The sequence below is a fragment of the Apium graveolens genome, chromosome 1, assembly GCF_009905375.1.
Source record: "Apium graveolens cultivar Ventura chromosome 1, ASM990537v1, whole genome shotgun sequence".
NCBI lineage: Eukaryota > Viridiplantae > Streptophyta > Magnoliopsida > Apiales > Apiaceae > Apium > Apium graveolens.
This window is the reverse complement of record NC_133647.1, coordinates 115,504,143-115,576,231: the sequence shown is the minus strand read 5'-3', so window position 1 is coordinate 115,576,231 and position 72,089 is coordinate 115,504,143. Positions and strand designations below refer to the sequence as shown.

Below are 72,089 nucleotides of genomic sequence, written 5' to 3'. Positions count from 1 at the left end.
TCGAACATGTAAGTTTGGCTGGTGTATTTTTTTAGTATTCGGATCTAACGGTTATGAACATTTGATTAAGAGATCTGACGGTCGTGATTGAAAGGGATAACCAAAAACAGGGTAAACAAACTACAAATTATACCCCTGTTCGGTTATTATAGTTTAGTATAGATATACATAAGGTTAATTAAATAAATTCAGCAAGTACCATGTTTCGTCTATTACATAATAATATAGATTCTTTACCCGATTTGTATTGAATTTGTTAAATAATTATCATATGATAATAGACTAATAGTACAAAGAAGGGTGCATTTGTAATTAAGATTTGTTATTTATAGTGATCTGTGGTGGTTTTAGTAGTGTCGCTTTTAGAGAATGTGAATTGGTCTCTTGGTGGTGGTTCTTGTTCAGGATATGAGCGGTCATAAAAGAATTAGTACACGATTAAATTAATGAAAGAAGTAGTAGCCGACTTCAATACTAATTAATTTAATTAATTAATAAGGATAATTAAGTAATTTCAGCAAGTACCGACCGATCGACCGACCGACTATCAAATTTTTAATATTTTGTCTATTATAATATAGTATAGATTACATGATACAAAAAATATATAAATATTTTTTTATGTTTATTTTCTGGTTACACGGTACAAGATATACAAAATAAATATATTTATAATTAAATATTATCATTCATTATAAATATGAATATTTATGATAAATATATCAAAATATAACTGCGTATATTTATAATTAGTACTTTTAAAATATTGCACAGTTTTATAATAATGTAAGTACAAGTGATTTTAATGAATATTTTTCATCTAATTTTGTAAAAAATTTACCTAAAAATCCAATATTTACATTTATTTATTTAATTAATTATATTTATATTAATATTCAATTTTATATGAGAACAATACGAAAATAGAGATACACAAACACAAAGGTACATGAATCCTAAATAGGTCAAATTTATGTTTGATATTTGAGTACACGACGTGAAAAAATACATGATACGAAAGTATACGATACGAAACGAATTGACAGGTTTATATATGGCTATTATAAATGTTGTCTTTTTTCACCGTAATTTTTCAAGTTAGCTGCAAAAGAGATTTATTTGGGATTCCATTGTTTCGTTAATTTTGTGGTTTATTACTAAATTACAACTACATCTTCAAGAAAATTTAAAATATTTGTGCTTGTTTTACAACTAGGAAATGAAACTAGAAAAAAATTTAGAAGTTACATAGTTAATTTAATATTTAAATATTTTTATACTAAACAGTTAAGTAATTTGTGGTCAGACATTCTTAACTAATTTTCCATATTTTGTGTGATAATTACAAAATTCCTGAAACTTAAAATTTCCTTGCCTATTTTAAAATATTTTAAATCAATATCGATATCATTCCGAATCCAACAAATTTTTATGTTACATAATTGGATTATGATAGGTAATAAAAATAATTTTAATTGCGGAGTTAATGTCGCATTAGTTAGGTCTGATTTGGTCCAAGGGAAAAAAACCCAATTTATGAGGCCCAATATCCTGATTATTTATTAATTTCATAATTAATACATGAGTTAACTAAACAGCCCAATAAAAGTGTTGAAATAAGTAACTAATTCTACCAGAAGTAGCATCCAAGCAACCTAAATTCAGAAGTAAACTAATTCCAGGTTTCTAGGACTTCAAAGTCCAATCAGAGGTGGAGACTTGTCCACCAAGTCACCTAATTCTACCATAATTACTAGACTCTCAACGTCTGTATAAAGGATTTTACCCCGTCAAATTCAGGGGAACATTTGGACAAGAGTTCCATACGTCACCACCATAAAACAACGTGCTAGAACACAACTCTAAGCATCACGAAGCCGTGAAGGCATCCTACAAGCTACGAGACCATTACCTAGAATGACGTTTTAGACTCAGTCCTATATGGATATCAAAGTCACTACGTCCTTAGTGTGCCCTTGCTGCATATACCGATGCTGCAATTAGTCAAAGTATGGCTATCAAAGAACTTCACCATGAAGGACTTGGGAGAAGCATCCTACATTCTCGGTATGAAGATCTATAGAGATAGATCTAGAAGAATGATAGGTCTTATCCAGGGTACATACATCCAGAAAGTGCTTAACAGGTTTAGCATGGAAAACTCCAAAAGAGGTCTCATACCGATGAGTCATGGAGTGTCCCTTTCCGAAAAAATGTCTCCTAAGACACTTTAGGAAAGAGAGCGTATGAGTAAGATTCCTTATGCTTCGGCAATAGGATCTATCATGTACGCGATGTTGTGTACAAGGCCTGATGTTGCTTATTCAATAAGTGTGACGAGCAGATATCAGTCCAATCCAGGTGAAGATCACTGGAAAGCAGTGAAAAACATCCTTAAGTACTTGCGAAGGACTCAGGACATTTTTCTTGTTTTTGGCGGTGAATCTGATCTGAAAATAGAGGGTTATACTGACTCTAGTTTTCAATCAGAGAGTGATAGCAAATCCATGTCAGGGTACGTGTTTACTCTAAACGGTGGTGCGATAAGTTGGAAGAGTTCTAAACAGTCGACAACGGCTGACTCCACAGCGGAAGCAGAATATATAGCTACAAGTGAGGCTGCAAAAGAAGCTGTTTGGATGAGAAAATTTGTTTCTGAGTTGGTAGTTGTTCCTAGCGTTGAAGAGCCTATTGTGTTATATTGTGATAACAAAGCAGCAATAGCACAAGCCAAGGAACCTAGGTCTCATAAAAATTCCAAACATGTCCTGCGGCGCTTTCATCTGATTAGGGAGATTGTTGAAAGAGAAGATGTCAACGTCGAGAGAGTTGACACACATAACAACGTAGCAGACCCACTCACAAAGCCACTTTCTCAGAGTCACTTTGATCGTCATAAAGACATGATGGGTATTAGATACCAAAGTGATTAGCTTTAGTACAAGTGGGAGATTGAAAGAGATATGTCCTAAGTCCAATCATGTATGAGGATTTAGGAATAACTTTTTATGTAATCTGTTTTGATTTCATTGATATTAATAAAAGACTTGTTTTGTTTTTATTATGGGCTCTATCTATTTAAATGTTTAAATAAGATATACCATAGTTTAGAGTAAAGCTTTTTATGGATTATGATGAGATCATAATAGTGAGACCTAAAAGATGATAACTCTAAACTTAAATAGTTCCTGGTCATAGGATTACTAACTGGTAATTAATAATCCGCAAAGATCGGTACATACTATGCTTGCTTCATTTTGAAGGATGTCTGTTCTCATAGATATTTGTGTGGTGACACTATAGCTAGTCTGTAGGTGCTTATTATAGAATAAGTTCACTGAACATGACTCGCACAGCTGAACAACTGATGGAGTTCACTCACGTGTCAGCAGTTGTTCACATAGTGATAGTTGTACAAGTATCCTTAGACTTGAGGTCATCATAGTCATCTTGTGTACACTGAACTATGCTTTGGTTTAGTTCTTAGTCTCCAGGGACAATTATTAGGGCTCTACTGGGTATAGGAATTTGTACACGAAGATAGTGTATGATCAATAAAGGATCTACCCCTTCCAGTGAAGGAAGAGAATGTTCAAAGCTGATCCACTTATGCTAGTTCAGGAATCTCTGGCCAGAGTGAATAAAATTAGAAAGGAGTTTCTAATTTACATAGAACGGAGCATAGTGAATGGGAAAGCAAATGATTAAATTAGATAGGCTTGACACAAGATCCATGCCTTGTATTTAATCAGGACATTGGAGGGTAGAAGGAATTGATTATACGGTAACTATTCACTGACAGGTTCTTGGTATTCTAAGTAGTGAATTCATATTATCCGGATAGTCGCGATATGTTGAGAAGCATCACTCACGATGTAGAATAAATATAATTAATCAGTTAATTATATTTAGTGAATTTTAATATTCATATAAATAATTAATAAAAGTTTATTATTATTTATTTCTACTACCGGCATAATATTGAACCTACAGGGTCACACCATAAAAGAATATTTTCTTTGATGAAAAAATGAGAGAGAGAATTATTTTCTAAATAGTTAAGAAAAGAAATAATGATTAAAATAGTTTTAATTATTATTAAAGCATTTTATGAAGATAAAATGTGGGGGTTAATATATATAAAGATATATTATAAAACCCTAGGAGAGCCCTATAAATAGAATGAGATGGATGACTCATTCATTTTTTACACACACAATTTTGGTTTTGTGAAAACCCTAGCCTCCATCTTCGTCCTCTCTCTCTCTCCCAAAAACTCCATTTTATAAAAAGCTCTGTTTTATAAAAAGGTTCATCGAAGAGGATCGTTCTTGGTGGATACCGGTAGAGTGTTTCACACATTGAGGAGCAACTGCTAGCACTCCATTTTTATAAAGTTTCGATTCACGAGGTATGATTTCGATTCCTCAGTTTTTCCCTTTTATACGTTTTTCTATATGTGCGGTATATGGTTTTTACGGATTAAATATTATTTCACGCTTCCGCTCATCCGTAAATTTCATCAATGGCATCAGAGCTAGGTTCTGCATATAGAGATTCATATAAAAAATTTCAGATTTTTTTATGCATGTATGGATTTATTATGATTTTTGTAAGTTTATTTAGATTTAATTATGAATTAATTCGAAATAATTTTTGCATGAGATTTTGACTACTGATCTGGGTTCTACAAGTGTTGTAGATTGTCTAGTTATTTTTTTCATAATTTTGTGATGTATAGATTATTTGTTATGAATTTTTTAAAATTATTTTAATTAAAAATTCATGAAATAATTATGCATGTGAATAATTATGATTAAAATTTGCACAAGGACCCATGGCTGATTTGATAATTTTCTGCTACTGCCTGATTTAAGAAATCATATTATTTTGATATTTATTAATGTATTAATTAAATGTTAATTAATTTATTAATAATAAAATTAAAATAATAAATTAATAAAGAGTTATTAAGGAAGGGAGTAAAAGAAAAAGGGGGTTACTTTTTGTTTGTAACAGCAGAAAGACAAACAGGCAACGGCAGGGAAGAAACAGAAAAAAATAAAATAAAAAAAACCTGTTGCGGCTGTGCCAGGCACGTGCGCTGCACGCGGGGAAGGGGTGTGTTGCGCATTCCGTGAATGCGTTACACACTGTTTCACATTTACGGAATGCGTTACACGCGTAAATGGCTCAACAGTGTTGTAACGCATTACGTACATGCGTTACAGCCCGTATGTCCACATTAAATTTGATTTTTTGGGAGTTTCGTAACTCCGTTTTGGGCGTGCAATATATCGTTGGATTCGTTTTTCCGAGACGGATCTAATGGAGTGGTCAAATATTTTTTATATAAAAGTTTTGAACTGTTTATATTCCCGAAAGTGTTTTAAAGCATGTTTTAATTGTTTTAATTGCTTTTAAATGCTATAATAAATCCATACATCATTATATCAATGTGTGACATGATATTACTTGCATGCTTACTTGTTTATTTACTTTTATATATGAGATATATGTCTGTATTTACCATGCGATGATAGATTTAGGTGAACTTAAATCAATATAAGGCGTGCTCTAGAAAATCTAGAATAGGAATCGTTTCTTGCCTTGACAATAATATTATGAATACAATCATGAGATTCTTGTGTTTATGAAACACGTAATTAAATATGAATTTTCAATTTTGAGAGAAAGGATGATTCTGTCAACAACATATTTCTATCTGTAAGAAAGGGTTATTAAGTGACGCCTCTTGACAATGCTCCACCCGATCTGGGAATCATCTGATTATCGATTATTGATTTGAAATATTTAATTTAAAAGGAAGAATCTCTTTATAATATGATTATGATTGTAACGTAATATAATCCCTCTAAAATTAAATAATATCAAGTAGTAATTGGCCAATGACACAACGGGTTTGTGTCGGACATAGCCTTCCAACATGATAGAAAGTAGTTCTTATTTTTAAATCATTGTCGGTTCGTGCTACAGCCGAGGGCTTTGATTTCGAAATAAGAAATACTTGTCTATTACATAGAGATGTGTACATTGAATTAGAATCTAAAGGTCGGTACGTGCCACAGCCGTGGGCCGTTGGAGACTGATTCAATTATACGGAATGTTGGGTTAGACTTGACTTAGAATATTGAGTTTGTCGTGCCACAGTCGTGACTCAAGTATTCAAGAGGCTAAAGTTTGATTAGGGAATAACATAAGATGTAATTGACAAGAGTTGTCTGCCTATTGAACATTACATGGCGGTTCGTGCCACAGCCGAGGTTGTGTGATGGAATGTAGGATCCCTATTCCCACTAGCATTATGAATGCTTATTTTTTCACGTAGGGGGTTGAATAAATTAGATAAACTAGTGGGAGCCACTTATGAATAAAGACCCGATTCATATAGTGTTTTGAAATGAAATTGAATATTTGCTAAGTGTTGTTATATGTTTATCATTTATAGATTTACTATATTATGTCTTCGGCACTATCACTCAGGAGCATACTAGATGCTCACAAGTTGACTGATCCTAATTTAGCTGTATGCTTTCACTGTAACAAGTTAGGGCACTGGAAGAGAAACTGCAAGGTTTACCTTGCAGAATTGAAGAAGAGGAAGGGTAGTAAGACTACCGCTTCTGATTCAGGCATGTTCATGATCGAAGTTAATATGTCACTAGGTCAAATTTCTACTTGGGTATTAGATACCGCCTGTGGTTCTCATATTTGCAATTCGTTACAAGGACTAAAGGGAAATAGGAATCTTGAAAAAGATGAGGTGATTCTACGTATGGGCAATGGAGCAAGGGTTGCGGCCATATCTGTAGGATCATTTAGTTTACATATGCCTACGGGCAAGACTATTATTTTGAATAATTGTTATTTTGTTCCCTCTATTGTAAGGAATATTGTTTCTATCCCTATGTTGGATTTGGATGGTTTTTCATTTATTATTAAGAATAATGAATGTTCTATCCTTAGAGATAATATTCTTTATGGACGTGGAATTTTAAATAATGGTCTGTTTGTATGTGACGTAGAGCATGATTTACTTCAGATTGAACAAACTAATAAAAGAAAACGAGATGATGAAAATCTGACCTATTTATGGCACTGTAGGCTAGGTCATATTAGTGAAAATAGACTTCGAACATTGCATAAGGAAGGGTTACTAGACCCCTTTGATTTTGAATCATATCCTACATGCGAGTCTTGTCTATTGGGTAAAATGACCAAATCTCCATTTAGTGGACATGGAGAGAGGGCTGCAGATTTGCTAGGATTGGTACACACAGATGTATGTGGACCAATGTCTACGCAAGCCATGGGTGGATTTTCGTACTTCATTACTTTCATAGATGATAGATCTAGATTCGGATATGTGTATTTGATGAAACACAAGTCTGAAGCCTTTGAAAAGTTCAAGGAGTATAAGTATGAAGTGGAGAAATAAACCAAACACAGTATTATAACTCTTCGATCAGATCGAGGTGGTGAATACTTGAATGGAGAGTTTCTAGATTATCTCTGTAATAACCCCCAAAATTTTCAACTTTTTGTAACCCTTATGAATAGTGTTTTAGTGGAATGAGAAAACTTTTCATGCCATACTATGTAGGGGTTCTGTTATGGATATTCTGAGATTTTATTAGTACTCTACATGGTATATAAGTGTATGTAAAGATCGTCAGAATCCAATACCGAACACTTTGATTTTTCCCGGAAATCCATTAGATACAGAAAGAATTGAGTATAAGGTAACAGGATAAAAATGATTTAAATTAAAGGATTATAAGAGAGGATCATAAAAGGAATATAATATATTGAGAAAGGTTAAGGGAACCTAAGTAATAAGATCCCGGGTATGATCCCTCAAACGATAAACGAAAACGAAAGTTAAGCGAACCGTATAACAGATCAGCGGTCATTAGGCAAACAATTAGGAAGTTAATCAAAGGGATTAGAGAGGATGATGTCACCCAACCAATGAGAAGAGGACAAGGAGGGGAAGATGACATCATAGCATGACATAAGCATGACATGGGAAGGAAGGAGATGTGGTTGAAGTAGAACCACACAAAGTTAAGGCTAAAAAGGTAATTAACCAAAACAAAAACAAAATTACATCCACCAAGCCAAACAAATCATTTCATCAAAACAAAAGAAATCTATTTCTCTTCAACAAAAGCTTGCTCTCGGCTTTTTACAATTTCAAAGGAAAGAATTTTCAAAATCCAAGATCCAAGCCTCCTAAATTGGTAAGATAATTCCCTAGTGTTCCTTATGCATATATATGGCTATATTATGAGTTTAAGCATCCCATTCATTCTCTATCTTCTCCAATAAATCAATGAAGAAGACAATGAATAGTGATTTCAAGGTTTTTAATTTGATTTTTCTTGCTTTTCCTTTAAGATCCAAGCTTTTCTAAGACTCCTCAAGGCTTCCTAAGGCTTCCTAGCTACTCACACCACTTCAAGGAAGGTATATCATCTCCAAAGCCTAGCTTTAATTTGTATATTAGGTTGATTTTGGTTGTTAGAGTAAAGAGTAGCTTGAAACTTGTTTGTTTAAGAGTTTGGGTTGGAATGGTGGAGATTGGAATGTTGAAATCTTATGATTTGATTAAAGAATGTAGTATAGTTTAAATTCAAGTTTTAGGATTAAGTAAATTGATTATAATGAGTTGATTTGGGGCTGTTGTAAAGTAATATGGATGGAGTTTTGATTGGATTGTGAATTGGGGTTGAATTGTGGTTGTTTTGAATTGGTTTAAATTTGGGAAATCGCGTAAACATAACCGTCGTAATGTCCGATTTACTTTAGACTGCTTTTGTTCATAACATTTGGACCCGAGAACTCCCTGCTATATTATGACCATTACCATGTTTAGATAGTTCATGTTATGAGCTTCGTTTTGATATGTAGTTCGTTTGATTCCGATGTACGGTTTAGGAGAAACGACCGTTTTAAGTAACGGCGTTTCGCGAACGAAACTTTTCCCCTCGCCTTACTTTGAAACATAGGTTAAAGACCAAAAAGGGTTAATTAGTGTATGAAACAATTATGGTAAGAGTTTTAGGCAGTTGGTAAGACACTCGCGAAGGAATCGCCTTAAAACTCGTAATGGTTAAATTATTAAAAATGGTGGAGCCGAGGGTACTCGAGTGACTTAAGAGAATCAGTAAGCGCAAAACAAGCGTTAGAGTCTAAGTTAGTTAAAGTATAGATTTACAAGTGACTTTGGTTTAATTCCAACTTACTTGTTGTTTATAGGTTACCAGACTCGTCCCGAGCCTTTTATCACCCCCAGTCGCTCAGGCAAGTTTTCTACCCGTTATACTGTTGTTGTGATGTATACACTTGTATATGCATTATCTTGTAATAGATGCATGATGGTTATATTAGCAAATTCTTGCGATATATTGTAGCATGTGATATGGTACATATGCATGCCTGTTTCGTATTCTTGCCATATATATCTGTTGGTTCAGTTGATAATACCTATGCTAGAGAATAGCGGTAATTTGCATATACCCTTAGTATAGGGACCCAAAGGTGAAAGCATTTTCTAAAACCGGGAGTCGAGGATCCGGAGTAGAATTTATATATATATATATATTTTATATATATATATGGTAATAGTTTTCAAAACTATTAATCGAATAAGGTTTATTTGATAACTTTATTTTATTAATGAATATTATCTTGAATATTCATTCGAGGACTTATGACTCCTTTATATTATTTATTGAATATTACTTGGATATTCATTTGAGGATGTATGACTCCTTTATTTTATTTAATGAATATTATTAATAATATTCATTTGAGGTATTATGACTCCGCTTATTATTTATTAATATTCTTTATTTATTAAAGAATAATGTTCGATAATCAAACTTACTTTTGATATTCAAATAAAGATATTACTTTCGTATAAGTATATCTTTGATTATTTACTATTCATTTCAAGTATAAGTTTTACAACTTCTACCTCAATTACTCTTTATGGGAATATTATTTAAATAATAATATTCAGATATTTCTTTATATTGAGACTGATTTACTTTAGTAAATCAGCATTATTCCAAACACTCTTTAAAGTGTTTTCAAGTCTTTAAAATGATTTTCAAAAGTTAGAGCGGATCCCAAAACTAATTTTTATATTTAAGATCTTCCTTTTAAAAAGGGGATTTAAATACTCGCTCAAAACCGGAGGGATCCGGCTCTGTGGTGTATTTTATATTCGCAACAAGGTTGTTGTCTTGATAAAAGAGTTTTTGATTACTTACCCAACACTCGGGAAGTAAAATTCTTGGAACAAGTTAATCCATTAGCATGCATCGCCTGGGAAATATCGGTGAGTTTTCCTTTCCAACTAGATACGACTTCTTGGTGGAGCCGTATCAACAAGTTTCTACTTGGGGAAAGTAGGGACGAGCTTTACGTTCTAGAGTCATGGATTTCATCTGAACTAGGAGTGGCGTAAGTGGTCAAGTAGCGCCGGCCTAGCCTTATTATATTGGCCCAAATGGCCAGGAAGTTCCGCTAAGGCGGTCCATTCCTTAGGAGTTCAGTGTTCGGTTGACAAGTAAATCCGACAGGTTCTCCTCTACATGTAGAAAATGGTGGGGTTGTACTACTACGACTGATCATCGTAAGTGGTCTTCCTGGTCCGGTAAACTCCCGTAATGAGTTCATCATCCATTTGGATAATTCTGCAACACTACCCGTAGCATTTCGATCGAAAGGCTACTAATGGGTGGTTGCCGAAGCATTGACAGGGTCAAACAGTTTTATTGGTGTATCCATTGAATGAAGTATCTCGTAACTTCATTTCTTTTCAAAATATTTCAAAGATCAAATATTTTCAAGTTTTATTGTGGTCTCATCTATGGGATGACCTCTTGAATCTTATTATACTTGGAACAGTAGTAGTTCTAGTAGATTCTAAAATGGTATAAGTGTAGCGAAGTAATTGGTAACTTCATCTTCTTTTAAAACTTATACCCAGTAAGTAATTACCTTACATTTGATAAAAGATTCTAGTAAGTATCCATTTAGATACTTGTATTATTGTTATCACTATATATTATCTTGCGAGCTGTAAGGCTCACTCTTGCTTTATTTCTTCATCACACAACAACAGTTAGGAAAGATGGCCAGACTCCAGCAGACCCAGCGCAAGCGCGTGGGAAGCGTCCCGTGTAACACCCCCAGATCCGGGGTCGGGGATCCGGGTCGTCACGGTCTTTCTTTCCACAATATCACTTCACTTAATTAATAAATAACCTTATGCTGTGACCCCAAACTAACACACACCACAACCCGTTATAGTCTCAGAGATGAAATTTAAATAAGTACAAGTCTTTGAATCCACAATTTAAAAGTTATTACAACCCAAAATGATTACTTGATAAATTTACAGTTAATTGCCATTATCTGCCACAAGTTATAATTATACATAATTGATTCTCAAAAGTAGATGGTCTGATCTACAATAGATCTACCTCTGCAGCTATAGCAGCTACAACATCAACGGGAAGACGCAGGACGCTTCCCACGCGCTTGTGCTGGGTCTGCTGGAGTCTGGCCATCTTTCCTAACTGTTGTTGTGTGATGAAGAAATAAAGCAAGGGTGAGCAGCAAGCCCACCAAAATAATATATATAATGATTTACAATATATGAGCCTACTCATAATACTCATGAAAGTCTTGGTCAAAAGAAATGAACCAAGTTTGATATCTTAATGCGATGAAGTCGCAAAATATTCAGTATATATACATATATACTTTTCAAAATATTGGAAGTCCTCTTCCATGCATAATATACACAAGTCCCAGTGTATAACTGTATATAAAAATATCGTTGCAAGGTGATCTCATATATCTAACCTTGTCTCAACGTTTTTCTGAAAATCTTTGTCATTCATAAGACAATTATTAATTAGATATAAGTTTAAAAGATGAAGTTACAAGATACCCCAATATACTTATATCTTTTCCAAATACTACTTGAACTACCACCGTTCAAGTTATAATTAATTTCAAAAGTTCATCACATAGATGAGACTATAAGACAAGATTTGAATAGATTAAATCTTTAAATTATTATCAGAATAAAATGAAGTTACGAGATACTTCATTTGATGTAAACATCATTTTGAAAACTTGACCCTGCCAACACCCAACAATCGCCCAACCGTAGCCTTTCTATCGAAGTGCTCTGGGTAGTGTTGCAGAAATTATCCAATTGGATGATGAACTCATTACGGGAGTTTGCCGCGCCAGGAAGACCACTTACGATGATCAGTCGTAGTAGTACAACCCCACCATTTTCTACATGTAGAGGAGAACCTGTCGGATTTACTTGTCAACCGAACACTGAACTCCTAAGGAATGGACCGCCTTAGCGGAACTTCCAGGCCATTTAGGCCAATATAATAAGGCTGGGCCGGCGCTACTCGGCCACTTACGCCACTCCTAGTTCAGATGAAATCCATGACTCTGAAACGTAAAGCTTGTCCCCACTTTCCCCAAGTAGAAACTTGTTGATACGACTCCACCATGAAGTCATATCTATTTGGAAAGGAGAACTCACCGATATTTCCCAGGCGATGCCTGTTAATGGATTAACTTGTTCCAAGAATTTTACTTCCCGAGTGTTGGGTAAGTAATCAATTCATTTATGAAAACAGCAACCTTGTTGCGAATATAAAACACACCACAGAGCCGGATCCCTCAGGTTTTGAGCGAGTATTTAAATCCCCTTAAAAAGGAAGATCTTAAATATAAAAATGAGTTTTGGGATCCGCTCTAACTTTTAAAAATCATTTTGAAGACTCGAAAACACTTTATAGAGTGTTTGGAGTAAAGCTGATTTAATGAAGTAAATCAGTCCCCAGAATATTTAGAAAATGTCTGAATATTATTATTTAAATAATATTCCCATAAAAAAATAATCTTTATAAAATAATTGAAGTAGAAGTATTAAAACTTATACTTGAAATGAATAGCAAATAATCAAAGATATACTTATACGAAAGTAATATCTTTATTTGAATAATCAAAAATAAGTTTGATTATCGACACCTTATTCTTTAATAAAATAAAGAATATATCTCAGCAAATAATCGGAGTCATAGATCCTCAAATGAATATTCAAATAATATTCAATAAATAAAATAAGCTGAGTCATAATACCTCGAATGAATATTATAAATAATATTCATTAAATAAAATAAAGGAGTCATACATCCTCAAATGAATGTCCAAGTAATATCCAATAAATAATGTAACGGAGTCATACGCCTTCGAATAATATTCGAAATAATATTCAATAATAAAATAAAGTTAAAGTTATCGAATAAACCTTATTCGATTAATAGTTTTAAAAACTATATCCATATATATATATAAATAAATATATATATATATATAATATACTCGGGAACATCAACTCCCGGTTTAGAAATATGTTCACCTTTTATCCCCTATACTAAGGGTATACGCAACTACTTGCTTATTTCTAGCACAGGTATTATGCAACTATAAGCATTGAAATCAACAGATAGATAACCAGATTACGAAACAGACATGCATATATACCATATTAGCATGCTCCAATATATCGCAAAATTTGCTAATAACAATCATGCAATATCACAAGATAATGCATATACATATATTTACATCACAACAACAGTATAACGGGTAGAAAACTTGCCTGAGCGACTGGGGTTACGAATGGCTCGGGACGAGTCTGGTAACCTATAAACAACAAGTAAGTTGGAATTAAACCAAAGTCACTTGTAAATCTATACTTTAACTAACTTAGACTCTAACGCTTATTCTGCGCTTACTGATTCTCTTAAGTCACTCGAGTACCCTCGGCTCCACCATTTTTAATAATTTAACCTTTACGAGTTTTAATGCGATTCCTTCGCGAGTGTCTTACCAACTGCCTAACACACTTACCATAAATGTTTCATACATTAATTAACCCTTTTTGGTCTTTAACCTATGTTTCAAAGTAAGGCGAGGGGAAAAGTTTCGTTCACGAAACGCCGTTACTTAAAACGGTTGTTTCTCCTAAACCGTGCATCGGAATCGAACGAACTACATATCAAAACCAAGCTCGTAACATGAGCTATCTAAACATGGCAGTGGTCATAATCTAGCAGGGGGTCCTCGGGTCCTAATGTTATGCACAAAACAGTCTAAAGAAAATCGGACGTTACGACGGCTATGTTTACGCGATTACCAATATTTATACCACTCCAATTCTTTACCAATTCACTACAAATCACCCAACCATCATCAATACATCAAACACAACTTATATCAAGGCAAAGTCAGTCCATAATCTCAAGGTTTTCCAACTTATTCAACCACAAACATGATCTACTAACCATAACTTAAGATTCATTAACCATTAACCAAGATTCATATCCAAAATCACCACAAATCCAACCAAACTATCTAACATACATGGATCTTGTTATACATACATGGATATTTCTATATATACATTAATCCATCCATAAACTCATCAAAACTCAAAGTTCAAACTATAAGTTAAAGGTGAAAGTTGTTTATACCTCCTTGAAGCTTCCTAACACAACCCAAGAGCTTTGAATGCCTAAATGAACCTTGATCCTTGCTTGTATAACCTTAATCTTTCATAAAAATTCAAGAAAACTAAAGTTATTTCTTGAAGGTTACTATTCACCATCTTCTTCCTTGATTTATTGGAAGAGATTGTGAAGGAATTAGGAGCTTAAACTTATAGCATATCCATATCTATGTACAAGGAAGCTTAGATAATTACCTTGTGATTTAACAATGCTTGGAACTTGATTTTTGAAATTCTTGCCCTTGAAAAAGATGAAAAGCCGAGAGCAAGATGATGAGAATGAAATGATTTTGTGGTTTTTGATTTGTTTGGCTTAGCTTGGTTGTTTTTTGTTTTGTTTTTGGTTAATTACCTTAATAACCTTATATTTGTGTGGTTATAAACCAACCACACCTCCTCCTTCCCTATGTCATGCTTACATCACATTGCTATGTCATCCTCCCTTCCTTGTCCTCTTCTCATTGGTTGGGTGACATCACTTCCTCTAATCCCTTTGCTTAACTTCCTAATTGTTTGCCTAATGACCGCTGATCTGTTATACGGTTCGCTTAACTTTCGTTTTCGTTTATCGTTTGAAGGATCATACCCGGGATCTTATTACTTAAGTTCCCTTAACCTTTCTCATTACATTATATTCCTTTTTATGATCCTCTCTTATAATCCTTAATTTAAATCCTTTTTATCCTGTTACCTTTTTCTCAATTCTTTCCGTATCTAGTGGATTTCCGGGAAAAATCAAAGTGTTCGGATTTGGATTCTGACGATCTTTACATACACTTATATCCCATATAAAGTACTAATAAAATCTCAGAATATCCATATCAGAACCCCTACATAGTGTGGCATGAAAAGTTTTCTCATTCAGCAAAAACACTATTTATAAGGGTTTAAAAAATTTCCAAAAATTGGGGTTATTACAGTCTCCCCTCCTTAAAAGGATTCCGTCCCGGAATCAGATAGAAAATGAATAGGGATACCTTCCTAGCATTGCACTTTCTAACTCTTAAGTAAATTTTCCCACATTGTGGTCCTACCACCAAACTCTTCCTAGTTTGATAACCCTTCTCCTAAGCACTTGTCCCTTTTCGATCTATAACCCTTTCTGGTTGCTCCATATAGGTTACGTCGGGTTGCATATCTATGCGCTCATATGCCTCTATTTATCTAGCATCTGAATTACACTTCCTTAACATTGATACGTGAAACATGTTATGAACTTGCTACATATTCGGGGTTAGGGCTAGCTCATATGCTAACTTCCCAAACGTCTTAATATATCCAAGGGTCCAACAAATTGTAGACTTAGCTTTCCTTTCCTTCCGAACCTCATCAATCCTTTCCAAGGGATACCTATATCATTACTAGGTCCCCTATTTCATACTCTTTATCCTTTCGTGTCAAATCAACATACTTATCATGTACATCTTGGGCTACTACCAGCCGTCCTCTGATTAGATCTATCATATCCTTGGTCCTTTAGACCACTGCTGGTCCGAGCATCTTGCGCTCTACAACTTCATCCTAACATAAGGGAGATCGACATTGTCTTCCCTCAAGGATCTCATAAGGCGACATCTCGATAATGACATATGATCTATTGTCGTAAGATAACTCAATCCGAATTAAGTGATCATTCCAAATTCTTTCAAGTCTATTACACAGACTCTCATCATAGCTTCTAATCATTATAGCTTTTGCTTCTCACTACCCATCCTTTTTCCCAGTTCGTAGTCGCTACTACCTTCCGTTCCTAATATTATACTAGTTATACTTTTGCTCGCTAGCATTTTATAACTTTTTAATAACCACGTCAACCTTAGTATCACGAATGTGTTTCCATTCCGCATACTACCACCACTTTATTACTCCTTTTTCAGTTGTTTCTATTTTCCAAAATTTGATCAATCAAATAGAAGTAAAGGAATTTGTTGAGAGATCACTATGATCATGAACACTTGTTATATCGCATAGTTAGTACAGAAGGTGGCCAGCCTTTAGTACTTGACAAGCAATTAAACAATAGCTGGTATCCTACTCGGCTTCTATCACACAGATAGATAGTCATTCGGCAATACCTCCCCTTCTGGAAGGGTTGTTCTTCTCAGCTTACATGAAATGAAAAGAAGAGAAAAGAACGAACTGAAGAGAATTGTATATATGAAAAAAATATACTGCCACAAAATATCTGGCTTGGAACCTACCTCTGAACTATAGAGGTTTGTCATAGGAGAACAAAACATATACGTATTTATATCAGCATCAAGCATTATAGCCTCGTATTTCCCATGCCTAAATATTTTCACTATCCCGTCCATCATTCTATGGACCCACACTCTTCCTCGAGCTTATACACAATCACCTTTGAAACTCCCTCGACATCGAAAATTGAATCTGGGATCTCATTCTATACATCATCGTTACTAGAATTCTATACTTGCACCGCAACCTTCCTCGTATAATAATACGACTCTCTATTGATAAGAAAGAATAAATATTCACTAGGTAGATACTCTACTTAATTAGTCTATCAATGATAACTTATACACTACCACGACCTGATTAGTGGTACTCAATCTCAATACCCATTCCAATACAACTCTCACGGTTGTAATCAGCTCACTACTCACAAAATCATTGCTGCCTTACTATGGTCCACCACTGACCTACTGTCGTTATTCACTTTTCCATAAAATCTTAATATCTAACCATACGGAGTCCATACATGTCGTATCAAATCATTCTAAGGAGGTAACATAATCACCATTCCTGATTCATGAAGAACACTCCTGATCCTGACATACATACATGACATGAAGCAGATAAAATTGCAACAGAGTTTCGCTCAAAGCAACGATAGCAGGTTAATACCATTCTTAATCATATGCCTTCAATTGAAGACTTAACTCAAAGGTTCGTTTAGTCCTTTTGAAACATGGTCCAGGCTCATTCTCAAGATAGGATCTTCTAAGATAGATAGCCCGTTTATGGCGATTACACGAATTAAACCTTTACCAACTACTATTACGGTTGGGTATTGCACAGTCATCAGAAGGAATGTCAATCTTCCAAACCATAATTCAACCTTCACATTTTTAACCATCAACACTGTATTCTTTTGGCACACGCGCCTATAATTATCCACTTACCTTTAAAGTGTCGGCCACCTCTTTGGCCTTTCCTGATAGTAAAATTTCCTTACAGTCAATGTCACATTAACCACCTCCAAATAAATTTCTACCTTATTTCAATCACAGCTTATGTGAAAATGCTTTCCTTAAAATCTGATGAGTAAAAAAAAAAATCACTATTTTTCCATAAGTTATTGCCTCAGTCTTTTAGAGATTAATCACTGTCATGACTGACTCTCAATCATAATTAGAACATCTTTTATCTTAAGTCCTAATTGCCCTGAATAATTTCGACCATTACTGGTTCGATCCATACTTTCTCGTGGTTTAACACGTGCCCCACTTGGCAACATTATAATTACGTCATATTTCCTTTATCAACATTTCTATTCTTGAGAATTTTGAATATTACCTTTCTCCTTGTAAAACCTCTAAGGTTATCCTTGATTCGTTCCTCCTGTATTCCCTAGATACAGGGCATATCAACATACCCTTTACTAATACTAGAACCATTATCTATATGCTTCTGAAAAATTTTCTCCACTGATACTTAAAGGTTGTTATTACCTTAATCCTTTCCAATTCATACTGTCAAAACTCATACTATCCCTATTAAGGGTGAAATGCCAACCTTTATGCATTCCCCTAGGATTCATTTCAAGTTACCGATGTTCTATCCTTAATTCCACCTTTAAAAGGTACCTGCATCCTTCCACAAATAAATCAAGTCATATATCCTTGATAGATTATCTTATTCATCAATCCCACCTCGATAGTCTATACCTAACTTCATAATAGCATCCTTATTCAAATTGAGGTCAATCCCTATGGCCTCCAAAAGATAACAATGGTCATTCGCTTTTCTTTCCTGATTTGGTAATGATAACATGGATGTTCTGGAAGATATTGGTCATGTTCAACGTGAACTTCTTCTTAATAATTCCTTATTTACTTTTGTTGTTTATCTCAACAGTCATCTCAATGTTGGGATATCTCTCATACCTGGCGTCTCCCTTTCTGGGTATCGAGCCACCGTTCTTACATTTCGCATTCTTGAAGGTCACTTCCTTCATCCAATTTTCCTACCTTCTTACTTTCTTGTCTCCTTAGTCTATCCGCGTCTTATTATTTATCCTTCGAACTATCTCAAGGTTTCCTTGAATCCTCCCAACTTACTAGGGATAAAATATATGTATCTCTTATGCCTTCACCCAGCAATTTTAACTCATGGTGAATCACCCTCATCCTGACGATTACATACTTTTCTATTTCTATTGCTACGAGTCTTTAGGGTTTCCTCATACCCAACTCCCTTATCATTATTTCATGAACCAACCCATCATAAGCATCGATTTCAAACATCCCGTCATTCTGGATTCGTGTCCTCAGAACGAATCTTGATAATCTTTACAACTTAGATTCATAATTCATCATACTCGCCTGCCTTTGTTCTGGCTCTAAAGCTTTTACACTATTTCCATAACCTTGGGAAGTACTTTCCCGAAAACAACTTACTGAACTTAAATCAGTTTATCATAACCTCTGGCTTCGTGCCTTCCTTGGCCTTTTACCAGCGGGTGGTCTCTCTCTTAGGAGGGTAAGTGACAAAAACACTCTTTTGTGATTCGTCAATTATTTAAAATCTCAAATGATTCCTGCATTTCCTTTAGCCAGGCTCTTGCCTCGAATGGGTCAGCTTGTTCCTTGGAACTCTGAGAGCTTAGCGATTTAAAGGTCCTGAAAGAATTTCTCACCGCATTGTTTCCTCAGGGTGGTGGGTGGGAATAATAGTCTAAGTTCTCTTTAGACAGGTCCATGAATTGCCGTATAGGGGTACCACCTCGGGTCTCCTGTCCTTACTCGACTTTTGTTTCCTCAGTCTAAATATTTCTTCCTACTCCCCATAATTGGGGTCATCTCACATAATTTAAATCCTCATTTTTCCACTTCATCATGTTATGGGTTCCTTTTGTCTTGGTGGCAACCTCCCTGACTATCACGTTCAGGGTTTGCTCTAACTCTTATTCCTCAAACTAGCTTTCATCTAAGATTTCATCTTTAAGCTCTTAAACCTTTGGAACCCAAATTCTATAGGAATACCTCATTATTCCCTTATCATCTCTCTCGGTATTAATCTCATACCTATTTGTTGGCTCTCTGCCTTCATTCATCACTTTTACTGGCACAATATGTTCTTTTCCAATACTTCGGGCTGTATTGCTATCTCAAACAGCTTATCGGTACCGGCTCCAGTTACCTTCACTACTATTTCCAAAATCTCTTATAAACTCTCCCAAAGACATTATCATCTTGAGTCTCTCCTTTTTACTAAGGGCATCAGCCATCATATTGGCTTTCCCCAAATGATAAAGAATCTCCCAATCATAATTCTTGATTTGCTCTAACCGCCTCCTCTGGCGTATGTTGAGCTCTTTCTACGTAAGAATGTACTAGAGCTCCTATGGTTTGTGAATCTCACACTTCTCTCCATACAAGTAGTGCCTCAAATCTTTAGGGCAAAACTATTGCCACGAGCCCAAGCTCATGGGTGGGGATATCGAATTTTAAATTCCCTTAATTGTCTTGACGCAGACGCGATTATCTTTCTGTGCTATATAAGAAGCACCCTAATTCCTTATGCGAAGCGTCACTTACAAATCACAAAATCTCATTTTCCATCCGGCAACGCCAACATAGGGAACGTCACCAACCTTTGCTTCAGTTCTTGAAAGCTGTTCTCGCATTTCTCTGTCCATTCGAACTTCTCAGTCTTACGAGTAAGCCGCGTTAAAGGGGATACTATCTTTACAACTTGAACGAACCTCCGGTAGTGACCGGCCAATCCTACCTCTGGTAGTCGACCAAACCATGGTCATCAATTCATCAGTGGTCCTTTATCCAATCCTGTCAGGATCCTCCATGGGGTCCTTCTCAACAACTATCCCTACTAGGACAACATCCTCAATATCAACATCATCCGGTCCTGCATTAGGACACTCTATCGGATCCACAATCTGATCTCCAATAACTAATAAAACATCATCGCGTTGATGTTCCTCAACTTCAGGGTTCGGAGTCCCGCTACCATATACGATAATGAACTACGCTCCTATCACGATATTTATAAGGGTTCCCATAAGGGTTTTAACTGTCAGTACTACGTTAGGTAGCCCGACTATGAACTTGGCAAGAGTTCTTATTATCTTAGTTAACTTATTATCTTAACGTCCCATCATCTCTGAGGTTTATAACGCTTGGCTCTGATACCATTTCTGTAACACCCCCAGATCCGGGGTCGGGGATCCGGGTCGTCACGGTCTTTCTTTCCACAATATCACTTCACTTAATTAATAAATAACCTTATGCTGTGACCCCACACTAACACACACCACAACCCGTTATAGTCTCAGAGATGAAATTTAAATAAGTACAAGTCTTTGAATCCACAATTTAAAAGTTATTACAACCCAAAATGATTACTTGATAAATTTACAGTTAATTGCCATTATCTGCCACAAGTTATAATTATACATAATTGATTCTCAAAAGTAGATGGTCTGATCTACAATAGATCTACCTCTACAGCTATAGCAGCTACAACATCAACGGGAAGACGCAGGACGCTTCCCACGCGCTTGCGCTGGGTCTGCTGGAGTCTGGCCATCTTTCCTAACTGTTGTTGTGTGATGAAGAAATAAAGCAAGGGTGAGCAGCAAGCCCACCAAAATAATATATATAATGATTTACAATATATGAGCCTACTCATAATACTCATGAAAGTCTTGGTCAAAAGAAATGAACCAAGTTTGATATCTTAATGCGATGAAGTCGCAAAATATTCAGTATATATACATATATACTTTTCAAAATATTGGAAGTCCTCTTCCATGCATAATATACACAAGTCCCAGTGTATAACTGTATATAAAAATATCGTTGCAAGGTGATCTCATATATCTAACCTTGTCTCAACGTTTTTCTGAAAATCTTTGTCATTCATAAGATAATTATTAATTAGATATAAGTTTAAAAGATGAAGTTACAAGATACCCCAATATACTTATATCTTTTCCAAATACTACTTGAACTACCACCGTTCAAGTTATAATTAATTTCAAAAGTTCATCACATAGATGAGACTATAAGACAAGATTTGAATAGATTAAATCTTTAAATTATTATCAGAATAAAATGAAGTTACGAGATACTTCATTTGATGTAAACATCATTTTGAAAACTTGACCCTGCCAACACCCAACAATCGCCCAACCGTAGCCTTTCTATCGAAGTGCTCTGGGTAGTGTTGCAGAAATTATCCAATTGGATGATGAACTCATTACGGGAGTTTGCCGCGCCAGGAAGACCACTTACGATGATCAGTCGTAGTAGTACAACCCCACCATTTTCTACATGTAGAGGAGAACCTGTCGGATTTACTTGTCAACCGAACACTGAACTCCTAAGGAATGGACCGCCTTAGCGGAACTTCCAGGCCATTTAGGCCAATATAATAAGGCTGGGCCGGCGCTACTCGGCCACTTACGCCACTCCTAGTTCAGATGAAATCCATGACTCTGAAATGTAAAGCTTGTCCCCACTTTCCCCAAGTAGAAACTTGTTGATACGACTCCACCATGAAGTCGTATCTATTTGGAAAGGAGAACTCACCGATATTTCCCAGGCGATGCCTGTTAATGGATTAACTTGTTCCAAGAATTTTACTTCCCGAGTGTTGGGTAAGTAATCAATTCATTTATGAAAACAGCAACCTTGTTGCGAATATAAAACACACCACAGAGCCGGATCCCTCAGGTTTTGAGCGAGTATTTAAATCCCCTTAAAAAGGAAGATCTTAAATATAAAAATGAGTTTTGGGATCCGCTCTAACTTTTAAAAATCATTTTGAAGACTCGAAAATACTTTATAGAGTGTTTGGAGTAAAGCTGATTTAATGAAGTAAATCAGTCCCCAGAATATTTAGAAAATGTCTGAATATTATTATTTAAATAATATTCCCATAAAAAAATAATCTTTATAAAATAATTGAAGTAGAAGTATTAAAACTTATACTTGAAATGAATAGCAAATAATCAAAGATATACTTATACGAAAGTAATATCTTTATTTGAATAATCAAAAATAAGTTTGATTATCGACACCTTATTCTTTAATAAAATAAAGAATATATCTCAGCAAATAATCGGAGTCATAGATCCTCAAATGAATATTCAAATAATATTCAATAAATAAAATAAGCTGAGTCATAATACCTCGAATGAATATTATAAATAATATTCATTAAATAAAATAAAGGAGTCATACATCCTCAAATGAATGTCCAAGTAATATCCAATAAATAATGTAAAGGAGTCATACGCCTTCGAGTAATATTCGAAATAATATTCAATAATAAAATAAAGTTAAAGTTATCGAATAAACCTTATTCGATTAATAGTTTTAAAAACTATATCCATATATATATATATATAAATAAATATATATATATATATAATATACTCGGGAACATCGACTCCCGGTTTAGAAATATGTTCACCTTTTATCCCCTATACTAAGGGTATACGCAACTACTTGCTTATTTCTAGCACAGGTATTATGCAACTATAAGCATTGAAATCAACAGATAGATAACCAGATTACGAAACAGACATGCATATATACCATATTAGCATGCTCCAATATATCGCAAAATTTGCTAATAACAATCATGCAATATCACAAGATAATGCATATACATATATTTACATCACAACAACAGTATAACGGGTAGAAAACTTGCCTGAGCGACTGGGGTTACGAATGGCTCGGGACGAGTCTGGTAACCTATAAACAACAAGTAAGTTGGAATTAAACCAAAGTCACTTGTAAATCTATACTTTAACTAACTTAGACTCTAACGCTTATTCTGCGCTTACTGATTCTCTTAAGTCACTCGAGTACCCTCGGCTCCACCATTTTTAATAATTTAACCTTTACGAGTTTTAATGCGATTCCTTCGCGAGTGTCTTACCAAATGCCTAACACACTTACCATAAATGTTTCATACATTAATTAACCCTTTTTGGTCTTTAACCTATGTTTCAAAGTAAGGCGAGGGGAAAAGTTTCGTTCGCGAAACGCCGTTACTTAAAACGGTTGTTTCTCCTAAACCGTGCATCGGAATCGAACGAACTACATATCAAAACGAAGCTCGTAACATGAGCTATCTAAAAATGGAAGTGGTCATAATCTAGAAGGGGGTCCTCGGGTCCTAATGTTATGCACAAAACAGTCTAAAGAAAATCGGACGTTACGACGGCTATGTTTACGCGATTACCAATATTTATACCACTCCAATTCTTTACCAATTCACTACAAACCACCCAACCATCATCAATACATCAAACACAACTTATATCAAGGCAAAGTCAGTCCATAATCTCAAGGTTTTCCAACTTATTCAACCACAAACATGATCTACTAACCATAACTTAAGATTCATTAACCATTAACCAAGATTCATATCCAAAATCACCACAAATCCAACCAAACTATCTAACATACATGGATCTTGTTATACATACATGGATATTTCTATATATACATTAATCCATCCATAAACTCATCAAAACTCAAAGTTCAAACTATAAGTTAAAGGTGAAAGTTGTTTATACCTCCTTGAAGCTTCCTAACACAACCCAAGAGCTTTGAATGCCTAAGAGAACCTTGATCCTTGCTTGTATAACCTTAATCTTTCATAAAAATTCAAGAAAACTAAAGTTATTTCTTGAAGGTTACTATTCACCATCTTCTTCCTTGATTTATTGGAAGAGATTGTGAAGGAATTAGGAGCTTAAACTTATAGCATATCCATATCTATGTACAAGGAAGCTTAGATAATTACCTTGTGATTTAACAATGCTTGGAACTTGATTTTTGAAATTCTTGCCCTTGAAAAAGATGAAAAGCCGAGAGCAAGATGATGAGAATGAAATGATTTTGTGTTTTTTTGATTTGTTTGGCTTAGCTTGGTTGTTTTTTGTTTTGTTTTTGGTTAATTACCTTAATAACCTTATATTTGTGTGGTTATAAACCAACCACACCTCCTCCTTCCCTATGTCATGCTTACATCACATTGCTATGTCATCCTCCCTTCCTTGTCCTCTTCTCATTGGTTGGGTGACATCACTTCCTCTAATCCCTTTGCTTAACTTCCTAATTGTTTGCCTAATGACCGCTGATCTGTTATACGGTTCGCTTAACTTTCATTTTCGTTTATCGTTTGAAGGATCATACCCGGGATCTTATTACTTAAGTTCCCTTAACCTTTCTCATTACATTATATTCCTTTTTATGATCCTCTCTTATAATCCTTTAATTTAAATCCTTTTTATCCTGTTACCTTTTTCTCAATTCTTTCCGTATCTAGTGGATTTCCGGGAAAAATCAAAGTGTTCGGATTTGGATTCTGACGATCTTTACATACACTTATATCCCATATAAAGTACTAATAAAATCTCAGAATATCCATATCAGGTACCCTATATAGTGTGGCATGAAAAGTTTTCTCATTCAGCAAAAACACTATTCATAAGGGTTTCAAAAATTTCCAAAAATTGGGGTTATTACATCCCGCGTCTTCCCGTTGATGTTGTAGCTGCTATAGCTGCAGAGGTAGATCTATTGATAGATCAGGCATTCTACTTTTGAGAATCAATTATGTATAATTATAACTTGTGGCAGATAATGGCAATTAACTGTAAATTTATCAAGTAATCATTTTGGGTTGTAATAACTTTTAATTGTGGATTCAAGGACTTGTACTTATTTCAATTTCATCTCTGAGACTATAACGGGTTGTGGTGTGTGTTAGTGTGGGGTCACAGCATAAGGTTATTTATTATTAATTAAGTGAAGTGATATTGTGGAAAGAAAGACCGTGACGACCCGGATCCCTGACCCCGGATCTGGGGGTGTTACAATCTCAAAGAAAATGGTATAGTCTCCCAGTGGACTCCTCCATATACTCCACAGTTGAATGGGGTATCTGAAAGGAGAAATCGAACTCTGTTAGACATGGTTCGGTCCGTGATGAGCTATGTGAATCTTCCAGTATTCCTATGGGGTTACGCATTGGAAAGCTCAGCATATTTACTAAATAAGGTGCCTTCCAAATCTGTTCCTCAAACTCCATATGAGATATGGAAAGAAAGGAAACCGAGTCTTAAACACGTTAAGATTTGGGGATGTTCAGCTTATGTCAAGAAAGTTGACCCATATAAGCTGGAATCTCGATCCGTAAAATGTAGTTTTGTGGAATATCCTAAAGAGACTTTAGGGTTTATCTTTTACACCGATCATCGGGTGTTTGACTCCGGACATGCTACCTTCTTGGAAAAGGAGTTTATCCTTGAAGGAAACAGTGAGAGCAAAATTGAACTTGATGAAGTTCAAGAAGCATAAACTACTACGGTTCAAGAGGAAACACCTATTCAGACTGAACAACCTTCTGTGGAACAGCCCATTCGTAGGTCAGAGAGAGTGTCTCGCCAACCTGAGAGGTATTATGGCCTTGTCATTGAGAATGACAATGAGTTGTCAATCATTGATGAAGACGACCCTAAGACCTATAATGAGGCTATGAGTAGTGTTGACTCAGAGAAATGGCAAAATGCCATGAAATCTGAAATGGAATCTATGTATACCAACCAAGTATGGACTCTGGTTGAAGCGCCTGAAGGTGTTAAGCCTATTGGGTGCAAGTGGGTATATAAGAGAAAGATTGGAGCAGATGGCCAGGTGGAGACCTATAAGGCTAGGCTAGTGGCAAAAGGATTTAATCAAAGACAAGGTATTGACTTTGATGAAACCTATTCGCCTGTAGCCCTGTTAAAATCAATTCGGATTTTTCTTGCGATTGCTGCTTACTACGACTATGAGATCTGGAAAATTGACGTGAAAACGGCCTTCCTCAATGGGGAACTTGAGGAGGAAGTGTATATGACACAGCCGGAAGGTTTTCTTTCCAAGGGAAATGAACACCTAGTATGTAAGCTGCTGCGAACCATATATGGTTTAAGGCAAGCTTCTCGTAGATGGAACACCCGTTTTGATGAGACAATCAAAGAGTTTGATTTTATCAAAAACATAAATGAACCATGTGTCTACAAGAAGGTTAGTGGGAGTGCGGTAACATTTCTTGTATTGTATGTGGATGACATACTTCTCATAGGAAATGATATACCGATGCTGCAATCAGTCAAAGTATGGCTATCAAAGAACTTCACCATGAAGGACTTGGGAGAAGCATCCTACATTCTCGGTATGAAGATCTATAGAGATAGATCTAGAAGAATGATAGGTCTTACCCAGGGTACATACATCCAGAAAGTGCTTAAAAGGTTTAGCATGGAAAACTCCAAAAGAGGTCTCATACCGATGAGTCATGGAGTGTCCCTTTCCGAAAAAATGTCTCCTAAGACACCTGAGAAAAGAGAGCGTATGAGTAAGATTCCTTATGCTTCAGCAATAGGATCTATCATGTACGCGATGTTGTGTACAAGGCCTGATGTTGCTTATTCAATAAGTGTGATGAGCAGATATCAGTCCAATCCAGGTGAAGACCACTGAAAAGCAGTGAAAAACATCCTTAAGTACTTGCGAAGGACTCAGGACATTTTTCTTGTTTTTGGCGGTGAATCTGATCTGAAAATAGAGGGTTATACTGACTCTAGTTTTCAATCAGAGAGTGATAGCAAATCCATGTCAGGGTACGTGTTTACTCTAAACGATGGTGCGATAAGTTGGAAGAGTTCCAAACAGTCGACAACGGCTGACTCCACAGCGGAAGCGGAATATATAGCTGCAAGTGAGGTTGCAAAAGAAGCTGTTTGGATGAGAAAATTTGTTTCTGAGTTGGGAGTTGTTCCTAGTATTGAAGAGCCTATTATGTTATATTGTGATAATAAAGCAGCAATAGCACAAGCCAAGGAACCTAGGTCTCATAAAAATTCCAAACATGTCCTGCGGCGCTTTCATCTGATTAGGGAGATTGTTGAAAGAGGAGATGTCAACGTTGAGAGAGTTGACACACATAACAACGTAGCAGACCCACTCACAAAGCCACTTTCTCAGAGTCACTTTGATCGTCATAAAGACAGGATGTGTATTAGATACCAAAGTGATTGGCTTTAGTACAAGTGGGAGATTGAAAGAGATATGTCCTAAGTCCAATCATGTATGAAGATTTAGGAATAACTTTTTATGTAATCTGTTTTGATTTCATTGATATTAATAAAAGACTTGTTTTGTTTTTATTACGGGCTCTATCTATTTAAGTGTTTAAATAAGATATACCATAGTTTAGAGTAAAGCTTTTTATGGATTATGATGATATCATAATAGTGAGACCTAAAAGATGATAACTCTAAACTTAAATAGTTCCTGATCATAGGATTACTAACTGGTAATTAATAATCCGCAAAGATCGGTACATACTATGTTTGCTTCATTTTGAAGGATGTCTGTTCTCATAGATATTTGTGTGGTGACACTATAGCTAGTCTGTAGGTGCTTATTATAGAATAAGTTCACTGAACATGACTCGCACAGCTGAACAACTGATGGAGTTCACTCACGTGTCAGCAGTTGTTCACATAGTGATAGTTGTACAAGTATCCTTAGACTTGAGGTCATCATAGTCATCTTGTGTACACTGAACTATGCTTTGGTTTAGTTCTTAGTCTCCAGGGACAATTATTAGGGCTCTACTGGGTATAGGAATTTGTACACGAAGATAGTGTATGATCAATAAAGGATCTACCCCTTCCAGTGAAGGAAGAGAATGTTCAAAGCTGATCCACTTATGCTAGTTCAGGAATCTCTGGCCAGAGTGAATGAAATTAGAAAAGAGTTTCTAATTTACATAGAACGGAGCATAGTGAATGGGAAAGCAAATGATTAAATTATATAGGCTTGACACAAGATCCATGCCTTGTATTTAATCAGGACATTGGAGGGTAGAAGGAATTGATTGTACGGTAACTATTCACTGACAGGTTCTTGGTATTCTAAGCAGTGAATTCATATTATCCGGATAGTCGCGATATGTTGAGAAGCATCACTCACGATGTAGAATAAATATAATTAATCAGTTAATTATATTTAGTGAATTTTAATATTCATATAAATAATTAATAAAAGTTTATTATTATTTATTTCTACTACCGGCATAATATTGAACCTACAGGGTCACACCATAAAAGAATATTTTCTTTGATGAAAAAATGAGAGAGAGGATTATTTTCTAAATAGTTAAGAAAAGAAATAATGATTAAAATAGTTTTAATTATTATTAAAGCATTTTATGAAGATAAAATGTGGGGGTTAATATATATAAAGATATATTATAAAACCCTAGGAGAGCCCTATAAATAGAATGAGATGGATGGCTCATTCATTTTTTACACACACAATTTTGGTTTTGTGAAAACCCTAGCCTCCATCTTCTTCCTCTCTCTCTCTCTCCCAAAAACTCCATTTTATAAAAGCTCAGTTTTATAAAAAGGTTCATCGAAGAGGATCGTTCTTGGTGGATACCGGTAGAGTGCTTCACACATTAAGGAGCAACTGCTAGCACTCCATTTTTATAAAGCTTCGATTCACGAGGTATGATTTCGATTCCTCAGTTTTTGCCTTTTATACGTTTTTCTATATGTGCGGTATATGGTTTTTACGGAATAAATGTTATTTCACGCTTCCGCTCATCCGTAAATTCCATCATAACATCACATCCACCGTTGAGATACCACCACAGTCAACCCTTAATGCTTACGGGGGTTGATCTCTCAGTGATGGAGATCCATGTTTAAGGGTTGAATCCCCAATTTTAGATGGTCGTTGAGACCTTAGTTCTACCAATGTTCTCCTTTCCCGAACCATGGATGATCCGGGATATGGGTTCAAAGATTATAACTAAGGAAGCAGAATTCAACATCAAACGTGCAAAGGCTATACACCTCCCTATATTCAAGGACTGAAACCCATCAATGACAAAATTTGTGATTATTCCAGACCCTATATGAAGGATGATGAAATATGAAGTGATAAGGATGCCAATCCAAGAAGGTGACGTCCGGGAAGTGACCGACCAAAAGAAGATGTCCCAAGCCTCGAGGGCCTCGAGGATTGAAAGCTTAGGATGACGAAGAGTGGATTTTCATCTCATTAAACTTATAATTTAATGGAGGAAAAGAAACATGAAAATGGAACAACAAACTTGACTACTTGCAAAAATTGGAAGGCCTGGAGCCCCGAGGGTCGATTCCCCAGTATAGTTTGTTCAAACGGCCCCTCATTAAGAAGGAAAACGGAAATTCCAAGGGTTAATCCCAAAGATTTGATGTCCCTTGAAGGTCTGAATGATCAAACGTATCTCTCCACGGGAGAAATTATAAATACCTATATTTTAAGGAAGCTGAAGGTTACCCCCATCTGAGCGTATGATGGAGTTGGTAATCCGGTTAACCACGAAAGGAAGATAACAAACTCTCTAATATAATAGTCGATGCATGATTTTATAAAATGCATCGAGTTTTCTTAAACCCCGAGGGGCATGACTCAATGATGGTGCAAAATTATATGAGAAGAGTTCTACATTTCCCATGAATATAGAACGAGGATATAAGGAATCCTTGTACGATATGGACCAATTCAAAGGAAAGCCTTTATGGTCACAAACTTGGATGATAAAATGTCAAGGATTGCCCAACAAGGAGCCTTGGATGACAATTTTAAGTAGTCATTGACCAAAATCCATATAAAAAACACGAGTTACAAGAGTGGGTAGGCAAGTATGTCAACATAAAAATAAACAACATGAAAAAGAATTCGGCCTCCAATAAGAGGTGATTAAGGTAATAACTATAAGCAAAAGGATGATCAGAAGTGTGATTCTAATGATGAGTATCCCTGATGGAGACTCTGATTCTCCCTCGAGAAATAACAATATAAAACCGAAGTTCACCAATTGTGCACGTTTTAATGCTCCAAAGATCCGAAAGTTGATGAAAATTGAGAAACATGGAGACTGTCGATGGCTGAAGCCACTGCGCACCAACCGTGAAAAGAGGAACAAGAATTTATATCCAAGATTTCACGAAGATGACGTCGATGAATGATGTCATCTAAGGAATACAATTGAGTTATTAATCTGAGGAGGAATACTAAACAGGTTCACCAAAATGGTGAAGGAAGTAATAGAATGAAAGATTATGAAGAATAAAAGAGAGATCAAGAAACTTCAGAAAAACACGCAGCCCCGAGGGCCAGTTATGATTATGATCTTTAAGAGACTAATGACTACTAGGACTTCAAGAAGCTAAATGAAAGCTTGTGCCCAAATGTATTATGCAAGACATGTCTGTATAATAACAAGGCTAAGTCATATTGACAGTCCTAAGATTAAGTTGTTTGATAATTAAATTTGTATCCAATAACTGTATTTCTTGAGTCTGTAAAAATGTTTAGTAGATTAGATTGGGAGATTTTTCAGTGAACAGTTTAAAGCTAAGGAATAAACTCTGGAAGAAGATCAAGTCATGATCATGCCTAAGAGAAAAGTGTAAAAACTTGGAGTTGAATAAAGTTGTTCTATGAAAAATATTCTAAGTCAAGCTATCGACAAGTCACAGATCAAGTTATATCGAGAAGTCCAAAATGACTTATTGGAAAAGTGCAAAATGTCTTATAGAGAGGTCTTAGAGATATCGACAAGTCAAATGAAGATGTAGAGAACTGGAGATATCGACAAGTCATTTTTGCATGTAGAGATCTCAAAGATATCGACAAGTTAAATAAAGATGTCAAGACAATTCTCATATAGAGATCTCAGAAATATCGATAAGTCAAATTGTGTATATAGAGATCTCAGAGATATCGACAAGTCATTTCTACATATAGAGATCTCAGACATAATGACAAGTCATTTCACATGCAAGGAACTAGAGACCTCGACAAGTCAAGTATATCTATACATAACTTAGAGATATCGATAAGTCATTATACTTATCGATATGTCACTTCTCTATAGAACAATTGGCGATCTCGGCATACTTCTCAAATTCAGAATGCAGACAAGTTCAAGTTTCAAGATTATCAGTCAACAAACAATTCATTCACTCAACTGGAAAGTCTACAAAGCAGCTTGAAGAATACAAGATCAAGGGACAAGATTAACTGGACAAAGGGTGGTCACAGACCTGCAAAATTCTGCACAGATTTGCTAACACCAGAAAAGGAAATAGACAAGGTTAATTTAGAAATTGGTTTAGTACATTTTAGTGCAAGTTTTGTAAACCGTGCTGCTAGTCTATAAAGCATGCACGGGTCCTTAGTTCACAAGTAACAAACAGATCTAAATTTTCTTGTATCCTCTCAAGATAAAAGCTGAGTTCTTATTTTCTTAAGAACACAGATTTGTAGCAAGAAAAGCTTGATTAATACAATTAAGTGAGTTTTTGATATATTGTGTTTGTGTTCTTTCTGATTAAACATAATATCTACATATCTAAAACTGCTTTGTTCAAACCATAATCCATTAAACTTAAAACCAAGAAAAATTCAAGAAACACATTCACCCCTCCTCTATGTTATATTTCATAGCATTCAATATATAACAAGTGGTATCAGAGCAAATTATGAAAGTAAACAGATAAATATCTTGTAAGAATAAGTGCTCAAAAATTAATTAACATCAAGATACTAGCCTTTGACAAGGTCAACTACACAGTGTGGAAAAATAAAATGATGATGTTCATAAGGATGACAAATCCCATGTATATTCAGATCCTCAAGAATGGACCTTTTATTCCTATGATCATAGCTTCTGAATCTCCAGAAGAAGACACAGTCATACCAGCACATTATGCCCCTAAAGACCCCTTAACCTACACAGAGCCTGAAATGGAAAAGGTTGCTCTGAAATGGAAAAATAAAATGGATAGCAGTTTAAAACTCATATTAATTGAGTCCCTTGACAATGTAATATACAAAAATATTATCAATTGTGATTCTGCTAAACAAATTTAGGAAAAGATTGAAGTACCGTGTGAGGGGACACAGGAAGTTAGATCTAATCTGTAATATCCTTGATTATTTTTTTTATATATATTTTTAGATATTAGATATTTATTTAATTAGATAATTATTTTGTATAGAAGATTCTGAATTTCTTTTTGGGCAAGTTAATTCGAAGAAGATAAGATATGTTATAAGTGGAAAGAAGTGTGAGAATATTTTACAAAATTAAAATATTTTTAAAATAGGTTTTCGTGTGTATAAAATATTTAATTTTAGAAATTTACATAGAGAGATTGGAGAAACTTTAGTACCAAGTTTTGGAGTAACATTCATTACCAATTTAGAGTTTTTTTTATGTCTATATAAGGACCATTTTAACTCTTGAATAAGTCGTACATAATTTTGCTCCCGTAAGGTACAATTCCATCGAACCTTCGATTTATTATTGTCTGTTTACTCGTTAAACTGATGCATGTTTGCCATACTTTTATTTGATTAAAATTTATGTGTATTGCATGGTGCATATGCTTGTACAACAATTCTGATTATTATATTTGAAATTATAAATTTAAATGTTAAGGTTTTTGGCATGAACAATTTGATCAGGTGCTTGTTTTGAGTTGCCGCATGATTACATTGAGTAGTATTTTATTAATATTATAAATGAGCGTATATTGGTGTTCAAGAGTACATGTGGTGTAACATGATTATTTGTTTATTGGTTGACCTAATATGCCAACATGATTTGTATATTTAATAGGCTCATAAGTGTCATCCTCTAAATTAAATGCATGCAAGATGTATTAATATAGGTGCTAGTTAATTTATAAACTAGTGATCATGTGCACATTTACAAATTATTTTTTGTGTTAGTAGTGTTAAGGTCTGGTTATGTTTTTACCATAATATATGTGCCTCCTATTTATTGAAAAATGTTCATTACATGTGTCAGGTGTAGCTAAAGTAAATATATGACATATTTTCATTTTGGCTAAATGGTTGATTAAATATTGCATGTTAAAGTTTGTGAGTGGTCTGAGTATACTCGAATGTGAGCTTAGCCATATTAATAACATGTTGGGCTTCCTAAGGCTCGTTTGCTTTGTTTGGTTATTTAGTTCTTAACAGCATGCTTTAGTTATTGTTTGTCCATATAATAGTAAAACAAGTGTTAAGTCTAGAGATTAAGTGACTAATTTGTTAGATTAAAATTTATGTCTGCCGATTATATGATTTGATGTGATGTTAATCGTAATGCATGACTGAAATATGTTATAATAAAATAATTGATTATTTTCTGTTCACTAAATTTATAACATCCAAGCCCACAATCGAATGTGTACTGGACCCAATAACCCACCATAGATCAACAAAAACTAGCAATTTGGTACACATTAGTTGTTGACTTGTATCTATAAAGGTCCCAAACACTCTTATTTTTAAGTCCTGAGACTAGAGCTACTTGTTTAATTATGACATTTCCAAGATTGATATTGCCATATCCCAATGTTTTTCCAATATTGCCATCTCTATAAGAAACACTTGGGCCAGCTTTCTCCACAAAGTCTGATAGCAGGGCCTTATTTCCAGTCATATGTCCTGAACATCCACTGTCCAGAACTAGAATATTTTTCCAGTTGCCCTGCAATCACAAAGACCACTAATTATTAATTTTAAGGACCCAGACTTGCTTGGATCCTTTGGCCTTATTAAGTTTATTAACATTTGCAGCGGATTTAGCATCAGAGTTTATGTTAACAATTTTCTTATCAGAACTTACACTATCAGACTTTGAATCAGAATTTACACTAGAAGGAACAATGGAAACTTTCTTCAAAGAAGGTTTTATTTGATAATAATCATAGTACAAGCTATGATATTCCTTACAAGTATAAATGGAATGCCATAAACTACCACAACGAAAACAAGGATTTTGTGGTTTGTATCTAACAGACTGACTCTTAACTCCTGACTTTGAAGGTAAGGAGTTAATATTCTTATTCTTCCTGCAAAAAGAAGCCAGATGGTTAGAACTTCCACAGTTATGACATGTTTTCCTAGAAGCATCAGGAACAGGTTTATAATTATTGCTTTTATTCACACCTTCCTTTCCATTCCTATTTTTCCTAGGTGATTTTACCTTGTTTGCATTCTTGACTTTCAGCTTATGCTTAAGCTGCTTCTTTGTCATTAAGCCTATGTTCACTTCAGCTGTCTTTTCCTGTTTTAGTTTGTCAGAAGTTAATTTCTTTGTAACTTCTGATTTTTCATTTTCAGACTTTACAGTTACAAACTTAACAGGTTTTAACTTTGGCTTTTGCTTATCAACAGACTTAATTTCTTCAGTTCCTTTATCTTTCTTATCTTCTCCATAACCTAAGCCCTCTTTCCAGTTTCCACTACTTAGCAAATTTTGAGTTGTTTTGCCAGAGTTAGTCCAAGTCCTGATAATCTCTCTTTCCTTTTCTAACTCAGTTTTTAGAGATTCATTTAATTTTAGCACTTCATTCCTAACATAAAAAGCATCATCTTTATCCTTCTGAGTTTGATGGAACATGACTAACTCTTTTTCTAAGAAATCATTTCTTTTCTTAAATGCAAGATTTTCAGAAGTTAATCTTTCACATGTTAAAGTTTGATCTCTATAACTAACAAACATGGTTTTAAGATATCTTCTCAACTCATTAATATCATCAGTATGAAAAGCATAAGTAGTCTGAGGTACCTTTGTTTCAGCAGCTTCAGAACTGCTCTCAGCACTTTCTTTATCAGCATTTGCCATCAATGCATAGTTTTCCTCACTTTCAGAGTCTAAGGTGTCTGTCCAGCTTTTCTGCTTTGTGACAAGAGCCTTGCCTTTGTCACCCTTTACCTTCTTACAGTCAGGAGATATGTGGCCTTTCTCACCACAGTTATAGCATTTAACATTGGTGTAATCTCCTCTGTCAGACTTTCCTCCTCTGCCTTCAGATCTTCTGAAATTCTTCTTATCAGAACTTATGCCTTTCCTGGAAAACTTCTTTCCTTTCCTGAACTTCCTGTATGCAATCTTTGTGATTCCTTTCACCATAAGAGCACACAGCTTCATCATCTCCTCATCAGCATCAGTCTCAGGCAAGCTTTCAGAATCTGAGTCATCATCACTCTCAGAACTTGATGACTCAGTATCAGACTTTATGAAAAGAGCTTTACCCTTGTCTTTCTTTGAGGAAGCTGCTTTGGGGAATTCTTCTTCAGCCTTAAGAGCAACTGTCCTTGACTTTCCTCCTTTCCTCTTGCTTCTTTGTTCCATCTCCAGCTCATGAGTCTTGAGCATTCCATAGATTTCGTCAAGAGTTGTTTCATCAAGATTGTAGTTGTCTCTTATTGTCGTTGCCTTCAAATCCCAGCATTCAGGAAGAGCTAACAGGAACTTAAGGTTTGAATCTTCAAGATAATACTCTTTATCAACCAATGACAAATCATTCAAAAGTTTGACAAATCTATCATATAAATCATTCAATGACTCATTAGTTTTTGAGTCAAAGTGTTCATACTCTTGAGTGAGTATTGTCTTCCTGTTCTTCTTAATTGTGTCAGTTCCCTGACACCTTGTTTCCAGAACATCCCATATCTCCTTAGCAGTCTTGCAGTTGATTACCCTGTTTGACATTACATTATCAATGGCACTATGCAGTAAGTGTCGTACCTTAGCATTCTTAGCAATTGATGTTATGTCTTCAGCAGTATAATCACTCTTCTCTTTTGATACGGTCTTTGCTGCTTCACCTACAACTGCAACAGCAAGCTTGGTTGGTTTGTGAGGGCCTTCCTTGATTCTATCAAGGTATTCTGGATCTGTTGCTTCCAGGAACATGGTCATCCTTACCTTCCATATGGGATATTCAGATGGTCTCAGTATGGGAACTCTGATGGTCTCATACCGACTCTGAATTTGTGTCTTTGGTGATTCCTCAGTTTTGGTAGGCTTAGTTGGAGTTTCTGTGTCCGACATGATTGTGTTTGGATCTTTAACTGTATGTATGTTAATAGAGAGGCTCTGATACCAATTGTTAGGTCACACACACACTGTAGAGGGGGTGAATACAGTGTATAGTACACTCAAATCGAACTTTAAGAACTTAAGTAACAGAAAACAAACTTTATTGAAACAATAAACTCTGTTACAGTATGGAACTGTTACCTCTCAGTGATGAACAAATATCACGAGAGCTGCTAGGGTTACAATGAATAATCTTCTCTAATAATGATAACACTTATAGTGTAAACCCTGTGTTTGTGTTTATATACTACACAGTTACAAGATAATCGCTAATTGATATGGAATATAATTCTGCTTCCTAAAATACATCAATCAGATATCTTTTCTTCCAAGTATTCCATTCTTTACGGAATTCCTTCTTCATGCATATCTCTTCTTATGTTTATCTTGATCTTCTTTCCTTTAATCAGCTACTGTCCTTATCTAATTGTCCTTCAGCACTTAAGTTCTGATACTTATCTTCTGATGATTATCTCCTGATAACATAAGTACTGATATCCTTAAGTCCTGACTTCCAGTATAAGTACTGATCAACAGTTAAGTACTGATTTATCCTGTTCAAGTAAGATCTGAAAGCTAAACATAAAACATATTAGCCATGACATTATCAAATATATCTAACACATTGTTTGAAAGAACTTTAAAATCTTTAAGAGGATGACCAGTAGAATTCTCTATAATACGACGCATCAAAGAGACGCCAGGATGACCTAATCTTTCATGCCAAAGTGTAAAAGATTTTGGATCTATGAGTTTGGAAGCAATGACATTGTGTGACTCAATAGTTCTAATTTTCATCATATATAATCCTGAGGAAAGTGAGTGGAACTTTTCTAAGATTTTCTTGTTGCTAGGATTAGCGGAAGTAATAAGAAGATATTCTCTATCAGCCTCAGAGGTAGTTTCGATGTGAAATTTGTTGAGTCGGATATCTTTAAAACTAAGAAGATTTCTAGTAGACTTACTATAATATAATGCATTTGAAATGTGTATGTGGGTACCGTTAGGTAGGACGAAACTAGCTTTTCCAAAACCTTCGATTATATTAGATACGCCGGAAATCGTTCCGACTTGAGCTTTGGTTTTGGTTATTTGGGTAAAATACTTTTGGTTCTGTAGAATCGTATGAGTTGTACCACAATCAACAATACATATATCTTCAGAATCCATTATGTATATAATTAAGAAACATAATTTATTTGATAAGAACATAACACACTACATAGTTCAAATAAAATAAAGCACACAATACACACTACTAATCTTCAGCCTCCCATATGGGAGTTTCGTTAGGTTCATTCGGACCATTAATACTTATTCCTCCAGTTGTGATTCTCGGGAAATCATCTATGTTATTGTTGGCGAAATTTGTTTCTACCATTTTCTCTTTTGATTTTTGAGAAGATTGGTATAACTTAACAAGATGATCTGGGGTATGACAATTATGTGTCCAGTGCCCATTCATACCGCACTTATAACAAATATTTTCAGTTTTTTCTCCTCGTGATGCCTTTCTTTTACTCTGTGATTCAGATTGCCACTTCCGGTGACCAGAGTTGTTATATGGATGAAAATGCCCGTGGCTCCGACCTCGTCCACGGTACCGCCCTTGGCTCCGTCCACCTCTATACCCTTTTCCACGTACATTCTGCTGGAATGACATGTTATTTACTTCAGGTAATGGGGCAGATCCTGTTGGACGGGATTGATGATTCTTAATCACCAATTCATGATTCTGTTCAGCAACGAGGAGAGTTGATAGAAGATCCCCGAACTTAGTGAATTTGCGCTCCCTGTACATCTCTGCTAAGTTGATATTGTTGGGGTGAAAAGTTGATAGTGTTTTATCGACTTTTCTTTTTTCCGTAACTTTCTCACCACACATGATAAGCCTAGAATTTATTTTGAACAAAGCAGAGCTATATGCTCGGACACTCTTAAAATCCTGAAGTCTTAAATTAGCCCAATCATTTTCAGCTGCAGGTAGATAAACTAGTTTTTGGTGATCAAACCTATCATTTAGATTTTCCCATAAAATAAAAGGATCCTCGACTTCTAAGTACTCAGATTTTAAATCTTCATGCATGTGGTGTCGGAGAAAAATTATGGAGGTAAAGTTTTCTTCATCCGTGGATTTATTTTCTGCCTTTATTGTATCGCTTAATTTTTTGAACCCAAGTGCAACTTTACATCTTGTACCCATGATAAATAATTATCGCCAGAAATGTCCAAGGAAACGAACGACAAGCTTGTAATATTTGTCATACTAAATCTGAATTAACACGAAAATTATTAAATTTTAATTCATCAATGTAAATATTACATAAAATCCTACTTAATCGGGTGCGTTAACAAGTATGCAATAATCAATGTATATATCATTATTATCATTGATAATATAAACAAATCTATATATAAAATGACAAATGGATTTTCACCCGCCATACGGACGTCTGCGTATGCAGGTTATCTCCGACCAATAATAAATTAAAGTGGACAATCCTACATAAGTTAGTTATGGGCAAAGTTATTATCCGATAATTATGCAATTTATAAATTAAGGTTCCCACTATATTTCGGTATTACCCAAAATTAAATCGTACCGTAAAATAATTCTAATAGGCGGTGCTCCGGCCATATATATTTAAATTATTAGTAGAGGATGTAACCACGTCTACTTCGGTCACATATATATAAATTATATGTAGAGGGTGTAACCACGTCTATTTATATATATGCATATTTAAATTAAAATTATATTTTCTCAGTTTCGGCAGAGTTTCGTGCTAATAACGTGTTGTAAAATACTAGCTATAACAGTATTATATCGAACCTCTGTAAAAGTAAATATAGCAGAAATGGAGAAAGAGAGCAGATTAGAGAGATGAAAGCTGCTTGAGTGTGTTTTCCATCATTCTGAAGAAGGCTATTTATAGCCAAAACAAGTAACATGGAATTTAATGCAATGCAAATATTTCCAAGTCTATACCTAGCCTTCTTATTTAATGTTTGAAAATTACAATCAATTTACAACAATAATAATGTTTTTGTTGCAGATGCTCGGGAAGCGGTGTTAAAGACGTGGATCACGCTTTTAGTATCTGCAGATGCCCAATAAAATCACGTTATAGTAATGCACATATTTAAAACTCAGTTCCTCTGCGCATTTTCAACTTTCAAGTTACATATGCTACACCGTACATCCAATGTATATCTTTTCCTTTGGAAGATGATCTTCCCCAGAATTTGCCATCATCTTCTTCATATCTTTTACGTATCTCAATGCATAGTTCAAAATTACTTGTGAAACCGTTTTCAACAATATTTCTTTGACACTTTTGTTTTCAAGTTTCCCATCCCAACTTTAAACTCAATTACTAACAGATGACCCAACAACTTGAACTTATTTGTTTCTATATCATAATTGTCGAAATAATGATGATTATAATTATCATATCTAAAAACAAGTGTCTTTTCTAATTATAAAAAAATATTTACACCTGTTAGTTTCTCTTAAACATTTTTTATTTGTATTCAAAAAATTCAAAATAATAATAAAATCACCACCTAAATTTTAGTTATACAACTTCGAATCAGTTAAAAAAAATTGTCCAAAAAAATAAAAAACTATTCAGACCAACACCTAACTGAAGTTGATGCACTTGTCTATTTTATAAAACAAACAAGGAAACTTCCGAGTAACTTCACTGCACGTTGAAGCGATCTCCTCTTTCTTGTAGGACTATTATATTTTCACTTAACATTATCTCTGTTTCTCCATATAACACATGTATTTTTGTATCTATATTTCTTGATAAAATTCTACATCTTTCTGGCCATTATATCTGTTTTTTTTTAGATTTTCTTGGTGGGTTTTGCTTTTACTCAACTGGGTTTATCATATTTTTTATTGAGGTAATCATTTCAACCTGGGTTTTGATTCTTGGCTAATAAAGTTTGTATCTTTAATTGATTTTTAGTTTGTTTGCTGAATAAGTGAGAAGGGGTTTAAAATGATTAGTTTTGGTTGTTGTTTAAGTGTTATTGAATTGGTGATTGTTAAATTCTTGATGATCTCTATTTGGGTGTGAATCATTTTTTGAAGTGTTGAGAAATTAAATTAATGCGAGGCTTCTGTAAATTTTAGCTCATTTGTGTTGTGTGAGGGTTTGACTTGAGATCTTTATCTGTGTGTATGGTTTGAGATCATTGAGTTAAGTGGTGGATTACTAGGTGCAGTTTGTTGGATATTTTGTTTCGGTTTAAACTGCCGTGATTGATGAAAGATAGACGATAGAGATTATGGCACCCAGAGAACTGGATGTTGAGAGGGAAGGTGAGGAGTTGGACACATTGAATGGGGAACACATGTTGGGTGTTATGAATGAACCTCATCGTTATCGAACACGTTTTCCAGGTGCAGTTAGGTTAAAGGCGTATATATTTGATGGGTTAGGGAATTACTATAATAAGGAATGGGATCTTCAAGAGGGGAGCGGCAAAGAGTTTTGTTGGTACCATGTAGAACTTCCTAAAGGAAATCAGAAACTATCGCAATCGGCGCAGTATCTGATTGATGCACTTTGTCCTCCGTTAAAGCTTCAAGATATACTTTCACTAGTTAGTACTGGACCCTTTTGTGGTCATGTTGATGGTGCACTGGTATTTAGAGTAAACTCTCCAGGTCCTGCCTCTAGCAAATTTACATTCAGAATTGCAGCAAGGGTTACCGAGAATTCTGTGATCACTGTATCTTTGGGTCGAGTTCCAAGATTGGGGTTTTCACCTGTAGGTCAGTCTCTTCTTTCAGAGATTCCTAGAGTGGAGAGTCCTAGTGGTGAGCATAAGGACAGAGGTGGGACTGTGATTGAGGAGCATGTTCTTGATTTTTTGTTGAGAATGAATCATTCTGAGGAAGCTGATAATCCTGTGCCTAAATCCGTCTCGAACCTTGTGGTTCACATCATTGACACACATGTGGATCACCTTCAAGATGTCGTGACTAAATTTGAGATGGACCTTGATTCAGTGGAGCTTGATTTGGATAGAGGTATGGAGGTCGTAATTTATGCTTTTCTTTCACAAAACTCAGCATGGTATGTTGTTAAGTGGACTAGTTGGATTGTCATTTTAAATTACTGATTATGCGGATTGATGTATTTCCAGTTGAAAGGGAAAGCAGAAGTCAGAATTGTATGTCTAGCATTTTACATATGTTTTTAATGGTTTGAGTTCCATTTATAGTGTTACCCATCAAAATACACTAAATTTTGTGTTCATGTCGAATTTTATTGTGGAGTAAGCGTCTTATATCCAACTTCTCTGGTAGTCGTGGCCCTTGGCTTTATTTGTTGATACTTGTGTTTTATTAATGCATTAGGATAAAAGAAAATGCTAGTTTAATTTTCATCACTCCATTGTAGAAAATGCTTGTCCTTGCTTCTGCAGATTTGAGATATGTGTTTGCTGCAATATTATAAGGGTCGTACAACATATCAGTACATTGTGTTTTGATGCATATTCTCAAATCTCAATATATTTCAGTGTTATCTTTTAACTATACTAAAGATGTGTAATCTCTATGGCATGCTGAGATCGTAAATTTGTTTGTTTGTTAGATTATTTGTTTAGCATAGAGAAATGAGGTACTTATATGCTAAATTTATCGAACTTTTACCCTAGAAGCAGGTTTTCTGTTATTGGGAAAGTGATTGTGAGATAAAAACTATGGTTATAAAATACGTTGTAGTTATCTGTTTATTAATTACTGGTGGCTCTTCTACAAATGAAGTTTGGCTGACAAGAACAGAATTTACCATAAAATAGTTGTCATGCTTGTGTTGCAAGAGGGTAATGTGAAAATGTTTTAGTTAATAATCATGTAAATGATATACAAGTAATTACTCTGTTTTACACAGAAAAGGATGCATCCTTTTTCTCATCGTTTTAAAGTAAAACATAGATTTTTTAATTCTTATTTGACTAATTTGGCTTATATGCCTTACAATTGAGTATCTGTTCTAACAAATCTCGGGGGTGAGCGAGAATCGAATGGTGAGCGGGAATCGAATGGTGAGCGGGAATTTAGACCAGAACCTGGGACGAGAAGAGATAAGCCCTTAACCACTTAAGCTATTTTATCGCGCTCAGATTTAGGTGATCAAATAGCTCAAAGTTAATATAGCAAAAACAACAACTCAAAGTTACTAAAAAAATAGCTCAAAGTTCCTGACTGTAGTTTGAATCTATTCATCATCATGACTCATATGTAGTGTCCTTTTGGAATTTGAAAGGTGTACTTGAATAAGAGTATATTTGATCTTAAATTATAACCAAGGGATTATTCATTATTCCCAAGTATAAAAAATGCCTTTGTTGTTATATTTGAAGACTACGTCTTCAAGGATTTGAACAAATTGATATAAAAGGAGCATGATGCATCTAAGAAATGGAAAGACGGGTTGAGTTCCCTCGTATATTCTATGATGCAATTGCAGTATCTATAATGTACTTTAGAACTATATAAGTAAGTCTACACTACAATGCTGTCACTGCTAGTAAAATTTTCTGTTTTTTTTAAGAAATCAATAACTGATTTCGGAAAATGATCTCATTATCCTTTCATTTGACATAAAGTTGTCTAAAAAGTATTTAGTATGATTAGTTCTGGGGGCAAAGTGTTAAATTATTTTTCTAGAAGTGAACTTGGCATCTCCATGCCATCATGCCGCCATTACTGTATTCCTTCATATTTTCTGAGGATATCTTTGGTTACAGTGTGACCTTTTTGTATTAGTGTAGAGCCTGGACATGTTTCACTTGAGATATTGCCGTCGCCCTGTACTTCGAGCATTCCACTTGCATGCCATATTATAGAATCTAGTTACATATTTACCCAAAAAGAAAGATGATCTAGTTCTTTGAAGATTCACTCGCTTTTTACTTGCCTCTGTGTCATATTAGCTTCTGGGCTTTAACTTCATCTTATCTAGTTTTTGTAAGAGGGTGATTCTATTTGCCCTTTCGCATATATTAGATACCCATACAGAAGCATTACATTACATTTAAATTTGATACAAATTGATACACACACTAGCTCAAATTCGCAGAAGCTTGTGTCATGAAGATATAAATTGGTATTGTTCATTATTACCCTTTTGTTTCGGATGGAATCATATTAATGAAAAATAGATTTCAGTGTCTTGTAATTGACTAATTTCTGATAAGCTGAACCAATTACTGTAGTACTATGCAAAATATGTCTATTGTATTAAGTATGAAAATATTTACATGATTTTGGGTCTAAAATAGAATGCATTATAGGCTGTTTCAGTTATGTCATATCTTATCAATGTGATTGAATCCAGGAACCCGTATCTATGTATTTGCAATAGTTATGTATTTGTAGGCTGATTCAGACCATGATATTGCATATGGTTGCAGGAGGGTTTGCTTTGAAGAAGCAAATGTTAGATGATAGAAGGTTCCCCAAAATGCATCTGGACTTGCAGCGCCTGCTGCAGGTAATATCCCAGGCTCATAACCCAGGCCATTTGGAACTCTAACTGGGAATTACTTTTTGAAGCATTGGTTGAATCTTAACTGACAACAGCATAAAAAATTAGAGCAATTCTGTTAGAGGTCTGTCTTTTAGGCGAATAAATTTGCTTTTAAGGAAATTTTTGCACCAACATATCCCCAAGAGGTTCCCTTTGTGAGAGAAATGTCATTTAGTATTTTTAATCTCAAAGAGATTCATAATTTATCAAACCTCGAAAATCTGGTATTTTCTCAAGGATTACGCTTTGTTAAGCCTTTTCTCCTGACTTTTGAATTAGGACATTTGCAATAAAACAGAATTTACAGGGGTGAGTTTGTGAAAGAATCTACAGATTAGTAGCTTTGCTTGTTAAATGCAGACATATGTGTGGGTTTAATATAGTTGATATCTGATTGCAGGTGCTTGCGCATGGAGAACAAGTATTTCCACGAGTCAAAGAGAAGTGTTCTTTGAAGGTTTGGTTTGCTAGTGAAGACATCAATTCTCTTGAAGAGTTGACTGGGAGATTCAAAAGATTGAAGGAGAATGTTGGATTTATAGCTAATCGGGTCACAGCCGTGCAGGCTGGTCTTGATAGCTGGCAAGCCGAGCAAATCAACAGAAAACTATACTACCTCTCGTTTCTATCAATCATATTCCTTCCTTTATCTCTAATCACAGGAGGTTAATATCTTTCCACAAAATGTAATTATATTTCCATGCATTGCTGTTTTCTAAGACGTGTTTTTTCTTGTTTATTTTGACAGTATTCGGAATGAACGTGGGAGGAGTTCCATGGACAGGACAAAAAGATCCAAAGCTAATGAAAGGGTTTCGAAATGTTATGCTTCTGTGTGTGGCAATGTTGGTGCTAGTACTGCTTTGCTTTCTGTTTTCTGCCCTTTATACACGTTTTGATGCTTGGCGTAGAAGGGGAGACTTGAAAAGAAGTTGGTCTTTTAATCGAAGGTTTAGCAGGAAAAGCGAAAGAGCAGGTTATCTTCGGATTTGAAGAAGGCAAGCCGATGGAGTAACGACACAAGTTTCATGAACTTGTAAGGCTTAGATGTCCTAGTTTTCTCCATTATGAATGTGTCACAGACTCATACAATAAATGTCATCAGTTGTTTATGATTTATATAATCTATTCCTCAAAATTGTGTAATTGTTGAGTTTTCTTGCAAAAGGTAAGGAAAACCATAGTTGAAGTTATTTGGGAATCTGTTTGCTTGGTCGAAATACAGTCTTGTGATGACATTTGTTTTGTTAAACGATCCGAGGAGCTCCACCATATAGTGAGAGCTACCTATTTTTTATCTGATCGTAGTTGGGTTGGGATGCAATGCAAGTGGTTCTCCCTTTTTTTTGTCAAGTCCTTGTTCTTGTTTCTCTTATTCTTCACGATCTGAATGATTAAATTATAAAAATTTAACAAAAAAGGAAACACTCTCTGGTGGTCTATATTCGTTGTGTCTGTTTGACATATATTCGCAGATGTATTTTTGTATTGTAAAAAAAAGTTGCGTTTTTTTGTATTGTAAAAACAAAGTTGCATTTTAGAGAAAATGGTAAATTTGTAAATATCCTAGTTTAAATCGAGACTATAATATAATTTCTTCGTTTTATCTTGGGAAAATTAATATTAATCCAAAACTTTAATTTGATTTTGCAATAATTTATTAGATCGAAAATACCTAAATTTGTCGACAAAGATTTGTTAAAGTGGCGAAACTCTTGTCACGCACTTGTATTTGTACAATTAATTAACTAAAAAAAACCCCTAAATTTTCTTATAGCCGATATTAATTTTAATTTTTTTCCTCTATATTTTTATTTAATAAACTGTATCCGTTATTCCGTATAATGACTCTGTTACTAAGAAAAATTACTGCATTATTTGTTTATGTTTTTAATTAAGTCATAAATTTGAGCACGTAAGTATTCCTGGCAAGTTAGCACGAAGTTTTGAATTAGTAAACACCTTATATTTTTCTTTAATTTAAGTTATAAAATTATTATTAAATTAAATTAGGTATTTTGAAAATGAAAGATATTGAAAAAATAAATAAATATTGGGGAAAAAATGTATAAAAAAAATTCACGGCTACAAAAAGCCAAACTAGTAAACATAAACTAGATATTTTTCAAAATAACTTAAGCTAACAAAGATTTAAACTTGCGTGATTGAAATAACGGTTTTTCAAGTGTGTGCTCAATGGCACATGTTAAGAATCCGTATTTGATGAGTTGTCAAAATTTTATTGGTGGAGATTTTTGTGCATGCACGGGTTCCATTATTATTAATAAGCTCCACATCAATAAAATTTTGACAACTCATCCTTCGGGCATACACTAGAAAATTCGTTGAAATAATTACTTTTGATATTAAAAAGTTTAAATAAATAAAATTAGGAGGAAAATTAGAAAGAAAAGAAAAAGGGTCCGAAAGACCTAGATAATTCTAGAAGGGTTGATCAAGTATGTATATTAATCACAAACGCCGCATCCACTTCATTTTTATCATCATAAACCCTAAACCCTAACTCCACCACATATATAGAAACACACCTGTACACACACAGACACACTTAAATCCCTAGCTTTCGCGTGTAATCGGATCGGGTGAGATGGCTACAAGTATGTTGCTCAGATCTATTCGTCGACGCCAAGTTTCTTCTGCTTTTCAATCTGTAAGATCTTTATATACTTACATATTTAAGTTTGTTTTGTATCTATAAAGGTGTTTGATTTGTTGATTTGTTATTGGGTTTGTGATTATTTGGTCGATTAAGGTGTTTGATTTGTTTGGTTTTGGATATTTGATTTAAATCTTGATCTTTTGTAATTTTTTATGAATTGTTTGTGAATTTGTGTGTATGGTAGTTTTTTGATTGTTGGAGGTTTATAGTTAATTGAGAAAGTTGTGAACTTGGTGATAGTTGTTAATTGATTGTATCTCGAAAAGATGATTGTTCATTTTATATGGCCTTGTGTATTTGTGGTGTTGTAATTAGATTAGGATTATATTTAAGGCTTTGATAGAATGATGGGTTGTTTGATAATCGAATATTATCAATTATGTGTTGTGAGTTTTTCTTTGAGTGTGGTTGTAGCCTGGTATGCTGTTCTTTGAAAAATTTATTCAGCAAGTTGGAATCTTTTTCTTTTTGACATGGTACAGTTAGTAGTGTGTTTTGTGTTGGGCGGAAGATTTTTAGTGTGTGTATTGATTATGCTGCTTTGATAATATAAAGGTGTAGACACATGTCCTGTAGTTGATACTAAACATGTATAATCGTTTCTTGCGTCAGCTGAAAGTGTGTGTGTGATATTTTTTTTGGTTGCAGTTGGCTGAAAATGCCAAGACTTCATGGGCTTCTTCACATATGAGCAATAAATGGGCGAGTCTTGCCAGACCATTCAGGTACCTAAGTTTACCTGAATATAGGTTTTATGTTTTCTTTGTGTTATCTCTTTTAGGATTGTTGATTTATATTTTACTTTTGTAGCACGAAACCTTCTGGTAATGATGTTATTGGAATCGACTTGGGTACAACTAATTCATGTGTTTCCGTCATGGAGGGCAAGGTAAAATGTTGTTTGTTATAAAAATTGTACCTTTGCTGGAAGGTGTATGCGGGCTCACAATGTAACATCTTTTCAGGCTGCAAAAGTTATTGAAAATGCTGAAGGATCTCGTACAACTCCATCAGTTGTAGCCTTTAACAACAAGGGAGAGCTCTTGGTTGGTACACCAGCCAAGCGTCAAGCAGTGACCAACCCCACAAACACAGTTTTCGGGACCAAGCGTTTGATAGGAAGGCGATTTGATGATCAACAAACACAGAAAGAAATGAAGATGGTTCCATATAAGATTGTTAAGGCTCCTAATGGAGATGCCTGGGTTGAGGCCAATGGTCAACAATATTCACCTAGCCAGATTGGTGCTTTTGTGTTGACCAAGATGAAGGAAACTGCAGAGGCATATCTTGGAAAGACTGTACATAGTGCTGTCGTAACCGTTCCAGCTTACTTCAATGACGCACAGAGACAAGCCACAAAGGATGCTGGGCGTATTGCTGGCCTTGATGTCCAGAGAATTATTAATGAACCTACTGCAGCTGCACTTTCTTATGGGATGAACAACAAGGAGGGTTTAATTGCTGTTTTTGACCTTGGTGGTGGTACATTTGATGTTTCTATCTTGGAGATATCAAATGGTGTCTTTGAGGTATGAAACATTTGTCATAAGTATGAAAGTTTTTTTTTAATTCAATATGTTTGCTAAATTATTGTTCATGTAGGTGAAATCAACAAATGGGGACACATTCTTGGGTGGGGAAGACTTTGATAATACTCTATTGGATTTCCTTGTGAGCGAGTTCAAGAGGACCGACAGCATTGACCTTTCAAAAGATAAACTTGCTCTGCAGCGACTCCGTGAAGCAGCTGAGAAAGCTAAGATTGAACTTTCGTCGACCTCGCAGACTGAAATCAATCTTCCCTTCATCACTGCTGACCAGTCTGGTGCAAAGCATTTAAATATTACCCTGACCAGATCTAAATTTGAGGCTTTGGTTAATTCTTTGATTGAAAGGACTAGGGCCCCATGCAAGAACTGTCTAAAAGATGCTGGCATATCAACCAAGGAGGTGGACGAGGTCCTACTTGTGGGAGGGATGACCAGAGTTCCAAAGGTGCAAGAGATAGTTTCTGAAATTTTTGGTAAAAGCCCAAGCAAGGGTGTAAATCCTGATGAGGCAGTTGCTATGGGAGCTGCCATCCAGGGTGGTATACTCCGTGGTGATGTCAAGGAGTTGCTTTTACTAGATGTTACTCCTTTATCACTTGGTATTGAGACACTTGGTGGTATTTTTACGAAATTGATCACGAGGAACACAACTATCCCAACAAAGAAAAGCCAGGTATCCACCCAATTGCTTGCCTTAATTTATTCTGGATAGCTTTTCTCTTCTGTGCATCAGTTTTGGTATCTTAACAATTATGTTGCTAACTTTAAAATCTTGCTTCAGACGTTCTCTACTGCTGCTGACAACCAAACTCAAGTTGGTATTAAGGTGCTACAAGGAGAGCGTGAGATGGCATCAGACAACAAAATGCTGGGAGAGTTTGACCTTGTTGGTATTCCTCCAGCTCCTAGAGGTATGCCACAAATTGAGGTCACATTTGACATTGATGCCAATGGTATTGTTACCGTCTCTGCCAAGGATAAGACCACCGGTAAAGAACAACAGATAACTATTCGGTCATCCGGAGGTCTTTCCGATGATGAGATTGAGAAGATGGTTAGGGAAGCTGAGATGCATGCCCAGAAAGATCAAGAAAGGAAGGCTCTTATTGATGCCAGGAACACAGCTGATACAACTGCCTACAGTGTGGAGAAGAGCCTGAATGAGTACAAAGACAAGATTCCCGCAGAAGTTGCCTCAGAAATTGAGGCTGCAGTTGCTGATTTAAGAAAGGCATCAGGAGGTGACAGTGTTGAGGAGATAAAGTCCAAGATTGATGCTGCAAACAAGGCTGTTTCTAAGATTGGAGAACACATGAGCGGCGGCGGTTCAGCTGGTGGTTCCAGCTCGGGAGGTTCGCAAGGTGGTGATCAACCTCCAGAGGCAGAGTATGAAGAAGTGAAGAAATAGATTGTTGAACACTGGCAAAACTAATTTAGTTTTTTGCTGTTAGCCACTTGTTTAGTGGCAAGGTTTTTAGGAGTTTTTGTATCTAAATCTCGGAATATTATTATTAGTCTCCTCCCTATTTGATAAGGCCAGGTGCTGCTTGGAGAAGTAAACAAACATTGCCACCGATAACTTAATTTTGTTTAAATGTTTGCACATTATATCAAGTATTGGTAGGAGAGGTCTTAGTAAAAGAATTAATCTACTGTTGAGTCTACCAATATTTTGTAATGTGCATCCTGAATGCTAGCATTCCCAGATGTTGGTAATACTGTTGAATCTGGACAAGATATTAAAATAACGTTGTATACGCTATTATTTACTCGGTTGACTTAATTCTAGGGGTTGCCCTGTGTGAAAATATAAAAGGGCATCGAGGGTACTTGTCAGGGGAGAGTATGGACCGGTTTGCTCAGTTTCGGGATAAAACCGGAATTGCAACGGTGTATTTTCGGTTTTTAAAATTAACCGCCGGTTTGTATTCGGATTCGGATTTGTTTTAAAAATTTTAGTTTGATATAATTGGCTCGGTTTTGGTTACAAAATTGACAATTTTTTAATTGAAAAATAATATACAAACAAGATTTTCTTAATTATGGTTTTCTTTTTCAATATGAGTTTTAGTAATGAAACTCTGTTATGATGTTGTAGAGTGCTGTCATGCCTGGGTGCGAGGTCCAATATAAGGTTTGATTTCAAAAGGCCCAGAACGCACTTGTATCTTGGTTAATTGCCATGCCAGGTTGGAAGTGATTCACCTGTTAATTGTTGATGGACAGTCATTGCTAGATACAGGACAGAGAAAGCCAACTAGAACAAACACACAGGACAGAGAAGCCAACTAGAACAAACACACTTCCATCAAGAAATTAACTAGGCCTGCAACTGAAACCACAAGTCTCAACCATCTAAATCGGTTGGGATGTAAAACCGGAACCCAACCATCTAAATCAGTTTGGTTTTATTATTTTTCGGTTTCGGTTTCAGATCAGTTTTCTCCGAATTTTTCCGGTGTCAGTTCGGTTTCGGTTTTAATTTGGTTTTTTGCTTAGCCCTGTTACTTGTTACCAATTCTTGCTTCTCACATTTAGTTGAAGATTTGTTTGGATTAGTTTTGAGTTATTTCAGTTCAGTTTCTCAGTGCTTTGTTCACGGGTGGTTGATATTTTGTAACATCTGTCTATTCCTCAATTCAACACCTTAGACTGTGTGACAGACGACGAGTCATTTTGACGGAGTTGCTGCTTTGAATTCCTGTATACTTATCTTAAATTTAGTGGAGAAGATAATAAGAGTAACAAATTTCCTCAGTGACTGAAATGACATATTAATTCTTTTTCCTTTTTTGGGCCGAGTTAATAGTATATTCCATTTCTTGCTTAAATTTAAGATGCAAAACCAGTTGATGCCGTGGTAGCGCAAGTGTGCAACTACAGGGCACCTGGGACAAAGAAACTAGTCAGTTATGGATATTTAGTCCTTGACAATTTGTGAGGTAAGATTTAACAAGTTTGTATCTTCCCTCGAGTCCATAATTTCTTGCTTGCCATTGCTTTTCTTGTTGAAATCATCATGCACGATTATGACAATTAGGCTACTCCGCTGTATGCTGGTTAAAGAAAGCGCTAGATTTCACTATCCACATGTCCAGCACAAGGGGTACAGAATGTACATAATAACCGAATGCCACGTACCTGGAGGGACATGTTGTTCGGCCACATAGGGTATTTTGAGTAACATCTAGGCAAAAGTATGTTTACACTATGGTTGATCAAACTCAGAAAGCGAGGAATTGGCCCTATCATTTCTAGGACTACAAGATGGCATTTTAATTAATGTTTACTGAATGAGCCTCTCTTTCTGTTTTAATCAAACAGGGGCTACATGATTCTGCATATGCTTGCAGTATATAAATATATGTGCACTGCTACTCTGCATCCTGCTATATATTAAGTGAGTGGTGGTACCTCCCTTGCTTCCTTCACCGGATGTCGAGAGCTCGAACCTTGTCGGAGAGACAAGGTGGGTATGCTACTATGGAAAAAAGATGCTGTAAACATGACACAAATATATGATAATTTATTTTATCTTTTGTAAATTTTTAACTAATGCGCGTAGAAGTAGAATCTTCATTTTCAAGTAAAGGTGGAAGCATGGAACCCTTTCACTATCAAGATTCAAGTAAAATATATGCCATTGTCACATAATTCTATAATCTGATAGGACAAAAATTCGTACCTGCTGGCTGCAAAGAACAAAAGCAGAATGTTGTTCGTGCTCTTATGCAACAATAAAAGCAAGGAAGCATGCGTCATTAAATTAAACAAATGAAATCTAAGCAACTTCAACAAGAAATCCAGGGCAATTTTGAATTCAGCAATCCAATATCATGAAGGTGGTAAATGTATTTGCTGAGAAGTCAAGGCAAAGCAAGACATCTACATGAACTACAATTTAAAAATTTAACAATTGTGAATAATTACTTCTCGAAGCAACTACAGCAAGAACAGTTTACGCAAAGAAGTAACTATAGCAAGAACTTGTGCAAAGCAAAAATAAGATCATGTTCTTACATATTCTGCATCTTTAATCATTCCTTCTTTCCCATATGCATCAACTAATATACTAAAAGTATGCACATCAGGAGAAATGTTACTAATATCCATCTCTCTTAACAATCCATTGATATCCTGCCATCGATTAAAGTCAAACAGGCCTTGGATTAAAGAGCTATAAGTCATAAGATTTGGCAGTATACCTTTCCGAGTCATTTCACGGAGAAGACCCAATGCTTGATCGACTAATCTACATTTACGTAAACAGTCAATGATTGTGTTATAAGTTACTGCATTAGGCTTGCAACCTTTCTTTTCCATATACCTGAACAACTTAACAGCCACAGAAGGATGACCTCTCTTGCAGAGGCCGTCAATAATAGTGGTATAGGTGACAACATTGGGTTGAATGTCATTGAATCTGAGGAGCTTGTTGAATATGTTTTGAGCCTCCACAGGGTTATCCTGGGAAATGAGGCCCCTAATGAGAGTGGTATAAGTAACCACATCAGGAAGAAAACCGCGCTTGATAATTGCAGGCAACAAAGAAAAGGCATAATCCACACGATTCAAATGACAAAAACAATTAATGGCAGTATTAAAGGTAAAAATATCAAGAGGGATGTTTGTAGCGCACATATTCCTAAAAAGAGAGACTGCTACAGAGTGTTGTTTCATTTTAACGAGGGCGGCTAAAAGCTGATTAAAGTGAATAACATTAGGCAGAGGTTTCAAGTGGAGCATTTGATCGAACATAACAAGAGCATCATCGAAACCAAGCTTGGATTTCTCGAGGAGTAAATGTGGAAGTTTGGCAGGGGGTGGATTAAATGAAAAAGGAAAATGGGGTTTGGGTTTAAAGGGAATAGGATTATTGGGATTAGTTGATAAGTGAGAATGTGAAATAAAATTAGCATAAGGAGTGATTGAACAAACGGAAGTAGTGAAAGCCCTCTTTTTCATCATCTTTCCGACACCGATTTTGACGCTTACTGAACTTGCTTCAGCTTTACCCTTCTAATCTCAAGTTGTAATCAATTAAACTGAATACTTAATATTACAAACATAAATCAATAAACAAAAAATATACTCTCTCCCTCAGTCCCCACCAATTATTATCGTTTTTGAGAGAGTATCTGACACATTTTTAATTTATTTTTAATAAAAATAGAATGTTTATACTTTTATTCAGATTTTTTTTTAAAAAAAAACTTATAGAACTATACTTTATATTCATCTTAAAATACGTGTCAGATATTTTTTTAAAAACCCTAAACCATGAACCATAAACCCTAACTAGTTAAATATCATATCAACTACATTTAAACGCTAAATCATTCCATATCATATCAAGTTCATTTAAGCGCTTCAAAACCCAATTTGGGGATTAATGAACCCTAAAACATTAAAAAGTGTAAAATTCTAATCTAACATGAAAATAAAGTATAACCCTAAACCCTAACCGTTCTGTTACATATAAAGTCCTTTTAAACGATTCTAAAACAGAAATAAATTAATAAATGCTAAGTACCTCAGTCCACGTGGAGCTGCAACCTGACCCTCCCAGAAACGAGCATCAAACAAGATAAAAGAGGTGCGAATGGGAGCAAGAGTGGGCAATCTCTCCCACGCCCATAACTGTAACAATAGCAGATAACCAGCTACCTCATCAACGTCCTTCTTGCTTGTCTTGCATAACTCCCTATACAAATATGCAAGAACTGCAGCACCCCAAACATTATCTCCGCATCTGTCTAGATCACGAATGAAATGTAGAAACATGGGATGGAAGAGACCTCCCGAATGATCAGTGAAGAGTGAAAGGAATATGTCCTAAGTCCAATCATGTATTAGGATTTAGGAATAACTTTTGTGTAATCTGTTTTGATTTCATCGATATTAATAAAAGACTTGTTTTGTTTTTATTACGGGCTCTATCTATTTAATTGTTTAAATAAGATATACCATAATTTAGAGTAAAACTTTTTATGGATTATGATGAGATCATAATAGTGAGACCTAAAAAGATGATAACTCTAAACTTAAATAGTTCCTGGTCATAGGATTACTAACTGGTAATTAATAATCCGCAAAGATCGGTACATACTATGCTTGCTTCATTATGAAGGATGTCTGTTCTCATAGACATTTGTGTGGTGACACTATAGCTAGTATGTAGGTGCTTATTATAGAATAAGTTCACTGAACATGACTCGCACAGCTGAACAACTGATGGAGTTCACTCACGTGTCAGCAGTTGTTCACATAGTGATAGTTGTACAAGTATCCTTAGACTTGAGGTCATCATAGTCATCTTGTGTACACTGAACTATGCTTTGGTTTAGTTCTTAGTCTCCAGGGACAATTATTAGGGCTCTTCTGGGTATAGAAATTTGTACACGAAGATAGTGTATGATCAATAAAGGATCTACCCCTTCCAGTGAAGGAAGCGAATGTTCAAGGCTGATCCACTTATGCTAGTTCAGGAATCTCTGGCCAGAGTAAATGAAATTAGAAAGGAGTTTCTAATTTGCATAGAACTACGCATAGTAAATGGTAAGCAAAGTGATTGAATTAGATAGGCTTGACACGAGATCCATGCCTTGTATTTAATCGGGACATTGTAGGGTAGAAGGAGTTTATTGTACGGTAACTATTCACTGAATAGGTTCTTGGTATTCTAAGCAGTGAATTCATATTATCCGGATAGTCGCGATATGCTGAGAAGTATCCCTCACGATGTAGAATAAATGCGATTAATTAATTAATCATATCTAATAAATTAGAGAATTTATATAAATAATGATAAAATAGTTTTATTATTATTTATTTCTACTACCGACTTAATATTGAACCTACAGGGTCACACTATAAAAAGAGAATGATTTAATGGTGGAGGAATTAATTAATAATGGCTAATAATTATTTATTTGTGAAATAAATAATTAATTAGCAAATTTAATAATTGATTAAATGAGATTTAATTGATTATAAATTAATTAAGAAAAGTTCTTAATATTATTAATTAAAGGATTTAATTTTTGGAAATCAAATCAAGAGAGAGAATTATTTCTAAAGTGTTTAGAAAAAGGATTAATGATTAAAAAGTATTTTAATTATTAATAAGAATAATAAATGGGATAATAATAATAATATTTATGGGAAAATTTCAGCTGGAAATTTTGCCTATAAATACACTATTATAGACCCTAATTTTATTCCAACCTCGAAAGCCGGTAGTAGAAATAAATAATAATAAAACTATTTTATCATTATTTATATAAATTCTCTAATTTATTAAATATGATTAATTAATTAATCACATTTATTCTACATCGTGAGGGATACTTCTCAGCATATCGCGACTATCCGGATAATATGAACCTACAGGGTCACACCATAAAAAGAGAATAATTTAATGGTGGAGGAATTAATTAATAATGGATAATAATTATTTATTTATGAAATAAATAATTAATTGGCAAATTTAATAATTGATTAAATGAGATTTAATTGATTATAAATTAATTAAGAAAAGTTCTTAATATTATTAATTAAAGGATTTAATTTTTGAAAATTAAATCAAGAGAGAGAATTATTTCTAAAGTGTTTAGAAAAAGGATTAATGATTAAAAGGTGTTTTAATTATTAATAAGAATAATAAATGGGATAATAATAATATTTATGGGAAAATTTCAGCTGGAAATTTTGCCTATAAATACACTATTATAGACCCTAATTTTATTCCAACCTCGAAACCCGAAAACCCAAAAAGTTTGGAAAACCCAATTCTCTCCACCTCCTTCCTCCTCCTTAACATCGTTTTCTTGGTGGATATCGGTGGAGTGCTTCACACTTGAGGATCAACTGCTAAGGATCTCTGATCGTTGTCTCCGAATTATTTTAAAAGGTTAGATTCGATCCCTCGAATTTTTATTCACGATTTATATGTTTTTATTTGGATTTTGTATGTGTAAAAGTGTTTTGCCATGCCCCCGCTGCGTTAAAAAATCTAACATTGGCATCAGAGCAGAGGTTGTATGCTGTTATGGATAAAAAACCAAGGTTATTATTTGCTGTATTTATTACTAAGATTCGGGAGCTCAAGGCCTTTAATGGCTGCTCTCGTGTATCGTAGCTTAATTCTGCATTTACGAGATGCCTACGTATCTCTGTGAATTAGAGAATCAAGCCAAAAAACGTAGTTCTGATTGGTGGGGGTGAGACCCCTTATATAGATGTTGGGAGTCCTTGAATTGGACTTGGTATAGGAGACTTGGTGGGCAAGTCTCATAATTAGAATGGACTTTGGAGTCCTAGATAGTAGGAAACTGATTCCTTATCCTTTTAGGTCCCCTTGAGGCTAATCTCCAAGGATTTATATCCTTATCGGGACTCTTTTCAACATCTGATTTGTCCCTTATTAATTAATTACGAAATTAATTAATAATCAGGGCTTTTGGGCCTTTTTTATTCCATCAGGCCTGATCTGGTCCATCAGGCTTAACCTTTCTGGTCTGAGTATCATATATCTTTTTATTGGGCCTAGCAGCCTACAGCTTGTACAATTAATGCAGTATTTAATTATACAAGCATAATTTATTTATCCCTATCATTTGCCCCCAACTTTTGGGAAACATTGATTAGGTTTCGCAGAAGTTAAGTCTATTCGTTCCCTTACAGGGTTTCGTTTTTCCGTAAAGTGTGGAGCGACCTACACATTTACAACGATTTTTCCTTTATTTCTGGATTTTTCCCTAATTTTCTGAGATTTTTTCTTAATTTCTGGATTTTTCCCTAATTTTCTGGAATTTTCTGGGATTTTTCCTTATTTTCTGGAATTTTCCCTAATTTTTTTGGGATTTTTCCTTATTTTCTGGAATTTTCCCTAATTTTTCTGGGATTTTTCCTTATTTTCTGGAATTTTTTGGGATTTTTCCTTATTTTCTGGAATTTTCCCTAATTTTTCTGGGATTTTTCCTTATTTTCTGGAATTTTCCCTATTTTCTGGATTCTTCAAATTTCCAGCCCTTTTTTCGACCAGGATCCTAGTCGAAATTTCGACCTGGATCCTAGTCGAAAATAGGGGCCAGCCTTGCCATCCTAGTCGAAGGAATTCGACTAGGATCCACGACCTGGAATTCGACCAGGATCCTAGTCGAAATTTCGACCTGGATCTAGGACCTGGAATTCGACCAGGATCATAGTCGAAATTTCGACCTGGATCTAGGACCTGGAATTCGACCAGGATCCTAGTCGAAAATTCGACCTGGATCTAGGTCAAAAATTCCACCCCTTTTTTTTTTTTTTTTTTTTTAGCTTCTTGTCATGAGCCTATCGACTAGGATTTCGACTAGGATTCTAGTCGATATTTCGACCTGAATCCTGTTCGAAAATTCTTTGATTTTCTTGCTTCCTGGTCGAAGGATTTCGACTAGGATCCACGACCTGGAATTCGACCAGGATCCTAGTCGAACTTTGACCCGGGTTTTTAATCCCCATTTTTTGAAAGATGCTTGGTTTATTCGACCTCATTCCTGGTCGAAGCTTCGACCTCAATTCAGTCCCGTTATTCCAGCTATTTTTGGGTGTCTGCTCGAAAGATTTCGGGCAGGATTCACGACCTGGAATTCGACCTGGATTCTGGTCTTTTTTACCCGTTATTTTCGGGTGTCTGCTCGAAAGATTTCGGGCAGGATTCACGACCTGGATTTCGACCTGGTTCCTGGTCTTTTTTACCCGTTATTTTCGGGTGTCTGCTCGAAAGATTTCGGGCAGGATTCACGACCTGGATTTCGACCTGGTTCCTGGTCTTTCACTAGCCTTCTTTATTTAGCTTTAATTTAGGGTATTGTATTTTCCAAATCCTAATTGGATTTGGGCCTGGCCTTTTTGTTGGGCCTTTTACATTTTACTGAGCTTCTATTATTGGGCTTTTCAAATCTCATTGGGCCTCTTTTATTGGGCTTTATCAAATATTGTTGGGCCTCTCTTTATTGGGCTTTGTCAAATATTACTGGGCCTTCTCATTGGGCTTTATCAAATATTGCTGGGCTTAACACACCCTGTTTAGAATGCCCTAGAATTCCTAGGTATATTCTGGAATATTCTTTTTTCTGGGCCTCTTCTTATGGGCCTTTGTTCTTAATGGGCTTTTCGTCCCTTCAACTTCTTTTTCCTCCTATATAAAGGAATGAGGAAAGGCTATTACTCCTCACTTTCTCATTTCTTTGTTTTCTTCTTTATCCTCCTGCTAAGATTCTCAGAGCAATAACAGCAAGTCGGAGCTCAAAGCCTTTTTCAGGAGTGCTTCTTCAGGTAAGATTCCTCCCTTTGCTTTTCGTGTCTATTTTTCCATTGTGTGCCATTTTAAGATAGCCTATTTACGTGCCTCATACTTTTTTCAGATGGCTGACAAAAGAATGACTCGTTTGGCCAAGATGAACGTGGCTAGAAAGTCCAACGATTTTCCTATTCGATCGAGGTATACTTCCTTAATCGACATGATCAACACTCGAGGGGACGAGTATCCGTCTGATGCGTATCTGGACGCGCACGATCATATCAGTGCTTTACGGGATCCCAAGGAGCTGGAAAAGTTGAGCAGCTGCTTCAAAATTAAGGAGCCTTTTAAGCTAGTTCTTGCGGGTCCGGCCGACAGGGCCTGTCAGTGGAAGAAGGACGCGCTATGCGTCTATAGGGATACTCTAAGGGCAGGTATTAGACTCCCTTTTCATCCATTCATTCCTTTGCTACTGGCTGATGTGGGCATCAGCCCTTGCCAACTTCCCCCTAATTCCTGGAGGTTGATTCTGTGCTATCTGTCGCAATGCGCCAAGCACAACGTCCCCACATCTGTTGCTGTCTTCAGGAAGATTTTTCAGTTCAAAAATAGCCCTGATAAAAGTCCGGGTTGGGTTTCTATCAACCAGCGCCCCACTATCCCCCATATCGTGAATGGGAAGTCCATCCCTGACAACAACTTGGGGTGGAAGAAAGATTTTTTGTTTGTTATTTGGGAAGGTGGAGATTGGGGCTCCCTATTTCGATCATCCTTTGGGCTGGCCGTGGACGGGAGCCCGAATGACATAACTTTGTCTGAGGAGGAGGCTAGAGGTTTCAACCTCCTTACGCAAGACAACGGCACTTCCCATTGTTGGGACCTTATCCGGGAGACCGTCCTGGTAGAACGCGGCCTTTCGCCCGTTAATAAGAAAAGTAAGTTCCCTTTCTTATCTCCTTTATTTCCTGCACTTTTATTTCATTGATTTTCAACTGACTTTGTTTGTTACAGTGGCTGAGAAGATTGAGGAGGCTACCAAGCCGAAGGACCTGGAGACAACCAGGATGAAGAGGGCTGGGAAGATCTTTAAGGACCCTCGACTGGGTGACCGCTTCCCGGAGTTCCTTCTTCAGGCAACGGAGCCAGATGAGGAAGACCCCAGCCAAGTTCTGCGCACCAAGCAGAGGCCAGGTGCCTATTTTCAACCTGCTTGGGGTATCCGGGGAAAGGACTCAATTGTGGGCAGCACGGCGCTGTCCAAGGAATGGTCTAAGCATTCCATTTCCCCGGTGGATTATCAAGATTTTGTCCTTCAACACGACTTGGAGGGGAATGAGCTGTTTGGAGCCCAAGCTCTGGCGACGGTACGTACTTTACTTATGCCTTTTACAATTCTCTTTTCTTTCTTTTCTAAACCTTTGTTGTTTTCTCTTGCAGGCTAACGCCCATTTTCAAGGGGCAATTCACCAAGCCAAGGCTTGGAAGGTTGGCCTGGAAGATGCCAACAAGAAGTTGGAGGAGGCCAATCAAAAAATTGAGGCCCTTAAAGCTCAATTGGCCTCTTCCACTTCTGACCTGGAGACGGCCCGGGCTGAAAATGTCATCTTGAAGGCGCAGAAGGAAAAAGCCTTTGATGGCTGGATGGACACTCAAGAATTCAAAGACTTGATGGTGGAGCATGACGCCCTTCTTCATCCTGTTAGCTATAAGGAAGGCTGGGACGCTGCTGTGGAGGCCATCCAGGATGAGTTTCCCGAGGTCCTTGAGCAGTTGCCCTTTCCTTGCCCAGTGCGGGTTCCAGAGCTTGGAGGTGTTACTGAAAAGCTTGCTGGTATGATCAAGGATGGAGAGGAGGAAGATTCCCCCGAGGAGGAATTCGAGCCTGTCGCTAAGAAGGCCAGGGTGGAAGAATCTCCCAAAGCAGCGCCTCAACAGCCATCATCTCCTGCCGAGGGAACTTCTACAGGGACTTCGGAGGGGACGACCGAGACGTCCGAAGAAACGACTGAAACTTCCGAAGAGACTTCAGATAGTGGTTCTGAGGAATCTCAGCCTTCCAAGGCCTAGCTTTTTGTATATCTTCTTTTTGAACTTTATTTATATCAGAACTTGTTACCCTTCGGGGTTATGTTTTATACGTTGCTTTTCTTGCCTTTTTCTGTTTTAACTTTACAATCTTAATATGCATTTGAACCTTAAACATCCTTAGATAGAAATAATTTCAAACTCTTTAATATGAAGTCTGGTTTTCCAAAACCTTACATAGCATGGGTTCGACCCTAATCAACAATAACTAGACAATGTAAATTCTACTGGAATATAAAATCCTATGCAAGCAAAGCTTCAAGGTGCTTTTAAACCTACTTGTCAATGACAAGTGAGAATCGTACTTCACCTATATTACACGTAGTAAACCTTCAGGTTTTGTGCGTGCCAGGTCCTCGGGACTTCAAAACCTTCCATAGTTTCCAGCTTGTAGGTTCCTCTACCCTGAACGCTCTTGACTCTGTACGGCCCTTCCCAATTCGGGGCAAGCTTTCCTTTCTGTCCAACACCAGAAGCCTCTATTTTTCTCAAGACTAGATCTCCTTGTTTAAAAAATCTCTCTTTAACCCTTAGGTTGTAATAGAATGAAGCCTTTTTCTGATATTCTACTATCTTTGCATGTGCCTCATCTCGCACTTCATCAATTAGATCCAGGGCTAACCTCTGCCCTTCCTCAATTTCTACAGCATTGAAAGTCTGAATCCTTGGAGAGGAATGCGATATCTCCACGGGAACTACTGCTTCTGCCCCATATGCCAACATGAAAGGAGTTGCTCCTGTCGTGACTCTACAGGTAGTCCTATAGGCCCATAATATTGGAAGTATCTCATCCACCCAATTATTTCTTGACTTCTCGATCCTCTTTTTTAGTCCATCCAGGATTATCCGATTTGCTACCTCTGCTTGCCCATTGGCTTGCGGGTGAGCCACAGAGGTGAATCGTAACTTAATTTCATTTTCTTCACAATACTTCTTGAATTCCTCATTGTTGAATTGTGTTCCATTGTCAGTGACGAGGATACGGGGAATTCCATATCGGCACGTAATGTTTTCCCACAGGAATTGTGCAACCTGCTTAGTTGTGATTTTGGCCAAGGGTTTGGCTTCGATCCACTTGGTGAAATAATCAATGGCTACAATCATAAATTTCCTTTGTGCCGTGGCCATAGGAAAAGGCCCTAGAATATCCATCCCCCATATGGCAAAGGGAATAGGCGAGTTGATAGAGGTCAGCATCTCGGGGGGTTGTCTAACAACTGGTGCATGCTTCTGACAGCGATCACACTTCTTCACATATTCTTTGGCATCAGCCATCATTTCTGGCCAATAGAAGCCTAAACGAGTTATCTTATGAGCCAAGGCCCTGCCCCCCAAGTGTTGTCCACAAATACCTTCATGCACTTCTTCAAGAGCCAAGCGTGCCTCATCGGGCCTGAGACACCTCAAGTAGGGAACCACGAAAGATCTTTTGTAAAGAATCCCATCTATCAAAGAGTACCTTAGTGCCCGAACAGTTAACTTCCGTGCTTCAGTTGCATCACTTGGCAACCAACCGGTCTGAATGTGAGCCTTGATGGGATCAATCCATGACGTCCCCAAGCCTATGGGAGCCACCAGCTTAACATCTATGCTTCGTGTCTTCAGAACACGGAAGTACACACTTCCTGAACTTTCTTCAATCTCAGACGAAGCGAACTTTGATAGCGCATCTGCCTTAACATTTTCTTCCCTTGGAATGTGTTCAACATGGCACTCATTAAATTGGGTCATCACAGCCCTTACTAGGCGGACATACTTAGCCATCGTATCATCCCTTGCCTCGAATTCTCCCTTTACCTGGGATATGATCAGCTTCGAGTCTCCACAGACCTTTAAGTTTTTGACTCTAAGTGTCCCAGCTAGACCAAGGCCAGCTATTAGGGTTTCATACTCTGCCTCATTGTTTGTGGTTGGAAAATCTAGCTTCATAGCATACTCAATTAAGAACCCATCAGGGCTTTGCAAAACCAACCCTGCTCCACTGGAATTTGTTTTTGATGCTCCATCAAAATAAAGAACCCAATATTCTTTCTCCTTATCATTCTTCTCCCTGTCCCCATTGTCGACTCCCTTGTCTTGAGGTATGGTATCTTCCTGCCCCCCGACTTCTTGGTTGGGTATGGTACATTCCACCACGAAGTCAGCTAGTGCCTGGGCTTTTATGGCCATACGTGGCTTATACTTGAGATCGAACTCTCCCAACTCTTTTGCCCACTTAATCAGTCTCCCACTTGCCTTGGGACTGTGAATGATATTTCTCAGTGGCTGATTTGTTAGCACTTCAATTTGGTGAGCTTGAAAATAAGGACGCAGCTTTCTTGAAGCCATTACCAAGGCTAAAGCGAATTTCTCAATGGATGAATAATTCAATTCAGCACCATGCAAAATTTTGCTGACATAGTATACGGGTTTCTGGACTTTCAGTTCCTCCTTAACCAACACGGCGCTCAAGGCGCTCTCTGAAACAGCCAAGTACAAGAATAAAACTTCATTCAGAACTGGCTTGGACAACAACGGGGCCTGGCCCATATACTTCTTTAACTCTTCAAATGCCTTCTGATTTTCCTCACTCCATACAAAGTCTTTGATGTTCTTTAGTGACTTGAAAAATGACAAGCACTTGTCTCCTGACTTGGAGATGAATCGTCCTAATGCAGCAACCCTTCCTGTGAGCTTCTGAACATCCTTGACAGTTTTGGGGGGTTCCATGTCCAGGATTGCCTTTATTTTATCGGGGTTTGCCTCAATTCCCCTCTTCGAGACCATCAATCCCAAGAATTTTCCAGATCCTACTCCGAAAGCACACTTCGTCGGATTCAACATCATCTTGTGGTACCTCAGGACCTCAAAAGCTTCCCTTAAATGGGCTATATGATCAGTCTTCACTAGACTCTTGACTAACATGTCATCAACATAGACTTCCATAGTCTTACCAATAAGATCCTTAAAAATTCTATTCACCAACCTTTGATAGGTGGCTCCTGTATTTTTGAGACCAAACGCCATAACAAGATAACAATAAACACCAAAGTCAGTGATAAATGATACCTTTGGAATGTCATCCTTATGCATTTTGATCTGGTTGTATCCGCTAAACCCATCCATGAAACTCAGCATCTCATGTCCAGCGGTGGCATCAATCAAAGTATCAATTCTAGGCAGCGGAAAACAGTCTTTGGGGCATGCATCATTCAGATCGGTGAAGTCTATACACATCCTCCACTTTCCATTAGCCTTCTTCACCATTACAGGGTTTGCTAACCACTCCGGAAATTGAATCTCCTCAATGAAACCAGCCTCTAAGAGCTTTTCCACTTCCTGCTTTATAGCCTCTTGTCTTTCCGGGGCAAAATTTCTTTTCTTTTGTTTCACTGTCTTCCGGCTTGAATCTACGTTTAGCTTGTGAGTAATTAACTCCGGGTCTATGCCTGGCATATCAGCTGCTGACCATGCAAACACATCACTATTTTCTTGCAAAAATTTCACTAACTTCCCTCTAAGGGGCTCCTCTAATGTGGCTCCAATGAAAGTCGTCCTCTCAGGATTCTCGGGGTCTAAAGGAACCGAAACCAATTCTTCTGCTGGCCTTCCTCTATTCTCATCATTTTCTCGAACATCCATATCTTCAATAGGAAGAACCTGCCCCCCGACTCCATCTGCCCTCAAAGAGGCCACATAACAGCTTCTAGCCATTTTTTGATCTCCTCTCTCTTCTCCAATCCCGTTTCGGGTGGGAAACTTCATGACTGAATGGTAGGAAGAGGGGACTGCCTTGAAGGCATGTATCCCTGTTCTCCCCATGATAGTATTATAAGTTGAACTAGCCTTTACCACCACGAAATCCAGCATCTGCGTTGCTTGCCTTGGCTCCGTACCTATGGTGGTTGGCAATTTGATTATCCCTTCCACAGGACATTCTACTCCAGCAAATCCATATATCGGCATGTCGGTTGGTGTCAACTGGGAGTCGTTATACCCCATCCTTAGAAAGGTGTCGTGGAGCAAGATATCCACAGAAGCACCATTATCCATAAGGACCCTCTTAACCGGGCTATTTCCTATTATTGGTGTTATGACCAGCGGGTCGTCATGGGGAAACTTCACACCCTCTAGGTCGGAATCATCAAAAGCCAATGTTACTTCTGTCCTGGTCCTCTTCGGGGCTTCTCCAACAATATGCATAACCTCTCTAGTATATGCCTTTCTGGAATTTTTGGACAATCCAGCAGCAGTTGGACCTCCAAAGATCGTGTTTATCACAGGCCCTCGAGGTCTCGGTCCTCCATAAATGGTGTTTATAACTGGTCCTCTAGGCTGGGGGTTTCGCCCCTGATCGTCTTGGTCCCTCCTACGATCTTCAAAGTTCTTCCTTCCATTATTATTTCTGTCCCCTCCATCTCCAGTATACTTGTTCAATCTTCCTTTTCGAATCAAAAACTCAATTTCATCTTTCAATTGCCTACACTCATCGGTGTCATGGCCAACATCTTTGTGAAACCTGCAATACTTGCCCTTATCTAGCTTGGCGGGATCAGCCTTCAAGGGCTTAGGCCAGCGAATATCTCTGTCTTTCTCAATCTCCATCAAAATCTGACTTCTGGGAGCATTCAGCTTAGCGTATTCAGTGAACTTTTGCCCAGGTCCTCCCTTCTTGGGGGTTGAATCAGGGTTTTGTTCGGTTCTAGGATATTTGTCCTTAGCAATATACTCCAAATCAGTTTTTCGTTTCTTGCCTCCAGTGGGCTCATTACTTACTACGGTCTTCCTCATACTTTCTTCAACCTTGATATACTTCCCTGCCCTCTCTTGGAGCTGCAACATGCTCTCAGGGGGTCGTTTGGCCAAAGACAACTTGAAAAACTCATCCCTAGTTCCTTGTTGCAGTGCTATCATGGCTACCTTATCATCAAGGTCTGGGACTTTTAAAGCCTCCTTTGTAAAACGATTCAGGTAATCTCTTAAGGATTCCTTAGCTCCCTGCACAAGACTCATAAGAGATGCTGAACTTTTCTCATGGACTCTTCCACTGATGAATTGCTTAATAAAAGCCTGACTTAATTCTCTGAATGATCCAATAGAATTTGGGGGTAGGCGACTGTACCATCTTTGAGCCATACCCGACAGGGTTTGAGGGAAGGCCCGACATTTTATAGCATCATTCACGGGTTGCAGCAGCAGTGCATTAGAGAATGTCCTAACATGATTAGCGGGGTTTCCTGTGCCATCATAGGCTTTGATAGTGGGCATCTTGAATTTCCTTGAGATATGGGCATTCATTATCTCTTCTATGAAGGGTGGAGTTGGATCATCAGGATCTCCAAGGGGAAGGAGATTGCTTGGATCAGTTCTTGGGACAGCAGCCCTTCTTCTTACCGGACCATCCAGGTCTATGATAGGAGGAGGATTTCTCCCCCTAGGAGGTATGTGGGGTCTGGTGGCTTGGTGAGCCTCCAAATCACGCCTCAGCCTTTGGATTTCAGCCTCATGAGCCCTGATCTTTTCCTGCACTTCTTGGGGATTCGCCCCTGGGGTGCTTTGGGGGCGTTGCCTTCCATCGGCCATTGGCTCTTTTCCAGGACGCCTCCTTATCGGGGCCACTTCATCATCCGAAGATTCGGAGTCTCTCTCAGTGTATGGACCAGAAAATTCCCGATCCTCAGGGATAGGATCCAAACCTCGTATATAGGGGGGCGACCGCCCTCATGCTTCGCTTCGCCCAGCATATCCGCTTCCTCCAACCTCAGGGTGAAGGGGCATCCCATAAGGGGGGTTAGTAGTAACAATAGTTGAATATTCATACCCGACGGGTCGAGAATTCACAGGTATATGTATTTGTTGAACTTGAGGATTCGTACCTTGAATAGTCGGGGGAGTTGTCCCTTGTGGCTGAGGATGAGTTTCCCCTGTCTGGGCTTCCCCCTGAGTAGATGCATAAGTTGAATGGGGAGGAACCTCCACGGTTGATGAAATCACCTGGGTTGTCTCTGATGGTGTTCCTTCCTCTAGAGCTCCAATTGTTCTCCGTGTTCTCGCCATGGTTGTTGTTGCGTTTCCCACAGACGGCGCCAAATGTTATGGATAAAAAACCAAGGTTATTATTTGCTGTATTTATTACTAAGATTCGGGAGCTCAAGGCCTTTAATGGCTGCTCTCGTGTATCGTAGCTTAATTCTGCCTTTACGAGATGCCTACGTATCTCTGTGAATTAGAGAATCAAGCCAAAAAATGTAGTTCTGATTGGTGGGGGTGAGACCCCTTATATACATATTGGGAGTCCTTGAATTGGACTTGGTATAGGAGACTTGGTGGGCAAGTCTCATAATTAGAATGGACTTTGGAGTCCTAGATAGTAGGAAACTGATTCCTTATCCTTTTAGGTCCCCTTGAGGCTAATCTCCAAGGATTTATATCCTTATCGGGACTCTTTTCAATATCTGATTTGTCCCTTATTAATTAATTACGAAATTAATTAATAATCAGGGCTTTTGGGCCTTTTTTATTCCATCAGGCCTGATCTGGTCCATCAGGCTTAACCTTTCTGGTCTGAGTATCATATATCTTTTTATTGGGCCTAGCAGCCCACAGCTTGTACAATTAATGCAGTATTTAATTATACAAGCATAATTTATTTATCCCTATCATATGCATATAGATCTGTGGTAAAAATTTCAGAATTTTATGTGCTTGTATGAATTAATTATGATTTTTACAAGTAATATCATGGATTAATTTTGTCTGATGAGAAATCGTTTCTCATAATAATTTTGAATGTTGATCAGGGTTCTACAAGTGTTGTAGATCGTCTGGGTATTTTTTTCATAATTTTATGATGTATAGATTTTTTATTATGAATTTTTGAAGTTGTATCAATTAAATTCGTAATTAAATAATTATATATATATATGAATTGTTTGTATGTATATATCTGTTATCTATGTTGTCATCTGCTGTTGATTGCTGTCTGAGATTGCACGAGAGACAGAGAGAAGTCAGGTGTCAGGCGGCTCGTTTTTTGAGGAAAGCAAAAGGCGGCTGCTGAAAAACAAAAAAAAAATAAAAAAAAATAGGGGTGTAACGCATTCCCGGAATGCGTTACACACCTGTGGCGCATTCACGGGATGCGTTACATCCTTTAATGGCTTAAAAGGGGTGTAATGCATCATCAGAATGCGTTACAGGGCTTGTAACGCGTTCCTGTAATGCGTTACAGCCCGTCTGTTGATATTAAAATTGATTTTCTGGGAGTTTCGTAACTCCGTTTTGGGCGTGCAATATACCGTTGGATTCATTTTTTCGAGACGGATCTAATGGAGTGATCAATTTTATTTTATATAAAAGTTTTGAACTGTTTATATTTCCATGAAGTGTTTTAAAGTTGTTTTTTAACTGTTTTAACTACTTTTAAATGCTTCATGTGATACATAGAGATGTATAATGCTTAGACCTATATGCTAGATGATGTAACATGCCTACCTTGATGTTTATTCATGTTTATATATGTGATATATACTTAGTTTGTCTTGCGATGATAGATTTAGGTGAACTTAAATGAACATAAGGCGTTTGTTAGACAACCTAGTATAGTGAAATTGTTCCATAACCTTAAGAACAATATTATGAATACAATCATGAGATTCTTCTGTTTATGAAACACGTAATTGAATATAAATTTTTGATATGAGAGAAAGGATGATTCTGTTAACAACAGATTTCTATCTGTAAGAAAGGGTTATTAAGTGACGCCTCTTGACAATGCTCCACCCGATCTAGGAATCATCTGATTATTGATTATTGATTTAAAATATTTAATTTAAAAGGAAGAATCTCTTTATAATATGATTATGATTGTAACGTAATATAATCCCTCTAAAATTAAATAATATCAAGTAGTAATTGGCCAATGACACAACGGGCTTGTGTCGGTCATAGCCTTCCAACATGGTAGAAAGTAGTTCTTATTTTTGAATCATTGTCGTTTCGTGCCACAGCCGAGGGCTTTGATTTCGAAATAAGAAATACTTGTCTATTACATAGAGATGTGTGCATTGAATAAGAATCTAAAGGTCGTTACGTGCCACAGCCGTGGGCCTTTGGGGACTGATTCAATTGTACGGAATGTTGGGTTAGACTTGACTTAGAATATTGAGTTTGTCGTGCCACAGCCGTGACTCAATTATTCAAGAGGCTAAAGTTTGATTAGGGAATAACATTAGATGTAATTGACAAGAGTTGTCTGCCTATTGAACATTACATGGCGTTTCGTGCCACAGCCGGGGTTGTGTAATGGAATGTAGGATCCCTATTCCCACTAGCATTATGAATGCTTAATTTTTCATGTAGGGGGTTGAATAAATTAGGAAAAATAGTGGGAGCCACTTATGAATAAAGACCCGATTCATATAGTGTTTTGAAATGAAATCGAATATTTGCTAAGTGTTGTTATGTGTTTATCATTTATAGATTTACTTTGTATGTTATGTCTTCTGCACTATCACTCAGGAGCATACTAGATTCTCACAAATTGACTGGTCCTAATTATGCTGACTGGCATCAAAACTTGAGAATTGTTCTCAGGATTGAGAAGCTGGAATACGTGATTGACTCACCTAAGCCTACTGAACCTGCTAGTGATGCACATAATGATGAATATGTTGTGTATCGTAAGTGGATAGATGATGCAAATGTTGCTCAATGCATCATGCTAGCTTCCATGAACATTGAGCTACAGAAGCAACATGAGCATATGGATGCTCACACTATCCTAATGCATCTACAAGAGTTGTATGATGTGGCGGGGAGGACAGCTCGATATGAGATATCGAAGGAGTTGTTCGGTTGTAGGATGTCTGAGGGATCATCTGTGAATGACCATGTACTTAAGATGATCAATTTGATTGAACATCTTGGACAACTTGGTTTTGCCATGGATGGGGAGCTGAGCCAAGACTTGGTCTTGCAATCGCTTCCGAGTTCGTTCTCGCAGTTTGTTGTGAACTTTCACATGAATAAGTTGGATGTCAGCCTGCCTGAACTCCACAACATGTTGAAGACTGCGGAATCGAATTTTCCCCTAAGAAGAGTTCTGTTCTTCTAATTGGTGAAGGTTCTAATCCTAAGAAAAGGAAGAGGAACTTGTTAGGAATATATGTGCATTAGTTTGATGATATGTTTAACAAAACACTTAAGTAGAAATCTAGTGTTTGTAGCCCCAACGGATAAGACCACTTTGGCTATCCGTTGATGGTGTAGCTTTACTTAGAAATAAGTCTAGTGTTGTAGCACATTTCAGTCTCTGAATTTGAGATATAATTCTTAAATGTTGAGGGAAATTATAAGTCATGTTGACTACTAAAGGATATGCAGATAGGAAGGCCAATTGTAAATATTTCATGCCTTGTAATTTTGTATAAATGAAATGGTGTCAACGGATAACTTAAAGACCTTCAACGGATGAGAAACAAAGCTTCAACGGATGTCTCTAAAGCTTCAACGGATAACATCCTTCAACGGATGAGTGCATCAACGGATAAAGCTTCAACTGCTAACACATCAACGGATAAAGCCATCAACGGATGAAGGCTTCAACGGATGTTCTGTTAAATAGCAGTTGACAAGTGGTAGTTGTACCTACAAACAGAGGCACATGGGTTGACAGAGACAACTGAGATGTGGTAGCCTATTTCAGGAACATCAGAAAAAGCAGTCGTTCTACTCTAGTATAAAAAGGCAATAGTCAACTATGCACTGGAGTAAAATGGAGAAGAAACAAGTGGAGAACTTATTTTATTATTGTATTTTTTTATCTTTGTCTTCACTTATAAACTTGGTGTTATATAAACCAAGTAGCAGCTAGTAATTAGAACAGAATTTTTCCAGAGCTGTTTAGAAAAATCTTGAGAAAAATTATCTAGTTTGTACTAGGATGCAGCTGTGATCAACTTCTTGAATCACAGATTTTCTGAAATACCATCTCTGGTGGAACAACAAATCCACCAGAAAAGTTTTTAAGGTCTGTTGTGTTCTGTACTTTTGTGCTTGAATATATATCTGTCTGTATTAGCTTAAAGCAATTCACACACTTGTTTATCTTAAACACACAGCCTTTGAAACTGCTCAAAACTTGAAAAAGTTTTGAGATTTACATTCAACCCCCCTTCTGTAAATCTCATTGTTAGTTCACTAGGAATAACAATTGGTATCAGAGCAGGCTCTTGACACACAAAGAGTTTAAAGTTCTTGGAAACTAACAAAGATGAGTAAGAAGGATATTGGAGTAAAAATCCCAGTTCTTGACAAAGACAGTTATCACCATTGGAAGGTGAAAATGCACCTTCATCTACTCTCCCAAGATGAAGGTTATGTAAACTGCATTGAGAATGGTCCTCACATTCCCCACAAAGTAGCCACAGTTGCTACAACCACAATTGTTGTTGGTCAATCCATTCCAAAACCTAGAGCAGAATGGACAATGGAAGACACAGAAGAAGTCCACAAGGATAAGAAGGCTATGAACATTTTGTTTAATGGTCTTGACAAGGATATGTTTGATAATGTGATAAATTGCACAACTGCCAAAGAGGTTTGGGACACAGTTTAGCTACTGTGTGAAGGTACAGAACAAGTAAAAGAAAATAAAATGCAACTTCTCATTCAACAGTATGAGTATTTTCATTTTGAAGAAAATGAATCTTTAAATGACACATTCAATAGATTCCAAAAGCCGTTGAATGGACTGAAGCTGTATGGTAGAGTGTACCAGGTGAAGGATTCAAATCTTAAATTTTTAAGATCCTTGCCAAAGGAATGGAAACCCATGACTGTCTCCTTGAGAAACTCTCAAGATTATAAGGACTTCACTCTTGAAAGATTATATGGAATCTTGAAGACTTATGAACTAGAGCTGGAACAGGATGAGGTATTGGAGAAGGGAAGAAAGAGAGGAGGTTCAGTTGCCTTGGTAGCTGAAAATGAGAAAGAATGCAGACAAGAAACTGTGAGATCAACATTACACTCCAAAGATGGCACAAGCAAATCAGAA

At 36.5% G+C, this 72,089-nt stretch overlaps 3 protein-coding genes across 8 annotated transcripts; 2 read left to right on the top strand and 1 right to left on the bottom strand.

Annotated features, from left to right (window-relative positions):
- Positions 1 to 40,565: 40,565 nt before the first annotated feature.
- LOC141666119 (uncharacterized) lies at positions 40,566 to 45,772 on the top strand. The gene is made up of 4 exons (XM_074472120.1): positions 40,566 to 41,939; positions 44,333 to 44,412; positions 44,849 to 45,113; positions 45,197 to 45,772. Exons 1-4 carry the CDS (start codon positions 41,192 to 41,194, stop codon positions 45,439 to 45,441), a joined length of 1,338 nt encoding a protein of 445 aa, XP_074328221.1. The 5' UTR covers positions 40,566 to 41,191; the 3' UTR covers positions 45,442 to 45,772.
- A 1,159-nt stretch (positions 45,773 to 46,931) lies between these two features.
- On the top strand, positions 46,932 to 50,289 carry LOC141666114 (heat shock 70 kDa protein, mitochondrial). The gene is made up of 6 exons (XM_074472113.1): positions 46,932 to 47,119; positions 47,777 to 47,853; positions 47,939 to 48,017; positions 48,094 to 48,660; positions 48,734 to 49,354; positions 49,463 to 50,289. Exons 1-6 carry the CDS (start codon positions 47,057 to 47,059, stop codon positions 50,087 to 50,089), a joined length of 2,034 nt encoding a protein of 677 aa, XP_074328214.1. The 5' UTR covers positions 46,932 to 47,056; the 3' UTR covers positions 50,090 to 50,289.
- A 1,162-nt stretch (positions 50,290 to 51,451) lies between these two features.
- LOC141666101 (pentatricopeptide repeat-containing protein At5g25630-like) lies at positions 51,452 to 53,710 on the bottom strand. 6 transcript variants are annotated; one of them, XR_012552177.1, is made up of 3 exons: positions 52,887 to 53,710; positions 52,702 to 52,818; positions 51,452 to 52,178 (listed from the first exon to the last, which is right to left on the bottom strand). XR_012552177.1 is itself a non-coding variant. In XM_074472103.1 (2 exons), the coding sequence occupies exons 1-2, from the start codon at positions 53,647 to 53,649 to the stop codon at positions 52,078 to 52,080; spliced, it is 864 nt and encodes a 287-aa protein (XP_074328204.1). In that variant the 5' UTR covers positions 53,650 to 53,710; the 3' UTR covers positions 51,455 to 52,077. The 6 variants fall into 6 exon arrangements, 4 of the variants coding, with proteins under 4 accessions (XP_074328204.1, XP_074328195.1, XP_074328202.1 ...); XR_012552176.1 differs by lacking the exon at positions 51,452 to 52,178 and adding an exon at positions 52,514 to 52,575; XM_074472103.1 differs by lacking the exon at positions 52,702 to 52,818 and having other exon boundaries at positions 51,455 to 52,178.
- Positions 53,711 to 72,089: the final 18,379 nt, after the last annotated feature.

Coding starts and splice junctions, on each gene's coding strand:
- LOC141666101 (XM_074472094.1), bottom strand. CDS start 53,649: ATGATGAAAAAGAGGGCTTTCACTACTTCCGTTTGTTCAATCACTCCT. Junction 52,179..52,701: donor TGATTAAAGATGCAGAATAT/GTAAGAACATGA, acceptor TCATGTTTACAG/CATCTTTTTTCCATAGTAGC.
- LOC141666119 (XM_074472120.1), top strand. CDS start 41,192: ATGGCACCCAGAGAACTGGATGTTGAGAGGGAAGGTGAGGAGTTGGAC. Junction 41,940..44,332: donor GGAGCTTGATTTGGATAGAG/GTATGGAGGTCG, acceptor ATATGGTTGCAG/GAGGGTTTGCTTTGAAGAAG. Junction 44,413..44,848: donor ACTTGCAGCGCCTGCTGCAG/GTAATATCCCAG, acceptor ATCTGATTGCAG/GTGCTTGCGCATGGAGAACA.
- LOC141666114 (XM_074472113.1), top strand. CDS start 47,057: ATGGCTACAAGTATGTTGCTCAGATCTATTCGTCGACGCCAAGTTTCT. Junction 48,018..48,093: donor TTTCCGTCATGGAGGGCAAG/GTAAAATGTTGT, acceptor ACATCTTTTCAG/GCTGCAAAAGTTATTGAAAA. Junction 49,355..49,462: donor TCCCAACAAAGAAAAGCCAG/GTATCCACCCAA, acceptor ATCTTGCTTCAG/ACGTTCTCTACTGCTGCTGA.